Source organism: Heterodontus francisci, chromosome 31 (genome assembly GCF_036365525.1).
Source record: "Heterodontus francisci isolate sHetFra1 chromosome 31, sHetFra1.hap1, whole genome shotgun sequence".
NCBI lineage: Eukaryota > Metazoa > Chordata > Chondrichthyes > Heterodontiformes > Heterodontidae > Heterodontus > Heterodontus francisci.
In genome coordinates, this window is record NC_090401.1 from 47,550,822 (window position 1) to 47,622,910 (window position 72,089).

Here is a 72,089-nt window from a genome sequence, read left to right on the forward strand (position 1 = left end):
AGCATTAAATTATGAGGAGAGGTTGCATAGACGAGTACAGAAGATTAAAATGTGATCTAATTGAGGTGTTTAAGATGATTAAAGGCATTGGTATGATAGATAATCTATTTCATCCGGTGGACAGATTCCAGAACATGGGGCTATAAACTTAAAATTAAAGCCAGGCCATTCAGGGGTGATGCCAGGAAGCATTTCTTTACACAAAGGGTAATGGAAATCTGGAACTCTCCTCTAAAAGACTGTTGAATCTTTTGGCATACAAACAATTGTTTGTTAACTGCGTGTGAGTACGTTTACCAATGGATGGTAACACTGGACGATTGCCATTTATAAAAAGGTAATTTTTAATGAATTTTTATCTTTCCAGGTACACAATGTTAGAATTGAGCATGTCCAGATCTAACAGAACATGAGCTAGATGCCAAGGAAAGCTCCCTGTAATCTGCTTCAACCAATGTTCCCCAGCTCTCCTTACTTTATTTTCTGTAACAACAATCATACAACCTCTCTGAGAATCTTCCAAAAGATTCAATTTAGTAGTAATTAGTGCCCAGTTAGGGGACAGTTTGTGCCATTGATCTAACCTTATGAGGACATGGACAAAAAGGACCCCATCTAATTTTGCATGGATCCTTGTAGCCAGCAAACTAAAGGGTACTTTTGGTCTCTGTTTCTGTCAGTTTGTTGCTAGATGATTATATAAGTTCGAAAATTCACATGACTCCCATTATTTGTTGAGAGAAGGTCATGTGTTCCTCTGGCTGAAATACTGCTGTCTCATATCAAAAAATTATATCAATGATCGGTGCATTTAGATGCAAAAGTGCTGCACAAGTCTTTGAATTTTATCCCTTGCAAAAATATGTTTCCGTCATCTCTTTTGTGCAAAGATCAAAGTATTAAAAAGGTTGAGAAGTGTAAGTTGGAATAGGAAACAAATATCAACGTTCTGATGATAGACATTTTGTTGGCTGGTCAAATTAGTTGCTTGTTGCAAAAACTTTGCTCAAAAATGAATGATCTTTGACCTAATATGATATATGGTATGTAATATGATAATAATGATATGATATATATAGTATCATATATAAGCTATATAACATGATTATATCAAAGCATATATATGATATACAACATGACATAATATGCTATATATGATATGCTATAAATGATGCAGACTGTACAGCAATCAACACAATTTCCCTTCACACTCTCTGCAGAAGAGTTGTGGTGCCACCCAAGCTCACACTCACTCACAAACACACTAGCACATGCACACTTGCACACATATGCTCACACACATGCTAACTCACAAATATGCATAATCTGATCGGGTGTAATTTTTTTTATTGAACATTTCTTGGTATGTTATGTGGTGATGCAAATGCTCACAGGAAGAATGAGAGAATGAGACCCAACTGTGGAAGTGGTCTTCACCAGTACTGCTCGATACAGCATAACAAGTATAGGGCTGTCACTGGAGGCAGAGGTGGCAGCATTATCTGGCTGTAGGTATTCTGAATGTTGGGTATACCGTGGTTCAGCTTCTTGCTCACTAGCCTGCAAAGACCACCCCAGCCATTTGGGAAGATTTTAATGGTCACAAAAAAAACTTTCAGAAACTGCATTTGTGTTCCAATCCAGTCGAATCTGGTTTACTATATAGAAGAGCTGCTTTCCACTGTATCAGCAGTCTCAGGCTGTAATACTGGACCCCTTCAAGAAATGGCTGTGGACCCAAAAAAAAAACACTCAACCCAGACTGGGGAATTGAACCCAGGACCTTCCTGGTCTAAGGGGTTCAGTACCACACCTTAAGGTGCACTGAGCCATTGTGTTGGGGTGTGATAGGGAGTAGTGGAAGGGATGATAAAACTCAATTTTCCTCAGTTTCCTCAGACAGGGCATTAGTGATGTTTAATTATGGTGCACAGCTTTAAATGCAACAAGATCATTGAAATTTCAACTTCCACTTCCAACTGTTCATTCCAGACACTGTGAAACTTTACTTAGTAACTTAGCTGCTCGCTTTTGTCAGTGCTAAATATTTTATTCCTGCACTTAAATAAACAGAGACTAATCCAGAGAGAAACAGAGATCATGCACTGTGTTTGGTCTTCAGGGGGCATATGTCCATTGGGTGCAGTACTGATCTTGATTTTCTTTACCTGAGAGCTAAGAAGTACTTGAATAATTGGGGGAAATATTGTTCAGCCTCCCACTGCCTCCTGTTTCCTCCCTGCATCCTAATAAATGGTATTTACTTTATTCATCACAGAAGGATGACTATACCTGCTGGGACTGAAACCCACTAGCTAAGCCAGTAGCGTAGGATGACCATTGACCTGGAGAATGGGAAGTAAAGTCAATAAAGTCTATAAATATTACATTCAGACAACTGGGTTCCAGTTTAGCAGTCCCAGAATTACTGCATTTTCAGTAAGATAACCTTCCGGTTGTTGGACTCCGGCAATTGAATCCCCATGCAATAAGTGGAGAGTTCTAATTGAACTATAGAGGTGAGGCAAGAGAACCAGTGCCAGGAAGCATTTTCAACTCCAGGTTGCACACCATCCTGAACTGTATATATATTCTTTTGTTGACTAAGATTCTCCATCGAACACTTCTTTTGGGAGCAAAGAAAGATTTGCATTTATATAACCTCCTACACAATTTCACGGTACCCAAAGCTTTATAGCCAATGAAGTACTTTTGAAATGTAGTCACTATTGTAATGTAGGAACTGTGACAGCCAATTTATACACAGCAAGCAACCGCATACGGCAAGGTGATAGTGAACAGGTAATTTGTTTTTTTAGGGATACTGTTAGAGGGATAAATATTATCTGGGAAATCCAGGATATAATTTTCCTGCTGTTCTTTGAGTAAGTGCAATGGGATCTTTTACTCCACCTGAGAGGGCAAATGGGGAATCGGTTTCACATCTCACCTGAAAGACGACACCTCCGGCAGTGCAGCATTCCCTCAGTACTGTGCTAAACTATCATTACATGGACTGCAATGGTTCAAAGCGATGTTAAGGAATGGATATTCTTATAAATTTTTAGGTCATTCCTCAAGATAATAGGGATTAAAGGTATTCATTGACTTTCATAGAAATCAAGGATACAATGACAACTATTATCAATAATCACATATGTACAATAATAACTATTACTAATTATAATGACACATAGTCAGGGTAACACTTATGGTGCCAGAGAATTCACCATATCACAGATTCCAAGCTCTAGGGGATCATTCCAAGCTTTGTTGAACTTTGATGTTTCTCTTCTAACACTCTTCATTTTATACATTTCCTTCATTCTAGGTACATTAGAATCTGCATGTTTCACTGTACAACCTCACCCAATTAGCTGGATAAACTCACTTGCTAATTTTCCAGATCTACTGTAGGTGCCATTTCAAGACTGGAGTTAACAAGTAGTTTTGTGGCCTCTCCTTATCATCTAAAACACTGGAATTATTTTTACTAACTGAACATTGCAAACAGAAACTCACTTGCAGAGAAGGCTCATCACTTCCTTCTCAGATTGGTAGAGTTGGATAATTAATGCATCCTTGACAGTGTTGTCCACAATCCTGGGAACAAATAATAATAAAAGAAGCAAGTTAACACTGAGGGATTTTATGCTTTCTCCTGCAGCCAGTTTCAGGTGGTGAGAGCATATAATCAGGTGGGATGGTGTCGGTGTGGCAGAATTATGGGGACAAAGATTGGGAGGATTTATATAAATCGATTAACAATAGTCACACGGGCTTGGGGAAACAGAAAAGGTGATCGATTAATGACACAGCCATGGTGTTTAATACAGGAACGTCACTGGTCAAAAGTATGGATGAAGCTCAGTTGCAAATATGGGTGAACACCCTACGGAGCCAGCTTAAGAAAATACTGGGGGAGGTAATAATATTGAAGGACAAGAACTGCGGGAAGACCAAATGGTGACAATTCACCTAAAGGAAATAATACCTGAGTTGGGGTCTGATGCCCAGACCATAAACAAATAAAGGAGGACTGAAATGTGCGGACTGGGTTGCCCAAAATGATGTATGTGTCATGCACGGCGCCTGGTTGTTATATGAGAGGACTAGTAACATAGAGGATTTGAAACAAGGCCATGTACTGTCATGGAAGGACAATAATTACCTAAAGGCTATAAGTGCATATGACAACCTTATGAATGAGTGTCAGCTACGGTTGGCCTCCGAAACATACCCAGTCCCAATCAACTGTGGTCAGAATAATCAAACTATAATGGGAATATTTCTCAGGATGCCAATGATGGATCACTCTCAATGACCAGTACCAGTATACTGGGTGGAAAATATTGGTGTCATTCAAAATGGTGTATATGTGAGGCATCATAAGACCCTTCCGGATGTGGTTAAGAGGAGAAACTCGGTAACCGGCACTAATCTGGAGGGATGCTAGGCAGGAGGTGCACACGTGGTATTGTGTCCATACCACCTGAATCTTTTTGACCCACCGATATGTGGGTTTGAATCTGGAGGCAGACAGCCTATCAGTTGTACTATGTAGGTGATGGCTCAGAGCCATGTTCTGCCCCAGATTGCATATAAGGATAATGGAACCTACTGTATCGCCACTAGTGAAAGCCGGTATAGAGTAAACAATGATACCCGGTGCCCAGTTTGAGACTCTACCTTTTGCTTCAAACCCCAAATAGAGGTGCAAATAGCACAGGAGAGGATAATCCCTATTTCGGATCACACCCCAGTCAATCTCAGTGAGTGGTACTTTACCGAACCTCCAGGAATACATATTCCATTTTGGATATGATATCCTGCCATTACTCGAACATTTGACTAAACTAGTAAAGGATGTAGAGCTTTCCCAAAAACATTATTATGCGCTACAGCAGGAAAATAGGAAAGTGATGGATAAAATCGAAGAAATAGTTACCCCTCCTTGGTGGGATATTGGGCTCAATATTGAGGACCCTCCTTGAATTCGAATCGCATCACATGTGTTAGCAATTATGCAATTGATCATTGTGCTGTATTTGTTGACATTGTCACGTAAGCTAAAAGGAAAAGCTAAAAGGGAGAAACTTGAAAGATTGTTAAAAGGGAATTCAGGATGAACCAAATGTATGGTCTGTTTAAAGAAATGTGAGATTTGGCTGAAACTGGCAATGCACTCATAGGTGGAAGAGGATTGTCAGATGTAATATCTCTACTGTAAAAGAGATATTAAAGAGTTGGGGGGGGGGGGGGGGGTGGTGGCGGAGGCTGAAGGACATGAAATAGTTAACCTTGATGCACAGGAGGAATAAGTTAACTGAAACCCTGACTCATGATCAGCTTGGAGGATATTAACAAATGGACAATGCTATAAGTTAACTGAATGGAAGACACATTATCACCTGAACAATGTCATGAGCTAAGCGCCCATCACCGTGAGGAAATCACATAATCTTTATGATGTGTACACAGCAGGGGAGGAGATAAGACGTTGTCTCTGACCTTGCAGTTCTGCATAGCTCAGGAAAGATTGAAAGATGAAGATAAAGAGGTGTGAAAAACCAGGCGGCTCGGCAGACTGATAACTGATATTACTGCTGAGGCCCAGGTGTGGGACAGCGTAACTGGAACACTATCAGAAAGGACAACATTGAAATGTGGGCAATCAGGTGAAGAAGGATGGGGACAGGTCATCTCCAGATCCAGGACTACAGTCAACATTGGTAATAACCAGCCACATGGGTAATTGTAAATTTCAGTCAAATCATAGACAAGTTTGTACTGTGGTTTTGTTAGTCGAATAAACTAATGAATTTAGGTTGAGCCAAAACCTGCTTGTTGCATGTATTTTTTTCTTGCAATTCTGGGGTCCACGAATCATTACAAGAAGGAAGGGAACTGAAACCCCTACATCCTGAACCCTCAAAAACTCTCCACCATCTACAAGTCAGAAGTGTACTGGAATACTCATCACTCACCTGGATAGTTTCAGCCACAACTCTCAACAGCACCCAGGACAGAGTACTTGATCGGTGACCCTGCCACTAGACTCAATCCACTCTCTCTACCATTCTCTCACTTATGGCTGATATAGATGTAAAGTAACAACTATAATTTTACATTCAGGGAGCTAAGCCAGATAACTGTGTCAGGAGTAGCAAGCAGAGTAAAGCTTCCTTTGTATTTGTGAATTGAGCATTGAGTTGTTATATGTTCCATTGTCTATTCTGGGTGACCACAGTCGCACACTGAAGAGTTTATAATTTTCCATTTATGTATCAAGTATCCACATCTTCCATGGTTAGTACGGATATGGTATAGGGTTGCCCATGAGCTTCACAGGAGATTGAATCCAGGGATATTCTGCATCAGATCTGACACAGTGTTTTTTGTGACTTCTTGTGAACTCCATTCAGCTTTCCAAGCTTCAGCAGGGTTGAAGTCACATTGTTGAAAGTTGAGCAAAAGAGCTTGTGCAACTTCAAGTGGTGTTGGGGGACATTGTTGAGTTCCTGGTGGATAGGGAGACATTTGTTTTCCTCAATTCCCTGGATATCCTGGAGGTTTGCAGCTTCGCAGTGAATGGATTGGGGAGCGATGGTGTGACAGCACATTTATAGAGTGCCTTTAGCAGAGTGAAATGTCCTAAGGTGCTTCACAGGATTTTTTGACATAAAGAGATATTAAGACAGATGATCAAAAACTTGGTCAAAGAGGTAGGTTTTAAGGAGGAGAGTTAAAGATAGTGAGGTTTAAGGCTTCATGGTGGAACAATGAAAATCCGGGATGCGCGAGAGGCCAGAACAGGAGGAATGCAGAGATTGCAGAGGATGGCAGACCTGGAGGAAGGTGTAGACATATAGAGCAGTGGGGCCACAGAGGGGTTTGAAAATAAGGATGTGAATTTTTCAAATCAAAGCGTTGCTGGACCAGGAGCCAAGGTGGTGATGGATGAACAGGTCTTGGTGCGAGATAGGGTAGGGGTGACAGACCTTCGGATGAGCTCAAGGGGGCAAGGTGGGGAAAACAGGAGCAGCAAAACCATGGGAACAGCATCACATTTACATTTCACCCCCCCACCTCCGCAGGTCACATACCATTCTGACTGGGACATATATTGCAGTTCCTTGGTACGGTGAGAGTAAATTTCAATAGAGTGAGGATGCAGGAAGGGTGTGTAGGATGGTTCAGTTGAAGATTAGGAGGAACATGGGAATTTGGGGCAGGAAAGTAGCAAAAGTGGATTAGCTGCTTGTTGTATAACCCACTTGATTTCTGAAAAAAATTACCTTTCATGCCTGCTGCTGTTTACTTTTTTTTTATTTCCAAAATATACTTTATTCATAAAAATCTGTAAAAATCACATTGCCAAACAGTTTCCAAACAGCACCAAAAAATACAAACATTGCAAGGGAGATCAGTTTCCTTCAATACTGTCATGAGTTTCTTCCCAACCCTTCCGTTTCACAATTGTCATGTCAATTACAGTTTTACATTTACAACAATTGAGAATATTAACGATACAGTTCGAGGGGTTTCCCATTGATCCAGCCCCTCAGTCCAGCTTGGTGGGGGAACCTTACACTGTGGTCTTTCCCCATTGAGCCTTTGCTGCGGCTGCCCCAAGCTTTAGTGCGTCCCTCAGCACGTAGTCCTGGACCTTGGAATGTGCCAGTCTGCAACATTCGGTGGTGGACAACTCTTTGCGCTGGAAGACCAGCAAGTTTCGGGCAGACCAAAGGGCGTCTTTCACCGAATTGATAGTCCTCCAGCAGCAGTTGATGTTTGTCTCGGTGTGCGTCCCTGGGAACAGCCCGTAGAGCACAGACTCCTGTGTTACAGAGCTGCTTGGGATGAACCTTGACAAAAACCACTGCATCTCTTTCCACACCTGCTTTGCAAAGGCACATTCCAGGAGGAGGTGTGCGACCGTCTCTTCCCCACCACAGCCAACGCGGGGGCACTGTGCGGAGGGGGCCAGACTTCGGGTGTGCATGAAGGATCTGACGGGGAGGGCCCTTCTCACCACCAGCCAAGCTACGTCTTGGTGCTTGTTTGAAAGTTCTGGTGATGAGGCATTCCGCCAAATGACTTTGACGGTCTGCTCGGGGAACCATCCGACAGGATCCACCGTTTCCTTTTCCCGTAGGGCCTTGAGGACATTCCGTGCAGACCACTGCCTGATGGACCGGTGGTCAAAGGTGTTTTCCCGCAGAAACTGCTCCACGAAGGATAGGTGGTACGGCACCGACCAACTGCAGGGAGTGTTCCGCGGCAATGTGACCAGGCCCATCCTTCGCAACACCAGGGACAGATAGAACCTCAGCACGTAGTGACACTTGGAGTTTGCGTACTGGGGATCTACACACAGCTTGATGCAGCCGCACACGAAGGTGGTCATCAGGATGAGGGCCACGTTGGGTACATTTTTCCCGCCCTTGTCCAGAGCACAGACCTTACTTTTTTTTTAATTTCTAAAATATACTTTATTCATAAAAATCTGTAAAAATTACATTGCCAAACAGTTTCCAAACAGCACCAAAAAATACAAACATTGCAAGGGAGATCAGTTTCCTTCAATACTGTCATGAGTTTCTTCCCAACCCTTCCGTTTCACAATTGTCATGTCAATTACAGTTTTACATTTACAGCAATTGAGAATATTAACGATACAGTTCGAGGGGTTTCCCATGGATCCAGCCCCTCAGTCCAGCTTGGTGGGGGAACCTTACACTGTGGTCTTTCCCCATTGAGCCTTTGCTGCGGCTGCCCCAAGCTTTAGTGCGTCCCTCAGCACGTAGTCCTGGACCTTGGAATGTGCCAGTCTGCAACATTCGGTGGTGGACAACTCTTTGCGCTGGAAGACCAGCAAGTTTCGGGCAGACCAAAGGGCGTCTTTCACCGAATTGATAGTCCTCCAGCAGCAGTTGATGTTTGTCTCGGTGTGCGTCCCTGGGAACAGCCCGTAGAGCACAGACTCCTGTGTTACAGAGCTGCTTGGGATGAACCTTGACAAAAACCACTGCATCTCTTTCCATACCTGCTTTGCAAAGGCACATTCCAGGAGGAGGTGGGCGACCGTCTCTTCCCCACCACAGCCAACGCGGGGGCATTGTGCGGAGGGGGCGAGACTTCGGGTGTGCATGAAGGATCTGACGGGGAGGGCCCTTCTCACCACCAGCCAAGCTACGTCATGGTGCTTGTTTGAAAGTTCTGGTGATGAGGCATTCCGCCAAATGACTTTGACGGTCTGCTCGGGGAACCATCCGACATGATCCACCATTTCCTTTTCCCGTAGGGCCTTGAGGACATTCCGTGCAGACCACTGCCTGATGGACCGGTGGTCAAAAGTGTTTTCCCGCAGAAACTGCTCCACGAAGGATAGGTGGTACGGCGCCGCCCAACTGCATGGTGCGTTCCGCGGCAATGTGACCAGGCCCATCCTTCGCAACACCGGGGACAGATAGAACCTCAGCACGTAGTGACACTTGGAGTTTGCGTACTGGGGATCTACACATAGCTTGATGCAGCCGCACACGAAGGTGGTCATCAGGATGAGGGCCACGTTGGGTACATTTTTCCCGCCCATGTCCAGAGATTTGAACATCGTGTCCCTCCGGACCCGGTCCATTTTAGATCCCCAGACGAAGCGGAAAATGGCTCGGGTGACTGCCACGGCGCAGGAGTGGGGTATGGGCCAGACCTGCGCCACGTAGAGCAACAACGTGAGCGCCGGTTTACATCAACCGACACCATCTGTGGAGTCTGATGAGTATTGACAACTACTAGGCAACTATGTACGTCCCACAAAGCTGCAGTAACATTATATTGCTGCTGATGGCAGTGCTGGGTTTGCCAAAATCCATAATCTCAAACTGTATGAAAATACAAGGGGTTAGTTTCTGCTTTGGGCACAATTGGGAAGTTGCCTAAAATGCAATTGAAATTATGCTGGCTAGATTATGTTTTTCTGCTAAAATTGATTTGCATAACCACAAATGCAAAACCTTCCAAGAAACAGCACGATGGGCCAATGCAATCATTTTTTCTTCTTTTGCATTAAAAGAGGCTCTTAATGTAGTGAAGAATGATAACCTGGCTGAAAATGGGCATATCAGCAAAAATAAGTATTTTTGATAAGAGTCTCTAGTTCTCCACATGTGAGTAACCTGATTTAAAATCACTGAAAATTACTTTTAAAAAACCCACATTGATCCATTTAATAGCGTCACTGGTGAACAGTAGTCAGTTTCCTGGTAAATTAAATATTTTGATTGATTAAATCTTTTAAAATGTGCCTACTAGTGTCTGTGCACCTAAAAATATAAGCTTAAGAGCCAGTTTGAAAGGCCACAAACAGGTAAAATTGGCAAAAACTTCTAATGTTCATTCTTTCAATCGGGGTTGTGGCTAGTATTGTGGACAGAGTCAGTTTTCTGGTTAGGGGTGGTTTCCATCGCAATGTTTTTTAAACTAGTGTTAAAGTTCAGCGAAACTCAATTTACGCTCAACATAACTTGCACTTAAAATACTTTACGCTGCTTTGGCTGAACTCCAGCGGAATTTAAAAAGTAAACTGAACCAATAGTTTCAGTGCTGTACACTAATCAGTTTCCTCATAAATTAAATGTTTTTTGAGATGATAAAGCTTTTACAAAGTCCTTACTAGTTCCTGTGCATCTGAGAAAATGAGCACATTTTTAAGAGCCTTTCCTAAGCAAGACAATTGGTAGAATCTCGAATTTACAACCTGTTGAGGAATCCTCATCGCCCTCGGGAACGTCCTCGGTCCATCAGCAGAAGCGGTGATCATTTCATAAATGGGAAGGAAAAATTGTGTACTCCTGTATGTATAATTAAAAAACAAAAATTGATTGGAAAACTGCGGCAGGTCTATCAACAGCAGAAAAAATACAGATTAATATTTTGGGTGAAACCATTTCATCACCACCTGTCTCTCTTCAGATGTTGACAAACGTGCACTATCTCAATTTTTTTTATTTGTTTTTTTTTATCATTTTCCTTTTTTTAACTTTTTAAATGGTCAGTCTTCAAGTGGGACATTCTAGCTATTGAGGGCTTTGGAATAACTATTCTACTCTGCTCAAATGTCACCTGTTCATCATTGAAGGAGGGAAGGGGACATGGCAATCGCCATTGAAAAGCCTGCGGCCTCTTGACAAGACTCACTTTTGTCCCTCTACAAAGCGTCACACTGGAGCTGTCAACATTCCCTTGCTTCACTGTTAGCTCTATCTGTGGTTTAAGAAAAACCCGCATCTGGAGGCAGAAGGCAAGCACACATTTACGTGACCACTTTCAGAGTCACAGCAGATAATCAAAATAATTTTCCACCTTTGCGTTCCCAGTGCAGATGTTCTGGGATCTCCTTCATAAAGTTGAGCTCATCCAAAATTCTGCTGCTTGTGTCCTAATTCGCACCAAGTACCGTCCACCCATCACCCCTGTGCTCACTGACCAATGTCGGCTTCCGGTTGAACGACCCCTTGATTTGAAAAATTATCATCATATTTTTAAATCCCTCCATGGTCTTGCCCCTCCCTATCTCTGTAATCTCCTCCAGCCCTATAACCCCCCGAGATCTCTACGCTCCTTCAATCGGGGCCTCTTGCTCATCCTCTATTTTAAACACGCCACCATTGGTGGCAGATGCTAATATCTCCTTATGTGGCTCAGTGCCAAATTTCATTTGATAACCCTCCCTCAAAGCGCTTTGGGTTTTACGATGTTAGAGATGTTATATAAAGGCAAGTTGTTGGTGGTGTTATGGAATATTGGGTTGAGGAGGAGAGTAACTCCTCAAACTGGGCAAAGATACTTCAAGGGAGATAGCGGGGGGTCTGTAGGGGAGGGAAACCATACAGCTTAACTTGATAAACATCTAACAGTAAACAAATTGATGCTTGATCGTTGAAATACGGAGTGCCGGAGTGATGAACACGAGGGGGAATTTTTTCCTGGCAGCAAGAGTCTCGAAGTCCAGAAAAACCCACACTGAGATCCCTGCATTGCCTCATCTCTGGAAGGACCGCCAAACTTAGTGCCAATCAAGCATTTAAGTGTACAGCATTAGGCCTTTCACAGGATCTAGGACATCATCGCTGGAGGTCCCGCCCTTGAGTGTTGCCGACCGATCAGAGGCTGGCAGCTGCAGCGCCACCGCGGAGGTGGTGGCTACTGCTGCAGGTGCACCTACCAGAGGCCAAGAAGTGTCGCTGGAACCAGGCCTCAGGTAAGTCAGGGCGAAGGGGTCTCGTGGGATGGAGGTCATGGAGGAGGGGGGTCAGCAGCAAGGGCAGGGGATGGCCCTCAGTGTGACCCTCTTACCCTGATACCAGGTCCCTCTTTCCAGGCACTGTGCCTTTTAATGTGGAACCCACCCACACCCTCCCTGCCCCAGGAGCTGGGAAGCAGCCCGCACAGTTTTTCATGCCGTGCTTCCTGTGCGGCGACAGGGCTGCTTACCGTGTGGCTAATTACGGGTGTGTCAGGAAGAGGCCCTTAATTGGGAGTTAATTGCCCAGTTAAGGGCCTCAATTGTCGACGGGGCTGGAAGGCCATTCACAGGCCTTCCCGCCCTAGACTAAATTTTGGTGGAGGCGGGATGGTGGTGGGAACAGCCCTCCCACCCACCCACCACTATCCCATCGATTTTATGCTCTCCCTGTCTCCAAACCCGCAGCGGTGGAGAGCATAAAATTCCCCCCGAGGTGCTGGAGTAAAGAGTAAACAGCAAGGGACCTCATAGTGAAGAGGGTGGGGCATCGGTGCGAAGAGTGGGAGGAGCATGGGCATGAAGAGTGGGCATGGCATCAGCACGGAGACTGGAGAGGCATCTGCATTGAGAGTCAGGGTTGTCAGCGTAGAGACTTAGTGGGTGCTGGGTGAAAAGTGGGGGTCATCAGCAGGAAGAGTGAGGGGCATCAGCAGCAACAGATGGGGAGCATTGTCATGGAAACTGAGGGTCATTGGCATGGAGAATGGAGGAGTGCATCAGACTGAAGAGTGGGCGGGGGCGTCGACATGGCGGGTGATGGGAGGAGCATTGGTGTGAAGAGTGTGCAGTGCTGGAGTTGAAATTTTGGAGTGATGAACCTTCAAACTATTTGAGTTCGGACCAGATCAGTTGGGTGTTGTTCCAATGAAGAGCCCCAACCATAATATTCTATCTTTTCCCGTTCTGGTGGCAATGTATATGCTGAACATTTCCAGCACATGAAATATGTTGTTATTTCAGATTCGCAGTCTTCACAGTTTTGATTTTTACCCAGACAGATTGAATGACAGATGCCTAGAATGTTCATGCACCTGACCTGAGTTGCCAACAAGTCCAGACAACTTTGCATCTAAATAGATGGATTGTGAGTTAATAGCATGAGAATCCACAGTATAGTGGTGAATCTTCATCTATTCCATGGGGAAGAACTGGATCAGGTTCAAAAACTCTCAAACTGGGTCACTCAAAGTAAATCTCAAATGTTTGAGTTTTTTCCAGTTTGCAGCACAGTTAATTTATTTTTAAAAACCTATCCCAGGAGACATACCCTAACATTTCGCTTTTGTTTCCTTGTCATTGTGTCTGCTATCTCAAGTCACAGTGAGGAAAGTAGGTCAGATATTTTAAACAAATCAATATTTTACTTTTTTTTCTGATTCTCCCTGGTTCTTTGGATGAGGGGAGCCCAATCCCCATGAATACGGTGGTAGGAGAAACAACATATAAAATCGATGGGCAGGAAACGGCCAGCTCATCCATCAAGCCTATCCCACACTCAACACACACCCACCCTCCCATCCATTGCCACTGCAACCATGTCATCTCCTGGGAGAGGCAAAAATAGGGATAAAAAAAACCCCAGGGCCAATAAGGGGAGAGAAATACTCTGGAAAATTATTTTCCAACCCCCTCAGGCAATCAGGACCAGTTCAGGAGATCACATGGACCAATTGTTATCTATAAAGAAATATGTGTTTTTTTTCCTTAGTTGTCCAGAGGGGTGAGTGATCTTTTGCCTTCAGCATTCCACTGAAGGACCGATGAAAGCTTCTTTTAATGAAAATTGGGAAGATGTTTCATCATTGGAGGATGACCATTCAGCCATTGTGCTCCGGCCTCTGAAACTCTCATCCAAGAGCTGTTCTCTTTACACCTCCCTCCTTGTTTTGCCTGTTCCTTTGATCTCCCTCCTTTAATCCATTTTCAGAGCCCACCTCTTCCCATTAAAAGTTCTCACGGACATTCCTTCATCTGAGAAGAGGCTTCTTTGTGATTAGTGAGTTGGGAATGAAATTGCAGCTTTGAAACATGCGACTTACATGATTGAATTAGATAAAGAGTTTGCAAGCAACTTGAGAAGGTTGACCCACACCATTTTGTTTCACACCAGCTGCAGTATAGCTGCAACCAGCCTGAAGCAAAATAACATTTTTGAACAGTAAAATAGATCCTCTAGAAACTTTTTAAACCTTAATTTTTCACCTATTCATTACTGGCAGGTAGTGGCTACCCTGTTGGGTCTCCATTAACAAGATTGTCTACTTTCATTTCCGTAATATTGCCTGCCTCTGCCCCTGCCTCAGCTCATCTGCTGCTGAAGCCCTCATCCATTCCTTTGTTACCTATAGACTCGACTGTTCCAACGCTGGCCAGCTTTCCACCTTGCATCCTCTGTAAGTCACTCCTTATGATCTCCCTCTGGCCAAGCTTTTGGTCACCTGTCCTAATGTCTCCTTGGGTGGCTCAGTATCAAATTATGACTGATAAACCTCCTGTGAAGCTCATTGGGATGTTTTTACTATGTTGAACTTGCTATATAAATGCAAGATGTTGTTGTTATTTAACTATAAAAATATAACCTACATTTGGATATTGCAGAGAGGAGCTCTAGGCAACTGTTTTTGTATCCATGCTGCACCTTGCTTGGCCAGAGAGCAGAGCAAAACCTGCACTATAATTCGAGTCTACTGGCCTTTCATCACAGAATGCTGACCACAGTCTCAAATCCATATCTGTAAGTTTAAAGATGGGGATTTTTGGTTGTCCAGCTGTGATCCAGTTTGGCCCAGGCATCTTCATCATTTTCATAATCTCTGGTTAGGGACGAATGACTCATACAGTAGCGAAAATCTTAGCCTGCAGGCAATGAGGACTCAACTGGCAGGTTTATTAAAATGGAAATCAGAGTTATCAGTAAATCAGTTTAATCTTAATTTGCTTTGATGATTAGAAATGATCAGTTTAGGAAAAAGTCTCTGAATTGTCATTATGTGCACAGAAAATGGATTTGTTTGCACATACTAATGAGATAGAGACTGTGATAATCATTTGTATGTGTATTTATTTATAGAGACATAGAGTCATGGAGTTATACAGCACAGAAACAGGCCCTTCGGCCCATCATATCTGTGCTGGCCATCAAGCACCTAACTATTCTAATCCCATTTTCCAGCACTTGGCCCGAAGCCTTGTATGCTATGGTGTTTCAAGTGCTCATCTAAATACTTCTTAAATGTTGTGAGGACTCCTGCCTCTATCACCTCTTCGGGCAGTGTGTTCCAGATTCCAACCACCCTCTGAGTGAAATTTTTTTTCCTCAAATTCCCTCTAAACCTCCTGCCCCTTACCTTAAATCTATGCCCCCTATTTATTGACCCCTCCACTAAGGGAAAAAGTTTATTCCTATCTAACCTATCAATGCCACTCATAATTTTATATACCTCAATCATGTCCCCCCTCAGTCTTCTCTGCTCTAAGGAAAACAACCCTAGCCTTTTCAGTCTCTCTTCATAGCTGAAATGCTCCAGCCCAGGCAACATCCTGGTGAATCTCCTCTGCACCCTCTCCAGTGCAATCACATCCTTCCTATAGTGTGGTGCCCAGAACTGTACACAGTACTCCAGCTGTGGCCTAACTAGCGTTTTATACAGCTCCATCATAACCTCCCTGCTCTTATATTCTATGCTTTGGCTAATAAAGGCAAGTATCCCATATGCCTACCTAACCACCTTATCTGCCTGTGCTGCTGCCTTCAGTGAACTACGGACAAGTACACCAAGGTCCCTCTGACCCTCTGTACTTCCTAGGGTCCGACCATCCATTGTATATTCCCTTGCCTTGTTAATCCTTCCAAAATGCATCACCTCACACTTCTCAGGATTAAATTCCATTTGCGACTGCTCCGCCCATCTTACCAGCCCATCTCTATTGTCCCATAATCTAAAGCTTTCCTCCTCACTATTTATGACACCACCAATTTTCGTGTCATCTGTGAACTTACTGATCATACCTCCTATATCACGTCTAAATTATCAATGTACACTACAAAAAGCAAGGGTCCCAGCACTGATCCCTGTGGTACACTACTGGTCACAGGCTTCCACTCGCAATAACAACCCTCGACCATCATCCTCTGCCTCCTGCCACTAAGCTGTATAAAACGCTAGTTAGGCCACAGCTGGAGTACTGTGTACAGTTCTGGGCACCACACTATAGGAAGGATGTGATTGCACTGGAGAGGGTGCAGAGGAGATTCTCCAGGATGTTGCCTGGGCTGGAGCATTTCAGCTATGAAGAGAGACTGAAAAGGCTAGGGTTGTTTTTCTTAGAGCAGAGAAGGCTGAGGGGGAACCTGATTGAGGCATACAAAATTATGAGGGGCATTGATAGGTTAGATAGGAAGAAATCTTTTCCCTTAGCGGAGGGGGTCAATAAGCAGGGGGCATAGATTTAAGGTAAGGGGCAGAAGGTTTAGAAGGGATTTGAGGAAAAGATTTTTCACCCAGAGGGTGTTTGGAATCTTTAACACATTGCCTGAAGAGATGGTAGAGGCAGGAATCCTCACAACATTTAAGAAGTATTTAGATGAGCACTTGAAACGCCATAGCATACAAGGCTACGGGCCAAGTGCTGGAAAATGGGATTAGGATATTTAGGTGCTTTATGGCCGACACAGACACGATGGGCCTAAGGGCCTGTTTCTGTGCTGTATAACTCCATGACTCTATGACTCTAAGCCAATTTTGGATCCACTTTGCCAAATTACCCTGGATCCCATGGGCTCTTACCTTCTTAACCAATCTCCCATGCGGGACCTTATCAAAAGCCTTACTGAAGTTCATGTAGACAACATCAACTGCTTTACCCTCATCTACACATCTAGTCACTGCCTCGAAAAATTCAATCAAGTTAGTTAGACACGATCTCCCCCTGACAAAGCCATGCTGACTATCCCTGATTAATCTCTACCTGTCCAAGTGGAGATTATTGTAATAATATTGTAATTGAGAATATTGTAATCAGATAACATTTTACTCCCTGTGATTCAGGAGGTATTTTTCTTATCCCCTTGAGAAAAATCAATGGCCCCGATATTTACAGGAAGGCAGGGGAGGGAGATTCTTATTCCAGTTGTCAGATTTTCCCCTTGGGATAGAAAAAGAACTCCTGAATGGTCGAAGAAATCTAATGGATAAGGAAAGATCTAGGGTGGTGCATTTAGGGATAGTTTGAGCTTTGAGCTTCGAGGATGGAGTCAAGTGGGATTATTTTGGTTCAGTAGAGATCTAAGATAGAGGTTTATGGGAAGTTGTTGTGCAAGGGAGATGTAGGGTTCTATGGGTAATCTTCCAAGTTTCTGTTACCCAGCAGGAGCCTCTCATATTGGCCACATTTACCAGGGAATGCTTGGGTTCCTGATATGAACGGCTGCTAACTCAGGGTCCCCACCGCCAACGCAAACCCAGAAAATTAGTCCTATACTGGTAATGCAAAGTAAAGGCCGATCTCTGCAGTATGGTCCCAATCGGCTGTGCAGCCTAAGCAAGCACGTGAGTGGAAACTCTCTCCTGGCATTCAGAGTACGATTTTCAGCCTGGGGCAATCAATGTTGTAACTGAACAATTGTAGCTGTGAATTGTACTCTCTGGTATCAGCTGAGGATCAGTCGGTAGCACTTTCACCTCTGAGCCAGAATATTGTAAGTTCAAGTCCCACTCCAGAGACTTTATCAAAAATTCTAGGTTCGTACTCCTAGTGTAGTACTGAGGGAGGACAGCACTGTTGGAGGTGTTGTCTTTTGGATGAGAGGTTAAACTAAAGCCCAGTCTGCCCTAACAGGTGAACGTTAAAGATCCAGCGGCACCACTTTGAAGAAGTGAATTCTCATTCGTGTTCCAGCCAATTTTTTTTACCTCAATCAACATCACTAAAGATAGATTATCTGATTGTTATCTCACTGATATTTGTGGGAGCTTGCTGTGCACAAATTTGCCACATTTCCTACATTACAACAGTGACTACACTTCAAAAACAGCACTTCATGGGTTGTAAAGCACTTTGGGACATCCTGCGGTCATGAAAGGCATTATATAAGTCCAAGTTCTTTGTTTCCTTACTGGTTGAAGATTAAGTTGTACAGTTAGCTGCAGCTTTAGTAGAATCAATTTAATTCTCCTCTGGGAGATGTGATGTTTCAGCGTCGGAGCTATTCACTTGTAATAACTTGGATTAATAATCCTTATCATGACCTTACTTAGTATGTCAGAGGGATTAACGGTCTAGTTCGAAAAATTAAGAATGATGGTACTTCCAAATATGCAGGAAGTTATTACTTTGTATTTACACTCCACCCTCAAAGGCAGGCAGCACTGCTAGGCAGTGTTAGTATCCAATTAGGATTCTCCCAGTGGTGGAGCTATTGTAATACCTTGCAATAAATTTCAGGCTTTCTCAATTACTTTAATCACAAATGACCTAGGAGGCATAATTGTGGGAAATGACACAAGCTTTGACACCTTTAACTTGGAGCCTCATCAACATTTACACCCCAATTTAAACTCGGCAGTGTTTCTCACTGAAAGTATCTTGATTTTCTTTCTCTCTCAATTACCCAAGAGACCCAGAATGAAGAGAAGACATTTTAGTTTGGCCACCCATGATTCAATTACGATTGACTGTCTAATGGCTCCCTGTAACATGAAGGTGAATGTCCCTTTAAAAGATCTCAAAGGAGATGCAATTACACTTTTTGACCATCTTCATAGAACTCCAGTTACTTATTAAACATTTGACATAATGTTTGAATGTTCAGATAAGGTAAATCTAAATTTGGATCCACGTGCAGGTTAATTTATCTTGAGTTCCAATCAATCACAGAAGTATTACAAAGCATTTGCCGCACAGAAGGGGAGGGGAGTCATCAGGAAGTGGGGGGGGGGGGTGGCCTTCAGTGGGCCCCCAGCTTCCCATGCCAGATCTCTTGTTCAAGCACTAAGTGCCTTTGAACTCCCCCACTCCCGCCCACCACAGTCAGGAAGCAGCCCGCATGGTTTTTCATGCCGTGCTTCCTATGTGGTGACAGGGGCGCCCACCGCACAGGTAATCACAACTGCGGCAGGAAGAGGACCTTAATTAGGGATTAATTACCCAGTTAAGGGCCTCATTTGGCAGTGGGACAGGAAGGCTATTCACAGGCTGTCCTGCCTCAGACTAAATTTCAGCAGAGGCAGGATAGTGGCGGGAACCCCTCCCACCACCATCCCGCCCGATCATATGCTCTTCGGCCTCCAATCCCATCACTGGGAGAGCATAAAGTTACACCCCTTCTCTCTGTCTACCCTATTGAACCCTACATTAATCTTGAAAAACTATATCAGGTCATCCCTCAGTCTTCTCTCTTCGAGTGAATAGAGCCCCAGTCTGTTCAATCTTTCTACAAGTCTATTCTAGAAAATGGTGTGTCTGGACTTAGTCAGTACAGGAAACCAGTTGAGCTCCTTATGCCAATTTGAAATGAAAAATGTATTTTTCTTCTGTACTTTCCTGAGGGTGCTGGCTCACATTGGGTACAGTGTGAGCCATTTCTCAAGTGATCCATTACGAATCACTGAGCCAAGACACATTGTGGGGAGAAATGGCAATACGTCTCATATTTTTTCAGGGTTCCAAACAGGTGCCATGCTGTTGGATTCAGAAGCGCGATGTTCTGCCCCGGAAGTGCTCATGATGCCATATTAGTTCAGGTGGTCACTAGGCGTCCATGATGACTGCCTGCAACAACCACAGGCGTCATTTAAAAATGTTAATAAGAGTCCTGCATTTGAATCAGGACCCTTTTCTTAAACTGATACGTTTGCACACCTGACATGACACTTCTTTAACCTGCCCCAACAAATCACGGAGGGAATAATCAGTGAGCAAGTGGTCCTCGTCTCTGTTAAGATATGTCTCTGGTCAGTCATTTTTGGCTTCTTGGGTGATTTTGGCCTCATTTTAGGCTATTTTGGCAAGTGCTTGTCTGTTCAATGCTTTTGCAGAGTGAGTTTGTGGAGACCAAGAACTGTTACACAGGCCGGAATTTTACCTTCTGAAATCGGGTGTCCTCCAAGGCGGCTGAACCAAAAAATGGAGGGCAATGTGGGTCAGGTTCCTGACGTCATGACACCCAATCCTCATCTTACACAGGTCAGACGGCGGGCGAGATGGAGGCACCGTTTGCCATCTGATTTGCAACAATTATGGGCCAATTGAACTCCTTTAAAATCCAACTGAATGCCATTTTACATCAGCTGTCACATTTTACGTCTGGCAAACGAGTCGGAGGGGGGGTTGGGAACCTGGCAGTTTTAAAAGAGCGGCAACAAGTGTGTCTTTGAAGGAGTTGGAGGTACTGGATTTTTCATGAATCTCTGTTAAATTTGTGCATTGGTTGCAAGTTCGAAGCTGATATTGTTAGCTCACCAGGGTTCACTTGAGTGAGTTAAACTCCTGCGAAGACCACAACATCAGTGATTTATTTTGTGTAGGGAAGGGGGGTTATGAGTGTCTGTCCTTGCAGCAGGCTGCAAATACCTGTCCTCATTACATCTCTAGGACACTGCAGCCATGGGAATTGTCCACTCTGGAGGCGGCTCGTCCAGTAAGCAAGACAAGGTCACAAGGAGGGATAGGAGGACAAGTGGCCGGGGAAATCAGCGACCTGCTGGCCAAGTGCAGCCTGGTAATGGGGGAGGGGCAGAAGGACTCAGACTGTGCAGGGAGTAACCACCTGTGAGGAGACGAGTCTACCCAGTACGAAGGATGTACCACCTGCTGTTGATCTTCCTGCAGATGTCAGAGCGCCAATGCCATAGAAGACTGCATCTGTCCCGAGAGACTGTCACATCTCTGTAATGCCGATCGCACTGACGGTCACAGTGGCTCTGAACTTCTATACAGCAGGCTCCTTTCAGGCTTCCACAGGAGATATGTACGGAATTTCACAGACATCAGCGCAGCACTGCATCAAGGTGATAACTGATGCCATATTCAGATGTGCCAACCAATTCATCAACTTCCAGATGGACTCCGCCAGTCAGGCTGAGATAGCCAGAGGCTTCAGTGCCTTTGCTGGGTTCCCCATGGTCCAAGGGATATTTGACTGCACACATGTAGCCATTAAAGCACCTGCAGGTCAGTCAGAGGCCTTCGTTAATCGAAAGGGGTTTCACTCAATGAATGTGCAACTTGGCTGTGACCACCGTAAGGGTATATTGCAGGTGTATGCTTGTCATCCAGGAAACAGTCACGACACATTCATTCTCCGGAACTCCCAGGTGCCAGCACTATTCAGCAACCCCCCCACCCCCTGGAATGCCTGCAAGGATGGATACTTAGCGACAGGGGTTACCTACTGAAGACATGATTGCTGACACCGGTGAGGAACCCACGGAATGAATTAGACGAATGGTACAATGCAAGCCATACGACCACCAGAGTCACCATAGAACAGACCATAGGTCTTCTGAAAATGGGATTTAGTTGTCCGGATCACTCAGGTGCAGTATTCGCCAGGAAGAATATCTCGCATTGCAGTCGTCTGCTGCGCCTAACATACCCTGGCGCTGAACAGGGGGGAGGCCCTGGAGGTTGAGGACATTGCTCAGCACGAGGCATCCTCAGACGAGGATGATGAAAGGGTTAAGGAGGAGGGGGCATAGCCACCTGAACGGCGCAGGGGGAGGGAGCTGGAGGTTTGCAGGAGTTGAGTGCAAGGGAAGCCCGGGAGGCTCTAATATTCAGGCATTTCTCCTGAATGGAGGCTCATCACCCAGCGACTGACATGTCAATTTGAATTCAGACATTCACATTAGCTGGAAGCTCAAAAGCACTCACCTGCAGGTGGAAATCTCAGCTGCAATCGCCCACCTTTCCTTCAAACACCACAAGGCCCAAATGTGTCACCTCCTCAAGTCTCCTTCTCATGCAGGACAACAAGATTGACTGTGTGGCCACATGTCTGTGACTTGGAACTCGTGAGCAACCTTCATTGCTTGAGTCAACCTGCTCCCCCACCCCTCCATCGCTTCCCCCTCCACCACACTCAGGTGAACTCACCCTCCTGACCAGTTGCTCCTTCGGCAACTGAGCATCCTGTGTCCTCCCCTGCAAACAACAATGCCTCCTCCTCCACACTGGTGAGAATTGCTAGGTTGGCCACTCTGCCACCGGTCCGGGCCCTCTCTCGGGCATTCTGTGCCGTCTTCTCCTGTGGAAACACAGAGCAATTAGTTCAGCTCCTTGACTTGAAGGAGCATCCGCTCACCCCTTATGCTGCATGCTGCATCTGGAACCACTGCCATTGAAGTCCACGGTTGGTACACTTTTGGAACATTGTGTGTCTCAGTGTGCCCAGCATATGGCCCACAACAGGGCTGCAGCCATTCACAGCAGATGGATGGTTTTGACTGCAGCATCACACCTGGTGATCCTCCCGTATAAGTTCAAAGCTGCGATGACAGTGAAATGCCCCTTACCCTGGAAGACCGCAGAAGGTCATTGACCCACTTGCGGCACTGGAGCCATGTCCTCCTCACAACCCCGTGGCTGCTGACCTCCTCCGCGACCTCCATCCACGCCTTCTTGCTGGCCTGGGGAGGCCTCCTCCTTCTGTCTGCTGGAAAGAGGACCTCCCACCTTACCACAGCCGCCTGGAGGAGGACTTGCAGGGAGTCCTCTGAGAACCTGGTACCATGCAGTTGCCTCTCTCTGCCATTGCTGCAAGCGGGTTCTGGTCCTCCAAGGTCTCTGGTAGATTAATGTTTAATGGATGGGTCGCCCCTTTAATTCCTACACTTTTTTCCCCCTCAGCCGGTTCTATTGCTTCTGCTCAGATGTAGCTCCTCCCAACATCCTCCTTGATGCAGGTAGCCCTCCCAGAGCCACTGAGGGTGATGAAAGCCCTTTTAAATGGCTTTCAGCACCTTTGTCTGGCTCTAGCCCCACCCCCACTGACGCTCACCCTCCCGCCTGCGCGCGCCCATTTCGGACACTAGTAAACCGCTGAGCTGCTAATTGGTTAGTTAGAGCTCGATCAGGATGGCCGTGGAGCGGGAGCGACTTCGGCACCCGCTTCCGCCTCCTGGACTGCGGAGCCGCTGAGAGAGGTAAAATTCCAGCCACAGGATTTGCTTGTACCGAATTGCTGAATATTGGAAGACTGCTGGGCCTACCATTGAGGTTCCCAAATCAGGAGGAGGGAAAACAGCAAGGAAGGCAGCAAAGATTTGCAGAGACTGCAAAGAAAGGGCGAAGGAGACATTAAAGCATGTGAATGATTCTTTAGGAACAGGACATCACAGCTGAACTTCACAGAGATAATGGCACCTTTCATGTCTTCAGGACACCTTTAAGTGCCTCACAACTAATGAAGTACTTTTGAAGTGTAGTCACAGTTGCAATGTAAGAAACATGGCACAGCAAGATCCCACAAACAGCATTGTGATAATGACCAGATAATCTGTTTTTAGTGATACTGTTTGAGGGACAAATATTGACCCTAGGACATCAAGGAGAGTTCCCTTGCTGACAGAGGATCAAAGTCTGAGGTGGCTGCATTTCAACAGTGATGTACCTGTTCCACCTGTTACACTGAGAATTGGAGCCCGACACAAGGGTAGATTTTGTGGCGCCCGCGTTTGCCAATCTTTGTGCTTTTTAATTGAATGAACTGCAAATTAACTGACTTGATCCTTGCTGTTTGTTAATGGTAATTGATATCCGGTTGGTCATTCCACTTGAAACCCCATTAGCTCCTTTGTCTCATTAGGTGCCACAACGTATTGAGAGAAATGATCAATTCTTCCACAGCACTCATCAATTTTTCTGTGAGTCAGCAAATTTCAGCAATTTTCTGTGTAATCACTACAAGGTCTTTTTAATTCCTGTTCTGGTGGGTTAAGCTCTTTGTCTTGGGTTTTAAAACTGTGGCAAGTGAGATATTCTGCCCACCAAGGGTGAGCTTCTAGTATTTTTTTTCTGAAAGCATGACCCCTAGCTTCCGGTCACTTGCCATTTCAACATCCCCCGCACACCCCTGCTCTCATGCCCACATATCCGTTCTTGGCCTGCTCCAGTGCTCCAGTGAACAGCAATGCAAGCTCGAGGAGCAGCACCTGATCTTTCGATTAGACACTCTACAGTCTGTGAACTAAACATTGAGTTCAATCATTTCAGAGCATGACTGGCCTTTTTTATATTTTTATATATTTTGTTCTATTTTATTTTTTAACCATGTGCCTGTTTTTTATGTAGACAGAGCTGCTCATTATCTTCTATGAACACGCTCTCTTGTTTTTCACCACAAGCATTAACACACTCTTTGCCTTTGTCCCAGGACAGCTTTGTTATTTACTCTCTCCTGTCCTCTGCTTTCTGTATTTAACTGCGCATGTGCAGCTGCCAGAAGTTTCTATCCGATTTATTCCTCTTGAGCAGAGTGGGTTGATAGCCTCTCTGTTATTCCATCTGAAAAATCTGGGCCAGTATGTTTAATAATTCACTTCATTTATTATTGACAAAACATTCATTTTAAATGCCCTAACAAATCATACAGAGAAATGCACATTAGCTTGATGTCCAAAAGTCATGCGCACGGATCTTAATGAAGGTGAATTCTCCAAGCCTGCTCAGACCATTGGCTCTTGAAGACAGCAACTAGGTTCCTTTCCTTTCTAACTAAGTAAAAACATAACATCTCTTTTATACCATTTTCTTTTATCGTCCTTTTCCTGTTGGATGCTGCACTATCTGAATTTTTAGAGCCATCCAGTTGTTTGAACCAATTGCCAAACAGAGATGAGAAGCCCAATGCCTTTTCACAGCATATTGTTACTTCTGATCATTGCCTTTCCCCGAGTCGCAGCTTTGTTAGAAATAACCTTTGATGTATACATTCGTAGCAGCCTTCTTTGTTACAGCAGTTTCCTACCTTACACTGCCTCCTGCTGTAATTAAAACTTGTGCTTTAAAAGCTTATGCATGTTACCAGAATCATTGAGGGGAAAAAACAAGCTTTTCAAGAACATGATTTAAACCAATTGTCTCTACATTACCGATTTGTCTTTGCTAGAATTAAAAGTAATGTAACAACATCGATATTCTTACATTCTGGTTGCCCTCCTCAAATCAGACTGTGTTTAATACATGATCATGATCCATGTTATCCCTGCATCTATCAGCCCACAGCAAATTCACCTCCAAATGACGAACATCTGCTATCATTGTGGGCCGAGTTATGAAGACCACTCTCTTAGCTCCGAGATGAACTCAGCTACATAAATTTTTAATTTTCACAACAAAGAAAACTAAACGCATTTTAACTTTGAAGCAGAATGGAATAGCTCCCAATTTGGATAGGTTAATTTGTATGGTATTGTAGTGGTTACATTCTTCTTCTTCTTTGGCCTCCTTGTCTCGAGAGACAATGGGTAAGCGCCTGGAGGTGGTCAGTGGTTTGTGGAGCAGCACCTGGAGTGGCTATAAAGGCCAACACTAGAGTGACAGATTCTTCCAAAGGCGCTGCAGATAAAATTGGTTGTCAGGGCTGTTACGCAGTTGGCTCTCCCCTTGCGCTTCTGTCTTTTATCCTGCCAACTGCTAAGTCTCTTCAACTCGCCACACTTTAGCCCCACCTTTATGGCTGCCCACCAGCTCTGGCGATCGCTGGCAACTGACTCCCACGACTTGTGATCAATGTCACAGGACTTCATGTCGCGTTTGCAGACGTCTTTAAAGCGGAGACATGGACGGCCAGTGGGTCTGATACCAGTGGCGAGTTCGCTGTACAATGTGTCCTTGGGGATCCTGCCATCTTCCATGCGGCTCACATGACCAAGCCATCTCAAGCGCCGCTGACTCAGTAGTGTGTATAAGCTGGGGATGTTGGCTGCCTCGTGGACTTCTGTGTTGGAGATGCGGTCCTGCCACCTGATGCCAAGGATTCGCCAGAGGCAGCGAAGATGGAATGAATTGAGACATCGCTCTTTGCTGACATACGTTGTCCAGGCCTCGCTGCCGTAGAGCAAGGTACTGAGGACACAGGTTTGATACACTCGGACTTTTGTGTTCCGTGTCAGTGCGCCATTTTCCCACACTCTCTTGGCCAGTCTGGACACTTTTTCCAGGCACTTGTTGATTTCAGCATCAAGAGACAGGTTACTGGTGATAGTTGAGCCTAGGTAGGTGAACTCTTGAACCACTTCCAGAGCATGGTCGCCAATATTGATGGATGGAGCATTTCTGACGTCTGGTTCCATGATGTTCATTTTCTTGAGGCTGATGGTTAGGCCAAATTCGTTGCAGGCAGCCGCAAACCTGTCAATGAAACTCTGCAGACACTCTTCAGTGTGAGATGTTAATGCAGCATCGTTAGCAAAGAGGAGTTCCCTAATGAGGACTTTCCGTACTTTGGTCTTCGCTCTTAGGCGGGCAAGGTTGAACAACCTGCCACCTGATCTTGTGTGGTTACATTACAGGAGTGGTAATGCAGAGACCCTGGATTAATAACCCACAGTACCACCAACAGAAATCGCACCGTGGCAGTCCACAAATTTGAGTTCGTTTTTTTAAAAATACCGAAATAAAAAGCTGGTGTCAGGAAAAAGTGACTATAAGCATCAGATTGTTGTTAAAAAAAAACCCAACCTTTTAGGGAAGGGAACCTGCTGTCCTTACCTGGTCTGGGCCTATCTGTGACTCCAGTCCCACACCAATGAGGTTGTCCTGAAGTAGCTTATCAAGCCACTCTGTTGCAATAAGAATGGGCAATAAATGTTGGCCTAGCCAGCAGTGCCCCACCCTGAAAACATTATTAATTAATTTACTAATAAACTAAGGTAGGGAAGCTCAGAAATGATGAATGGAAAATATGTAAATTTCTGAAATTGATGGACTGTTGCTTAAAAGTAATTTTCTATGAAAGGAAATATGCCTGCAGTAAATCATTATTTTAAGTGCTGTGAAGGGATTGGTTGTTTCCCCAACTTAATTTTCAATGTTTGTTTTTCTGTGAGAGGAAATTTTAAAAAGACATTAATTACCACAGCAACCAAACAAAGCGAGATCTATTACCAAACAAATATGATATAGAAGACACTGGATGACAACAGTGTGGTTGGTTCACGAAAGCAGATTTTGTCTGTTATTTTTTAAGTGAAGCCCATACTCTAAATATTGTCAAGTTATTGACAGGCACTACAGTCATGTCCTCGCATCAAAGTCATTGAAAGGTAACTGCTTCAGTCATATTTTGCACTAAAGAGTGGAATTAGTGATTTGAGATGTCTAGGTGGTGTTTGAATGGAAGTGATGGTATATGTCTTCAGAGATCCCAGCATGTTAGCTGAAATGGAGAGAACATTAAGAATTGATTTTCCATACTGTCTCTGCTCTTAATCACAAATGTGTCAGCAATGCATGAAACACTCATTCCAGAGAAGCAGGTTAAAACAAGTAACTACAGAAGTACTTTACAGCATCAACATTCTTTTTTGGGATGTGTGAATGAGTCCGTAATATTAAAATAGAACATGATAAAATGTTACTTTCCCTGCATAAACATTATCTCATTTATTTAATTTTCTGGGAGATTGTTCTACGTAAAATCTCTTTCTTTTATTTATTGTTTTTTCTTCAAATCTAGATGTTTTAACGCTATTTCTCACATTTTGATTTAACTCCCTAAGAACAATCAATTCAAACTCCAGAATACTCCATCCTCCTGTCTCCTTCATTCAATCCTGACCTTTGTCCCTTCAGACAGATACAGATGATCAGCACAAAGTTAGAATAACTTTATTTGGAAAAGTGCCTATGAGGCTGAGGAGGCTGTAGTGTGTCAGTCCAGCTCAGTTGGTAGTGCTCTCTATGTCTAAATCAGAAAGGCTATGAGTTCTAAGCCCCATGCTAGAACTTGAGTAGATAATGTAGGGTGACACTCCAATGCAGCACTGAGGGCATGTTACATCATCAGAGGTGCCAACGTTTAGACTGAAGTCCTGTATCCCTCTTCAGGTGGACATAAAGGATCCCAGGGCATTTTTCAAAGAAGAGCAGAGACTTCTCCTGATCAAAGTTCACCTCTCAATGAACACAACCTAAAGCAGATTATTTAGTTATTCAATCATTTGGTCCTCTTTTGGCAATGGTTTCTACATTTGCCCACGTAACTAAACTCCAGGAGTAAATTCATTTGCTTTGAAGTTCTTTGGAACATCTGGGGATTTGAGAAGTACTATATAAATATAAGTTCTTTCTATTCTTTATATCCGAACATAGAAGGTGGAAGGGTCGAGAACCAGAGGGCACCGATTTTAGGTGATTGACAAAAGAAGCAACTGTGACATGAGGAAAAGCCTTTTTATGTAGCAAGTAGTTAGGATATGGAATGCACCGCTTGACAGTGTGATGGAAGCAGATTCGATCGAGGCCTTCAAAAGAGAATTGGATTATTATTCGATGCGAAAAAATTTGCAGGGCTACAGGAAAAGGTGAGCGAATGGGACTAGGTGAGCTGTTCTTTCAGAGAGCCAGCACAGACAAGACAATGGCCTCCTCCTGTGCTGCACCGTTCTATGATTCTATGACTAATCATTGTCAACCAAAATAGCAATACAATGATTTGGAAAGAACTTAAACTAACTTGGCAAATTTGTGAGGAAAATAAAATATTGGTGATGGAACTGCCCTTCACATTGGGATCTGTGTTGCTGTCTTGAAAGGCTATAAGCAGCTCTTTCAGGTAGTCCTCTGCTATGAAGCAATCATATGGACAATCATTTCATAAGGGTCTTATTGTTAGGATAAAAGAGTTGAAATAATGCACACTTTGTAAACATAACTCCTCCAGTTGAAATTCCTGAACCCGTGTTGTTTGCCATGTTGATCTGTCCAACTGACCTGAATTTGACTGTAAACTCAGCTCGAGGTAGCAGCTCCATCATGGTCAATTGGAGCACACACCTACATTCCTTATCTCATCAGTGTTGCAATGACAGAATGCCATGCCAAATCACCCACACTTTTCACAGTTTGACGGAACAGAACATTTCTACAGTCTATTGGGAATGGCAGATTAGTCTCAATGTTGGCACATGGCAAGAATGGTGGATTTTTTCTGTTTGTTTTTATTGAGAAAAGGATCAAGGCCTAGAATGCAGGCTGCAGGCACCACCAAGATGAAAAGGGCAGGATAGAAGTTGAGGTAAAACAAGAGGTAGTGGTCAGGTAACACCAAGTTTGCCTTTTAAATGTTTGTAGACCATTGGATGAAATGTAGATGGCGGGAGGTATGGAGTTTCAGTCTTGAGATCATGACAAAGAACAGGTTAGGTTTGGAGTCTTGATTTCAACACAGTGAGGAATATTTGGAGGAAGGTGACACATTTGAATTTTGCAGGGACTGGGTACTTTAGCCTTGGTCATTTTTATTTTATGTTTTTCTTCTTCAATAGTGTTAAGGGATCTCTGATGGCTGCCTGAGCAGCCCTGGTTTAATGTCACATCATAATGTCAAAACAAGGCCTTCAATGAAGAGTAAAATCTGATGGGGTGTAAAACAGGTTCAATCTGAATCCATTCCTGTTCTCAATGGGTGGGTTAGGTTCAAATTGGGTTCATTTCTCCGCTTCACAAATTGCCGTAATTTTTGATCTTTAACTATAAATAATACTATAAAATCATAGTATTTTATATATATAAATAAAAAGGACAAAATATAAGACTTTGTGATGGGATCTGATTTACCATTTTGCGCAGTGCTCCAATTATCTCCTGTCCTCTATCCTCAGTTCACTGCACAGACTTGAACACAAAATCCAGGCTGACATTCCAGTGCAGTACTGAGGGAGAGCTGCACTGTTGGAGATGCCGTCTTTCGGATGAGATGTTAAACTGAGTAAAAGATTCCACCACACTATTTCGAAGAAAACCAGGGGAGTTCTCCCCAGTGTCCTGGCTAAGATTCATCCCTCAACTAACATCACCAAAACAGATTATCTGATCATTATCACATTGCTGTTTGTGAGATCTTGCTGTGCACAAATTGGAAGCTGTGTTTCCATATATTAAAACAATAGCTATACTTCAAAAATACTTAATTGGCTGTGGCATGCTTTGGGATGTCCTGAGGTTGTGAAAGGTGCTATATAAATACAAATTTGTTCTTTCTTTTTCACCTGAAGACTGTTTTGGGTCTTAACTCCTTGTGTGTGATGCAATGGGAGATCGGCTCGTTTCTCTGAAACACTTTGAAGCCATTGTGGAGTGATTGTTCTCAAGTAGGTAGGCAAAACACGATAGCCACTGTGTGCACAGCAAGATCCAACAAACTAGTGAGGTGAATGACAAGTTAGTCTGTTTTTGGTAATGCTGGTGGAGAGAGGAATGCTGGTCAGGAGCCAAGGAGTTTTAAGATCCTGGGAAAGAAAAGTTGTAGAAAATTGCATTTAGGAAGGTTCTGTTATTAATAAGTGTAGAACTAATTCACTATGAAATCTTATGCTTGTATCACGATCAACATAAACTGCAGATGGAAACAGACAGCTGATGAATTGCACCAGAGCCATGTAATCATTCATTGAGTCGTGGATCTGAACAAACACAGGAGCAATTCTCAAATTTTACACTAAATTGATTGAGCTAAAATACTTTGCTCTTTCTCTAAATACATCACAGATTGGGTTATCATAGAATCATAGAATCGTTATGGGGTAGGCAGTGGCATAGTGGTACTAGTCACTGGACTAATAACCCAGAGACCCAGGGTATTGATCTGGAGACATGGGTTCGAATCCCACCTCAGCTGAAGTTGGAATTTGAATTTAATTAATAAATCTGGAATTTAAAGCTAGTCTAATGATGGTCAGGAAACCATTGTCGATTGTTGTAAAAACCTATCTGGTTCATGAATGTCCTTCAGGGAAGGAAATCTGCTGTCCTTACCTGGTCTGACCTACATGTGACTCCAGACCCACAGCAATGTGGTTAACTCTTACATGCCCTCTGAAATGGCCTAGCAAGCCACTCACTTGTACCTAACCGCTACGAAGTCAATAAAAAGGAATGAAACCGGACGGACCACCAGGCATCGACCTAGGCACCGGAAACGACAATGGCAAACCCAGCCCTGTCGACCCTGCAAAGTCCTCCTTACTAACATCTGGGGGCTTGTGTCAAAGTTGGGAGAGCTGTCCCACAGACTAGTCAAGCAACAGCCTGACATATGCATACTCAAGGAATCATACCTTACCGCCAATGTCCCAGACACTGCCACCACTATCCCCGGGTATGTCCTGTCCCAACGGCAGGACAGATCCAGCAGAGGTGGCGGGACAGTGGTCAGCAGTAGGGAGGGAGTTGCCCTGGGAGTCCTCAACATCTACTCCGGACCCTATGAAGCCTCATGGCATCAGGTCAAACATGGGCAAGGTAACCTCCTACTGATTACCACCTACTGCCCTCCCTCAGCTGATGAGTCAGTACTCCTCCACGTTGAACACCACTTGGAGGAAGCACTGAGGGTGGCAAGGGCACAAAATATACTCTGGATGGAGGACTTCAATGTCCATCACCAAGAGTGGCTCGGTAGCACCACTACTGAGCGAGTTGGCCAGGTACTAAAGGACATAGCTGCTAGACTGGGTCTGCAGCAGGTGGTGGGGGAACCAACACGAGGGAAAAACATACTTGACCTCATCCTCACCAATCTGCCTGCTGCAGATGCTTCTGTCCATGACTGTATTGGTAGGAGTGACCACCGCGCAGTCCTTGTGGAGACGGAGTCATGCCTTCACATTGACGATACCATCCATCGTGTTGTGTGGCACTATTACCGTGCTAAATGGGATAGATTTCGAACAGATCTAGCAGTGCAAAACTGGGCATCCAAGAGGTGCTGTGGGCCATCAGCAGCAGCAGAACTGTACTCAACGACAATCTGTAACCTCATGACCCGGCATATCCCCCACTCTACCATTACCATCAAGCCAGGAGACCAACCCTGGTTCAATGAAGAGTGCAGGAGGGCATGCCATGAGCAGCACCAGGCATACCTCAAAATGAGGTGTCAATCTGGTGAAGCTACAACCCAGAACTACTTGCATGCCAAAATGCATAAGTAGCATGCGATAGACAGAGCTAAGCGATCCCATAACCGACGGATCAGATCTAAACTCTGCAGTCCTGCCACATCCAGTCGTGAATGGTGGTGGACAATTAAACAACTAACTGGAGGAGGTGGCTCCACAAATATCCCCATCCTCAATGATAGGGGAGCTCAGCACATCAGTGCGACAGATAAGGCTGAAGCATTTGCAATAATCTTCAGTCAGAAGTGCCGAGTTGATGATCCATCTCGGCCCCCTCCTGAAGTCACCAGCATTACAGATGCCAGATTTCAGCCAATTCGATTCATTCCGCATGATATCAAGAAACGACTGAAGGCACTGGATACTGCAAAGGCTATGGGTCCTGACAATATTCCGGCAATAGTACTGAAGACCTGTGCTCCAGAACTTGCCGCTCCCCTAGCCAAGCTGTTCCAGTATAGCTACAACACTGGCATCTACCCGGCAATGTGGAAAGCAGGACACGTCCATCCCGGCCAATTACCACCAATTACTCTCAATCATCAGTAAAGTGATGGAAGGTGTCATCAACAGTGCCATCAAGCAGCACTTGCTTAGCAATAACCTGCTCAGTGATGCTCAGTTTGGGTTCTGCCAGGGCCACTCAGCTCCTGACCTCATTACAGCCTTGGTTCAAACATGGACAAAAGAGCTGAACTCAATAGATGAGGTGAGAGTGACTGCCCTTGACATCAAGGCAGCATTTGACCGAGTATGGTATCAAGGAGCCCTAGCAAAACTGGAGTCAATGGGAATCAGGGGGAAAACTCTCTGCTGGTTGGAGTCATACCAAGCGCAAAGGAAGATGGCTGTGGTTGTTGGAGGTCAATCATCTGAGCTCCAGGACATCACTGCAGGAGGGGCAAGATGAATTTATTTAATTTGTTCAAACCAATTTTACATCAATGCTTCTTTAAATATTTAAATTGAAATCTAGGGCTCGAAGCTCTTTAAAAATGGGTCAGCGCTTGTGCAAAGGCAGCTGATGCCATTGCCTAGGACGGACAGCCTGCCTCCTCCACGTCATCGGGGTAGGCAGCTCGCCCCAGCTATTTAAATGAGCCACCGCACTTAATATCGCAGTGGCTCCACGACGTGCAGCCCACGCGAGCAGACTGCCATTGTTTACGTCTGTAGTATAAATTTTTCTCTGCAGTATAAATTTCAGCCCTATGTCTTTCGTCATCCAGTGAGCTCTGGAGTTTCCCCCTCGTGGGAATGTATGTTGATTGTACCTGAACTAACTCCTCTTCAAAGGCAGCCTATTATTCTGTAACAGTTTTTCCTGCCAATTTTTGGTTCCAATTTATCTGGGCCAGATCCATTCTCACCCCATCGAAATTGGCCCTTCCACAATCAATTATTTTTACTCTGTTTTGCTCCTTGTCGTTTTCCATAGCCAACCTAAACCTTATGATACTATGATCACTTTTCCCTAAATTTCCCCTACCTTCAATTGATCCACTTGACCCACCCCCAGCAATCCCCCCCTTCCTCATTGGACTGGATATAGAAAGTTCTCCTAAACACACTCTGGAAACTCTTGCCCCTCTCTGACCTTTACACCATTATTATTCCAATATTAAATATATTATTTAATATAAACTATTAGGATAATTAAAGTTCCCTATTATAACTAAAATTCTTGCACCTCTCTATAATTTCTTTGAAAATTTGTTCATCTATATCTTTCCCACTAGTTGGCAGCCTACAGAATACACCTAGCAATGTAATGGTACCTCTCTTGTTTCTGAGCTCTAACCAAATAAATTCTGTCCTTGACCCCTCCAGGAATCCTCTCTCTCTGGCACAGTAATGTTCTCCTTAATCAATACTACTACCCCTCCTCCTTTCTTTCCTTTGTTATCTTTCCTGAATACCTTGTACCCAGGAATATTTAGTGCCCAGCCCTGCCCTTTTTTGAGCCAGGTCTCCGTTATCACCACATCATATTTCCAGATGGCTATCTCCACCTGCAGCTCACCAACCTTATTTACCACACTCCACACATTCATATACATGCACAATAAACCTAATTTAGACCTTATTACATTCCTTCTGACTTTGACCCCCAGCTAATAACTGTACAGGTCTCATCTCGCCCAGAACTGGTCCAGGTGTTCCAGGAATCTAAAGTCCTCCCTCCTGCACCATCTCTCCTGCCACGCATTCAACTGCTCTATCTTCCTATTTCTATAATCACTTGTGCATGATACCAGAAGTGATCCTGAGATTACTAGAGAGGGAGTAGAGAGGGTACAGAGGAGATTTACGAGGATGTTGCCAGGACTGGAAAAATGCAACTATGAGGAAAGATTGGATAGGCTGGGGTTGTTCTCCTTGGAACAGAGAAGGCTGAGGGGAGATCTGACTGAAATGTACAAAATTTTGAGGGGCCTGGATAGAGTGGAGGTGAAGGGTCTATTCACCTTAGCAGAGAAGTCAGTGACAAGGGGGCATAGAGTTAAAGTGATTGGTAGAAAAATTAGAGGGGAGATGAGGAAAAATGTTTTAACCCCAGAGGGTGGTGATGGTCTGGAACTCACTGCCTGAAAGGGTAGTTGAGGCAGAGACCCTCAATTCATTCAAAAAGAGTCTGGATATGCACCTCAAGTGCCGTAAACTGCAGGGCTGTGGACCAAATGCTGGAAGGTGGGATTAGAATAGGTGGATTGCTTTTCAGCCGGCACAGACACGATGGGCCAAGAGGCCTCTTTCTGTACCTTAAACTTTCTATGATTCTACTATCTTTGATGTCCTGCTTACTAGTTTCCTTCCTAGCTCCCTATACACTGCCTAGAGGACTACATCCCTCTTTCTACCTATGTCGCTCATACCAATATGCTCTATGACTGCTGGCTGTTCACCCTCCCCCCTCAGAGTGCTCTGCAGCTGCTCAGTGACATCATTGACCCTGGCACCAGGGAGACAACATATAATCCTGGATTCATGTATGTGGTTACAGAAACACCATTCTGTTCCCCAACTATCGAATCCCCTATCACTATTGATTTCCCAATCTTCCTTCTGTCCCTCCTACAGCTGAGCCAGCTGTTGTGCTGTGCACTAGGATTTGGCTGCACACCCCAGGAGAACTATCACTCTCTCACCAGTATTGAGAACGGAATACTGGTTGGAGCACGAGATGTGCTCAGGGGACTCCTGCACTATGTGCATGGACCTTCTTGACTGCCTGGTGGTCACTGATTCCCTCTCAGCCTGCATACCCTTAAGCTGCAGGGACCACATCTATCAACATCCATGAAACTCTCATGCTTGTGGATTCTTTGCCGTGATGCCAGCTGTTGCTCATGGTCTGAAACCCGGCGCTCAGGCTGCTCCAGCTGACAACACTTTCTATGCACGTGATTGTCCACGACATGTGAAGCATCCTTGAGTTCCCACATGGAACAGGATGCGCACTCCACGGGACTGAGCTGCCCTACCATGCCTCTATTTATTAGGCTATTAACAGACTTAACAGAAACAAACTTAAGACTTAAATAAATAAACATTCACCAGCTATTCACCAATCAGCTACGGCCCTTGTGCAAATGTCACTTTAGATGATTTTATATCTCTTCCTGCCACTTGCACTGCTTTGCCTTCAGGCTCTCTAACTTTTGAATGAATTGATCAGATGCTAAAAAATACTAAACACACAAGTGGTATTTTTTTTTAAGAGATACAGCACTGAAACAGGCCCTTCGGCCCACTGAGTCTGCGCCGACCATCAACCACCCATTTATACTAATCCTACACTAATTCCATATTCCTACCACATCCCCACCTGTCTCTATATTTCCCTACCACCTACCTACACTAGGGGCAATTTATAATGGCCAATTAACCTATCAACCTGCAAGTCTTTGGCATGTGGGAGGAAACTGGAGCACCTGGAGGAAACCCACGCAGACACAGGGAGAACTTGCAAACTCCATACAGGCAGTACCCAGAATTGAACCCGGGTCGCTGGAGCTGTGAGGCTGCGGTGCTAACCACTGCGCCGCCCAGTATATAGATACTGAACTTATATACTTACCTAAAAAACAACCTCAAGTCCTGCTTTTCCTCTATCTCTCTGTTGAATGTGATGCCACTCTGATGTCTCCTTTGTTTGGTTCGGCTGCTGCTTCTTTATATCCAGCCTCCAATCTCCAGGTGTGACCTTTGAACTCTGCTCTGCTCCCGATCCTTTAATAACCACATTTAATGTGTTCAGCATTGAATAGCTGGAGAATATTTTATGCTTGGATCAAAAATCTCATATAATACCTATTAATAGTGAAGAAGTATTTTGGCTCTGACTAGGCTTTGGCTCTTGAAGCTCTTGGAAAGAAAAATTGGGCAGATTGAAAAACAGGTGGTCAATCCGCAGTCATCCATTTTCCACCTGGCAGTGACATTTAAAACTGGCCGTATAAACAACAACAATTTGCATTTATGTAGCACTTTAATGCAGTAAAACATCCTAAGGCACTTCACAGGAGCGTTATCAAACAAAATTTGACACTAAACCACATGAAATTCAGGACAGGTGACCAAAAGCGTGGTCAAAGAAGTAGATTTTAAGGAGCGTCTTAAAAGAGGAGGAAAGGTAGAGAGGTTTAGGGACAGAATTCCAGAGCCCAGGCAGCTGAAGGCACAGCTGCCAATTGGTAGACCAATGAAAATTGGGGATGCCCAAGAGGCCAGAATTGGAGGAGTGCAAAGATTTTGGAGGGCTGTAGGGATTGGAAGAGGTTACAGAGATAGGGAGGGGTGAAGCTATGGAGGGCTTTGAATACAAGGAAAAGGATTTAAAATTGTGGCATTGCAAGTCTAGGAGCCAATGTAGGTCAATTGTTCTTTATTGTTAAAATAGAGATTGAACTCCTGATCATTCCAGAAAGGATGTTGTTACAGTAAGGGGTATGGGTGGTTCTCACTGTTCACCTCCCAGTTGACTGCAGCTAGTACTTTTGTTAGTAGGGTTTTAACCCCTTTGTGTTTTATTTATCAAATAAACAGACAACGACAGGTTTTCTTGTCGGTTTAATACAGAAGATTAACTATTTATTGAGCCATATTCATTCCCAAAATTTATTTATTTTTTTTTAGAGATACAGCACTGAAACAGGCCGTTCGGCCCACCGAGTCTGTGCCGACCATCAACCACCCATTTTATACTAATCCTACACTAATCCCACATTCCTACCACATCCCCACCTGTCCCTATATTTCCCTACCACCTACCTATACTAGGGGCAATTTACAATGGCCAATTTACCTATCAACCTGCAAGTCTTTGGCATGTGGGAGGAAACCGGAGCACCCGGAGGAAACCCACGCAGACACAGGGAGAACTTGCAAACTCCACACAGGCAGTACCCAGAATTGAACCCAGGTCGCTGGAGCTGTGAGGCTGCGGTGCTAACCACTGCGCCACTGTGCCGTCCATAATTGTCGCAACCGCACCCACACATGAATTCACTCACGCGCGCACGCACACACACACACACAAGAAAAGATAGAGAGCAAGAAAAGACAGAGAGGAAAAGGGGTAAGTGGTTTTATGTAAGGTAGGTTTTCAGGGTTCACGGTAGACCTGTTGCATCTTCTCGGATGTCAATTTCTCTTTTAAAGTTGCAGGCTTGAGTTTTTTGTAGATTCTTCTGGTGGTTGGGATTTCAATCTAAAGATCGTGATGACTTTACGTTCCCTGTTGCAGCAAGTTAAAGTGTAGGATTCACAGCAAAACACCTTCTTTGGCTTTTTCTGGGTCTCTCAGCTCCCGGCTGGACAGGCTTTTGGTGATGTTGTTCTGATCCTCCCCCTCTCTCTCCAGAGAGCTACCTTTTAAGGTCAAAGTCCCTGACATGTTGCCTCTGTTGGGAGATGCAGATCCACCCTCCTTGTGGTGACCAATCAGGATGTGGCTACTTCACATCTTCTTTGTTTCAGAAGAACCCATTCAATTCAAAAATGTCTCTTGATGGGTTCAGGATGAGTGTAATTGATACCTCTTGGCTTAGAATGTATCCTTTTGTCCTTAACAGACAGTAAGACAGTTTGAATATACAAAGCCAGGTTGTTTGACCTTCGGTGGCCATTTTTCAGCACCTATTCCACTTTTTTAAAGGAAAAGTCAATTTTTGTAACTCTTCAGTTTGGTTTCTGTATTTTTAAATGCTGCATTTCATGAGCGTGACAATGTCAATACGCACATTCAATGAGAACCAATTATGATTCAAAATTATATCACTTGATTAATCAGTTCTGGTCACCTAATTATAGGACGGATGTTCTTCCTCTTGTAGGTATCGAGAGAGCAATAAAAACGATTCTGGATATCACAAACTTACATCTGAGGAGAAACTAAGGAAGTTGAATTTGTTCTCTTTGCAAAAGAGGAAGTTTTGATGTGACCTAATTCATATTTTTACATTGATTCAGATAAATGTTCAGATACCTGGGGGGATTGAAGAAGGAAGGAAGGAGTTTATAGCCAATGAAATACTTCTGAAGTGCATAATGTGGGAAAACCAATAGACATTCAAATTGTGACCAGCAAAGGTCCCACAAACAGGATGAGTTCCTGACCAGAAATATAGGGCAGAATTTTATTGGCCCCTATGTGGCAAGGTGGGAGGCAGGGGCAGGCCAATAAAATAGTGGGGAGCTGTGTCGGGACAGTTCCCCGACCCGTTCCTGCCACTGGGGCATTTTCCCAGCGGTGGGCTGACCCACTCCAAGGAGTCCAGCTGCCAATCTGCATACTTAAAAGCCCAATTAAGGGCAATTTTACGGAGCCGCCAGCATTTTGCCGACACAGAGCGGACCCACACTGAGGGGGAAGGCTGCCAGCTTAATGGGGCCCCTTCCCCCCGTGACAGGCTGAGGGGGCCATCGGAGCCAGAGGCTCCATGGCCCAAAGAGGGAGCTGCAGGCAGGGAAGCCCCTGCAGCCCCACGATCTCCCTGGAGGTGTTTCCCCTCCAACCCTTGGTGCCCTGAATTTTTCATTTTGTTGTTTACTTACCTGTCTCAGTTCCCAAAGTATCCTGCTTGCTACAGCAACGATAACCTGTGTGGCTTTAATTCGGCTTGGGACCCGCTTTTCACCCTGACATCCGGATCCCAAAGCCCATGGTAAAATTCCGACCATAGTGTTTTCTTTCAGTGATATGAAATCCATTACTATAAAACCTTTTGCTTTGATTTACATCTTCCCTCCAGGTCAATACATATTTCTGAAATTGGATGCCAGAATTCATTGTTTTTTTATGCAATGACTGGCAATGGAATGAATTAAGATATCAACATAAAAAAAATCAATGTTTATTTCTTGCTAAAGGTTGGTAGGCACGAAACTACGTGATTGCTATCCAAGACACCAACTGCTATGATGACCCACTGCTGTTGAGATTGATCAGTCTTCCTTGTTATGCAGTGACAATGGATTTCTGTGTGTCTGATGACCTCATTTCTATGATTCTATTGTCACTGGTCTACAAAAGAACCTGGATTTTAATTCAATTATTATTTGAATTTCTGCCCTTGGGACTGAAATCAGGAAATAATCTAATGAAAAAGACAAAATCTATATGACACTGGATGAGATTAAAAGGGACAAAAAATGTTTTTTGCTTAAAAGAAGGGTCCAAGATGGAGCATTCCAACATCCATTGGACAAATTGTACCAGGGCAGCTTGTGAATCTTAATTTTTTTCAAAGGATCTGGAAAGAAAAAGCTGGTATCAGTAAAAGTGACCTGTCCATGAAGCTGTCTGATTGTTGTAAATATTCAACCGGTTCATTGACTAATTAATCTCCTGTGCTTTCTGGTCCACATTGGCGCCTGGTCAAGCAACACCTCAATTTTAAAAATCTCATCCTTGTTTTCAAATTCTCTATGGCCTCACCCCTCCCTGCAATTTGCTTCAGCTCTATAACTCCCCCTAGATTTCTGCGCTCTGCCAATTCCGATCTCTTGAGTATTCCTGATTTTAATCACTCCACCATTGCCCTATCAGTGCTGTTCAAGATGGCTCCTGGGCTGGAAGCTCCCTAGGAAGCTCCCTTGCTGTTCAACTCTATCCATGGCCATCTGCTCCCATCCCTCACGTTTTCTCCCCCAATCTACCCTCTTAAACTGTTTAAATTCCCCTGGCTCTTTAAATCAGTTCATTTTAGCCCTATCTAAAAGTTAACAGTTAGTTTAGTGTATGTTACCTGGGCCCACTGCCCTCCCCCAGCCACACCTGCTCTTTGTTTTCTCAATGAAATTGATCCGGATGAAACTGACGAGCACAGCTGCCGATACTTCAATCTCCGATCCTGCTGTCTTCACAGTCCAGAGTGTCTGCAGCCACGGCATGCGGTAAGTCCATTGAGGTGAAGAAGGAGCTGCGGGACCCGAGAGAAGTCCTGTGAAAAGGTGCCCCGAACACCCAAAACATCCACGAACGGCCCCCCCGGCCGCAACTTCAAAGCGCCCGCGGGAGATGGCTCGGAGAGCATCTGCAGCGCACTGTCGGCAATGCTGCATGCCTTGATTTAAACCACTGCAAAAAAAAAAAACCCTTAGCAAATGTAATCACCTCTAAGTCTGCCAAATGATGCTTCACCTCCCGAAGGACGTGGATGAGCTTTCCGGATGTCGTTGGTGGGCACTGAGGAAATGGCTTATTACCTGCACCAGATTCCACCCCCCCTCCCCCCCCCCTTTACCCCCCTTCCACCCCCCCCACCCCCGTCCCCTTCCCTGCTCCACCCTCTCAGCTCACCCCCGTCCCAGCCCGCCCCCCCCTCGCACCATCTTCACCCCGCACCCCCTTCCCCTGCACCCCCCCCCCCCACCCCCTCCCTCTACCCCTCCCCCTTGCATCCCCTCCTCCCACCGGCACCATCCTACACCTGTGTAGGGGCCCCAACAACCCCACTGCCTTGTGGGCGTCTCGGGAGAGACCAAGGCTAAGGGAGTAAACCCTAACAGAAAATCCGGAGCGGAACCCCGTAGGCGGTCATGTGTCACCTTTGGCATGTTTCCGGCAGTTCCTGCAGCCATACTGGTGCCAAACGTCGTGTCCTGCACTCCTTTGGACCCCACCAGAAAGGCCGAGAGGGGGGTTTTGACGACTGGGCAACTCTCAACCTCCATAAATTTGCCCAGGCATGCGCCATGGAGAGGTCACTCCATAGTTGCCTCACAGCGACTGAAACAACACGGAAGGCAGCAGTTACGGGTTATAAGTCCAGATAAATTGGCGTAGAAACTGGGCGCCACGGGTTGCCTTTGTCGGTGGGAGAGGTCATTGCACCTCACTGGACAGCTACCGCCCGCCTCAAACCGGGCAGCCCCCGGTCAATAAGGTTCTGTCCCGCCACAGTCTGCCTGCTTCAATGGGTGCTTGGAGTTCAGGGTCATTGCCCGAAAGGTGGACTGATACACCGCACCAAACAACATGAAAAAAGGAAAGAAGGTACCAGCCCTTCGCTTTGCAAGCTGGAACGTCAGAACTATGTGTCCTGGCCTGTCGGAAGACCTTACACAAATCAACGATTCTCGGAAGACCGCCATCATTAACAACGAGCTCAGTAGACTCAATGTGGACATTGCAGCACTTCAGGAGACTCGCCTCCCCGCGAGTGGCTCTCTAGCAGAGCAAGACTACACCTTCTTCTGGCAGGGCAGGGATCCTGAAGAACCAAGACAGCATGGAGTGGGCTTCGCCATCAGAAACTCCTTGCTCAGCATGATAGAGCCTCCCTCAAATGGCTCGGAACGCATACTGTCCATCCGACTGCTCACCACCTCTGGTCCAGTACACCTACTCAGCATCTATGCTCCAACACTCTGTTCCGCACCTGAAGCTAAAGACCAGTTCTATGAACAACTCCATAACATCATTAGCAGCATCCCCAACACCGAACACCTATTCCTGCTGGGGGACTTTAATGCCAGGGTTGGGGCCGACCATGACTCATGGCCCTCCTGCCTTGGGCGCTATGGCGTTGGAAGGATGAATGAGAACGGGCAGAGACTGCTTGAGTTGTGTACCTATCATAACCTCTGCATCACCAACTCGTTCTTTCACACTAAACCCTGTCACCAGGTTTCATGGAGGCACCCAAGATCACGTCGTTGGCACCAGCTAGACCTCATTGTCACAAGGCGAGCCGCCTTAAACAGTGTTCAAATCACACGCAGCTTCCACAGTGCGGACTGCGACACCGACCACTCCCTGGTGTGCAGCAAGGTTAGACTCAGACCAAAGAAGTTGCATCATTCCAAGCAGAAGGGCCACCCGCGCATCAACACGAGCAGAATTTCTCACCCACAGCTGTTACAAAAATTTCTAAATTCACTTGTAACAGCCCTTCAAAACACTCCCACAGGGGATGCTGAGACCAAGTGGGCCCACATCAGAGACGCCATCTATGAGTCAGCTTTGACCACCTACGGCAAAAGTGCGAAGAGAAATGCAGACTGGTTTCAATCTCATAATGAAGAGCTGGAACCTGTCATAGCCGCTAAGCGCATTGCACTTTTGAACTACAAGAAAGCCCCCAGCGATTTAACATCCGCAGCACTTAAAGCAGCCAGAAGTACTGCACAAAGAACAGCTAGGCGTTGCGCAAACGACTACTGGCAACACCTATGCAGTCATATTCAGCTGGCCTCAGACACCGGAAACATCAGAGGAATGTATGATGGCATGAAGAGAGCTCTTGGGCCAACCATCAAGAAGATCACCCCCCTCAAATCTAAATCGGGGGACATAATCACTGACCAACGCAAACAGATGGACCGCTGGGTTGAGCACTACCTAGAACTGTACTCCAGGGAGAATGCTGTCACTGAGACTGCCCTCAATGCAGCCCAGCCTCTACCAGTCATGGATGAGCTGGACATACAGCCAACCAAATCGGAACTCAGTGATGCCATTGATTCTCTAGCCAGCGGAAAAGCCCCTGGGAAGGACAGCATTACCCCTGAAATAATCAAGAGTGCCAAGCTTGCTATACACTCAGCACTACATGAACTGCTATGCCTGTGCTGGGACGAGGGAGCAGTACCCCAGGACATGCGCGATGCCAACATCATCACCCTCTATAAAAACAAAGGTGACCGCGGTGACTGCAACAACTACCGTGGAATCTCCCTGCTCAGCATAGTGGGGAAAGTCTTTGCTCGAGTCGCTCTGAACAGGCTCCAGAAGCTGGCCGAGCGCGTCTACCCTGAGGCACAGTGTGGCTTTCGTGCAGAGAGATCGACTATTGACATGCTGTTCTCCCTTCGTCAGATACAGGAGAAATGCCGTGAACAACAGATGCCCCTCTACATTGCTTTCATTGATCTCACCAAAGCCTTTGACCTCGTCAGCAGACGTGGTCTCTTCAGACTACTAGAAAAGATCGGATGTCCACCAAAGCTACTAAGTATCATCACCTCATTCCATGACAATATGAAAGGCACAATTCAACATGGTGGCTCCTCATCAGAGCCCTTTCCTATCCTGAGTGGTGTGAAACAGGGCTGTGTTCTCGCACCCACACTTTTTGGGATTTTCTTCTCCCTGCTGCTTTCACATGCGTTCAAATCCTCTGAAGAAGGAATTTTCCTCCACACAAGATCAGGGGGCAGGTTGTTCAACCTTGCCCGTCTAAGAGCGAAGTCCAAAGTACGGAAAGTCCTCATCAGAGAACTCCTCTTTGCTGACGATGCTGCTTTAACATCTCACACTGAAGAATGCCTGCAGAGTCTCATCGACAGGTTTGCGTCTGCCTGCAATGAATTTGGCCTAACCATCAGCCTCAAGAAAACGAACATCATGGGGCAGGATGTCAGAAATGCTCCATCCATCAATATTGGCGACCACGCTCTGGAAGTGGTTCAAGAGTTCACCTACCTAGGCTCAACTATCACCAGTAACCTGTCTCTAGATGCAGAAATCAACAAGCGCATGGGTAAGGCTTCCACTGCTATGTCCAGACTGGCCAAGAGAGTGTGGGAAAATGGCGCACTGACACGGAACACAAAAGTCCGAGTGTATCAGGCCTGTGTCCTCAGTACCTTGCTCTACGGCAGCGAGGCCTGGACAACGTATGCCAGCCAAGAGCGACGTCTCAATTCATTCCATCTTCGCTGCCTTCGGAGAATACTTGGCATCAGGTGGCAGGACTATATCTCCAACACAGAAGTCCTTGAAGCGGCCAACACCCCCAGCTTATACACACTACTGAGTCAGCGGCGCTTGAGATGGCTTGGCCATGTGAGCCGCATGGAAGATGGCAGGATCCCCAAAGACACATTGTACAGCGAGCTCGCCACTGGTATCAGACCCACCGGCCATCCATGTCTCTGTTATAAAGACGTCTGCAAACGCGACATGAAATCGTGTGACATTGATCACAAGTCGTGGGAGTCAGTTGCCAGCATTCGCCAGAGCTGGCGGGCAGCCATAAAGACAGGGCTAAATTGTGGCGAGTCGAAGAGACTTAGTAGTTGGCAGGAAAAAAGACAGAGGCGCAAGGGGAGAGCCAACTGTGCAACAGCCCCAACAAACAAATTTCTCTGCAGCACCTGTGGAAGAGCCTGTCACTCCAGAATTGGCCTTTATAGCCACTCCAGGCGCTGCTTCACAAACCACTGACCACCTCCAGGCGCGTATCCATTGTCTCTCGAGATAAGGAGGCCCAAAAGAAAGAAAAAAGAAAGAATTGCCCTAAGCTCTGGAATTCCCTCCCTATATCTCTCCGCCTCCTCCTCTCTCTCTTCCTTTAAGCCACTCCTTAAAACCAACCTCTTTAATCAAGCTTTTGGTCACCTGCCCTAATATCTCCTTATATGCCTCTATGTCAAATTTTGTTCCAAAGTGCTTAAGTGCTTCACTTTGTGAAGTTTTATTAGTTTAAAGATGCTATATAAATGTAAGTTGTTGCTGTTTTTGTTAGGGGAATGAAACCTGTCATCCTTCCCTGTTCAGGCCTATTTGTAACACCAGTCTCATATCAATTTGGTTGTCTCTTAACTGCACTACGAAATCACCCAGCAAGCCACTCTGTTGTATTGGAATTTGCTAACAGTTTTGGAAGAAAGCCCACCACCATCTTCTCCAGGCAACTAAGGATGGACAATAAATACCAGCCTTACCAGTGACACCCACATCCCGGAAAGAGTAATGAAGAAAATAACGCAAAAAACAAAATTGCATAGACCCTGATTTAATTTTAGGATACCTACCTCCCGTACAAGGTGATCTCCACCATAGCCAGAAACAGGTCCAGCTCCCTCTTGATTACAGCAAATCAGCATCCTTTGCATGAGTCAGCAACTTCTTCCAGACGCCCTCTATTCTGTGGGAAAAGAGGATCTGACTAACATCTAATATCTTTCAAGTGTGACCCCACCCCTGGTTTTCGTTAACCTGTTCAGATGGTTCATAATCTAGTTCTTTCATTGTTTGATAAACCTCAATCAAACCAACCCATAGTCTACTGAGACTCAGAGGTGAGACCACTACCATTGAGTCAAGGCTGACACTTGATCATATTTCAACCCCTCTGCTCCCACCCTGTCCTCTCTAGAACAGAGCAAGAGGACCTTGGGACATGCTAATGCAGGGAATGAAGCTAAAGCTAATCCAGAAGCTGAAGTACTAACACTTACAGTTCCCATATTATAAGGGGGCATTAGTAGTCTGAACGCCTCCCGTATTATAAGGGGATGTTAGTAGCACACACTGCTCCAGAATTATAATGGGTCATTAGTAAAATCACCAGCTCTCCCTGTCCCCATATTGCTGCAATCCAAGACAACACTACTAAGCTCACCAATGTGTATAGAAAGCTGAATATCTGTGCATCGATCCGTTGACTTCATAAAGTGTAGCTCAGCCTGTACTTTGGTATTTTATTCCAATATCCTGTTCTGCGGACATGTGCCTTGTACAGACACTGAATAATGAGTGTGAGTGAAGAGATTTGGATCCCTCAGTAATGGCAGGACTGAGAGCAACCAAGATTATACATTTGACTGGGGAAATGATCTTGGGCATTGCAGCCTGGCTCTGCTTTGAAGGAGATGAATTACTTGAACTTTAAAGATTATACCATCAATATTTCACTTCCATAGCCAGTCATTCATGATAGCAACTAAGCTGTAAGCGTTTTTTGCGAACAAAAGACACTAGTAGATGAATATTCATTTATCACTGATAGATTAACACTCAGTGTGCAGTTTCACTTAATAGAGTCATAGAGAGATACAGCACTGAAACAGGCCCTTTGGCCCACCAAGTCTGTGCCAACCATCAACCACCCATTTATACTAATCCTACATTAATCCCATATTCCTTACTACATCCCCACCTTCCCCTACTACCTACCTACACTAGAGGCAATTTACAATGGCCAATTTACCTATCAACCTGCAAGTCTTTGGCTGTGGGAGGAAACCGGAGTACCCAGCAGAAACCCACACAGTCACAGGGAGAACTTGCAAAGTCCGCACAGGTAGTACCCAGAACCGAACCCGGGTTGCTGGAGCTGTGAGGCTACGGTGCTAACCACTGCGCCACTGTGCCGCCAGATGACTCAGAAATCACTCCGAGATTTATTGGGGGTGATCTTTAAAATAATGCAAAAATGATGTTGCAATTGACTTTCTCTTTGAACCGCTTCTGTCCTCATGATAATGATTCACCTGTTGACATCCTAGGCCCCAAGCACTACAATTCCCTCCCTATGTCTCCCTGCTTCTCTACCTCCCTCTGCTCCTTTACGACGTTGCTTAAAATCTAACTCTTTGGCCAAGCTTTTGGTCATCTGTCTTAATATCTCCTTATGTGGCTTGGTGTCAATGTTTGTTTGATAACAATCCTGCAAAATGCTTTTACTATGTAAAAGGGGCTATAAAAATGACAGGTGTTGTTTTAAGGAACGTCTACAGAGGGAGAGAGAGGGGAGAGGCGGAGAGATTTAGGGAAGGAATTCCAGAGCTTAGGGCCGAGGCAGCTGAAGGCATAGCCATTAATGGTGGAGTGAAAAAATCGGGGATACACAAGAGGCCTGCAATTCTGCCATTGAGATAAAAGAGCAGAATACTGTGAACACTGGGAGCCAGTTTACTGGCACAGCATCTGCTTAAACAAGCCCCCAGTGTGAAAGCAGCTTCAAACAATTGTTGACCAGCAACTAACAATGACAGAAAAAAATGTTGTTGGTGCCCAAACAATAGAAAAGGTAGCACTGAACTAATCACCAGATGTGACCTGTACTGTTCAGTATAAAACATGCACACTGAATGGAAATTGGTTATAATGTTGAACTCACACCCGCAAGGAGTAGTTGAAACAGAAGTAGTCTGCTTTACTATATTTACAACCAAAGTGAACAACTTCATACTTCCCTACATTATACTCCATTTGCCATCTTGTTGCCCAATCAGTTAACCTGCTATATCTCTTTGCAGCCCACAGCTTACCTTTCCACCGAGCTTTGTATCATCAGCAAAATTAGTTACATTACTCTCTGTCTCTTCACGCAAGTCATTAATATAGTTTGTAAATAACTGAGGCCCCAGCACTGATCATAGAGTCATAGAGTTATACAGTACAGAAACAGGCCCTTCGACCCATCGTGTCCATGCCGGCCATCAAGCACCTAACTATTCTAATCCCATTTTCCAGCACTTGGCCCGTTGCCTTTTATGCTATGGCGTTTCAAGTGCTCATCTAAATACTTCTTAAATGTTGTGAGGATTCCTGCCTCTACCATCTCTTCAGGCAGTGTGTTCCAGATTCCAATCACCCTCTGGGTGAAAAATCTTTTCCTCAAATCCCCTCTAAACCTCCTGCCCCTTACCTTAAATCTATGCCCCCTGGTTATTGACCCCTCCACTAAAGGAAAAAGTTTCTTCCTATCTAACCTATCAATGCCCCTCATAATTTTGTATACCTCAATCATGTCCCCCCTCAGCCTTCTCTGCTCTAAGGAAAACAACCCTAGCCTATCCAGTCTCTCTTCATAGCTGAAATGCTCCAGCCCGGGCAACATCCTGGTGAATCTCCTCTGCACCCTCTCCAGTGCAATCACATCCTTCCTATAGTCTGGCGACCAGAATTGTACACAGTACTCCAACTGTGGCCTAACTAGCGTTTTATACAGTTCCATCATAATCTCCCTGCTCTTATATTCTACACTCGTCTGATAAAGGCAAGTATCCCATATGCCTTCCTAACCACCTTATCTGCCTGTGCTGCTGCCTTCAGTGATCTATGGACAAGTACACCAAGATCTCTCTGACCTTCTGTACTTCCTAGGGTCCTATCATCCATTGTTTATTCCCTTGCATTGTTACTCCTCCCAAAGTGCATCACCTCACACTTCTCAGGATTAAGTTTCATTTGCCACAGCTCTGCCCATCTTACCAGCCCATTTATATTGTCCTGTAATCTAAGGCTTTCCTCCTCACTATTTATGACACCACCAATTTTCATGTCATCTGCATACTTACTTATCATAACTTCGCGTCTAAATCATTAACGTACACGACAAACAGCAAGAGTCCCAGCACCGATCCCTGCGGTACACCACTGGTCACAGGCTTCCACTCGCAAAAACAATCCTCGACCATCACCCTCTGCCTCCTGCCATTAAGCCAATTTTGGATCCAATTTGCCAAATTGCCCTGGATCCCCTGGGCTCTTACCTTCTTAACCAATCTCCCATGTGGGACCTTATCAAAAGCCTTACTGAAGTCCATGTAGACTACATCAACTGCTTTACCCTCATCTACACATCTAGACACCGCCTCGGAAAATTCAAGCAAGTTAGTTAGACGCAATCTCCCCCTGACAAAGCCATTCTAACTATCCCTGATTAATCCTTGCTTCTCCAAGTGGAGATTAATCCTGTTCTTCAGAATATTTTCCAATATTTTCCTAACCACTGATGTTAGACTCACTGGCCTGTAATTAACTGGTTTATCCCTGCTACCCTTCTTGAATAATGGTACCACATTCGCTGTCCTCCAGTCCTCTGGTACCTCTCCTGTGGCCAGAGAGGATTTGAAAATTTGTGTCAGAGCCCCTGCTATTCCCTCCCTTGCCTCACATAACAGCCTGGGATACATCTCATCTGGGCCTGGGGATTTGTCCACTTTTAAGCCCGCTAAAACAGCTCATACTTCCTCCCTTTCAATGCTAATATGTTCAAGTACATCACAATCCCCCTCCCTGATCTCTAAACATACATCATCTTCTCCATCGTGAACACAGATGCAAAGTAATCATTTAAAACCTCACCTATGTCCTCCGCACACAGATTGCCACTTTGGTCCCTAATGGGCCCCACTCTTGCCCCAGTTATCCTCTTGCCCTTAATATACTTATAAAACGCCTTAGGATTTTCCTTTATCTTGCCCACCAGTGTTTTTGCATGTCCCCTCTTCGCTCTCCTAATTACTTTTTTTAGTACCCCGCCCCTACACTTTCTATACTCCTCGAGTGCCTCCGCTGTTTTCAGCGCTCCGAATCTGCCATAAGCCTCCTGTTTTTCCTGATCCAATCCTCTATATCCCTTGACATCCAGGGTTGGTCTTGTTGGTCCTACCCTTCACCTTAATGGGTACATGTTGGCTCTGAACCCTCACTATTTCCTCTTTGAATGACTCCCACTGGTCTGATGTAGACTTTCCGACAAGTAGCTGCTCCCGGTCCACTCTGGCCAGTTCCTGTTTTATCATATAGAAATTGGCGTTCCCCCAATTCAGTACCTATATTTTCGGCCCATCTTTGTCCTTTTCCATAACCACCTTAAATCTTACAGAGTTATGGTTACTATCCCTGAAATGCTTCCCCCACTGACACTTCTACCACTTGTCCAGCTTCATTCCCTAGGATTAGGTCCAGTACTGCCCCTTCTCTTGTAGGACTTTCTATGTGCTGGCTCAAAAAGCTCTCCTGTGTGCATTTTAGGAATTCCGTCCCCTTTAAGCCGTTTACACTAAGACTATCCCAGTTGATATTAGGTAAATTGAAATCCCCTACTGTTATTACCCTATTATTTTTACACCTCTCTTGAGATTTGCCTACATATCTTCTCCTCTATCGCTCCCTGACTGTTTGGCAGCCTGTAGTACACTTCCTGCCAATTGCTTGCCCCCTTTTTGTTTTTAAGTTCTACCCTTATGGCCTCATTTGAAGAACCTTCTAATATATCATCCCTCCTTACTGCAGTAATTGACTCTTTGATCAACTGTGCAATGCCACTTCCTCTTTTATCCCCTCCCCTGTCACGCCTGAAGATTCTATATCCTGGAATATTGAGCTGCCAGTCCTGCCCCTCCCTCAACCGTGTCTCTGTGATAGCAATAATATCATAATCTCATGTGCTAATCAACGCCCTCAATTCATCTGTCTTACTAGTAAGACTCCTTGCATTAAAATAGATGCAATCCAGCCTTGCATTTTTCGCTTGTGCCTTAACAGGTCTTTATTTGCTCTGCCTTCCAGACTGACTCAGTTTCTCTTCTATATTTGACGGTGCCTCACCCCCTACTGTACCTCCACTCTGTATCCCATCCCCCTGCCAAATTAGTTTAAACCACCCCCCCACCCCACCCCCACAACAGCACTAGCAAACCTCCCAGCAAGGATGTTGGTCCTGTTCCGGTTCAGGTGCAACCCGTCCAACTTGTACAGGCGCCACCTTTGCCAGAAACAGTCCCAGTGATCCAGGAAACTAAAGCCCTCCCTCCTGCACAATCTCTTCAGCCATGCATTCATCTGCTCTATCCTCCTATTCCTATACTCACTAGCACATGGCACCGGGAGTAATCCAGAGATTACAACCTTTGAAGTCCTGCTGTTTAATCTGCTACCTAGCTCTCTAAATTCTTGTTGCAGGACCTCATCCCTCTTTTTACCTATGTCATTGGTACCAATGTGTACCACAACCTCTGACTGCTCACCCTCCCCCTTCAGCATGTCCTGCAGCCACTCCGTGACATCCTTGATCCTAGCACCAGGGAGGCAACCCCTTACGATAGAACCTCTATCACTATAGCTCTTCCATTCCTTTTCCTCCCCTGCTGTACAGCAGAGCCATCCATGGTGCCACGAACTTGACTGTTGCTACTTTCCCCTGGGAGGCCATCCCCCCCCAATGGTATCCAAAGCGGTATATTTGTTTGAGAGGGGGATGGCCACAGGGGACTCCCGCATTACCTGCCTGTGGCTACTACTTTGTCTGGTGGTCACCCATCCCTTTTCTGCCTGGGCAGCCATTACCTGCGGTGTGACCACCGCATTAAACGTGCTATCCACGACGTCCTCAGCATCACGGATGCTCCACAGTGAATCCACCCACAGCTCCAACTCTGTAATGCGGGTAGTCAGTAGCTGCAGCTGGATACACTTCCTGCACACATGGTTGTCAGGGACACTGGAAGCGTCACTGATTTCCCACATAGCGCAGGAGGAGCATATCACGGGGCTGAGCTCTCCTGCCATGATTTACCTTTAGATTAATTAGTTACTCCCTTTAAAAAATACTAATTACACTAGGGGCCTTGTACTACTCCAAATACTACCCACTACAATCTAAATTACACTAATTAAAAAAAACACACTAGTAGTGCTCACTTTATCACGTGAGGACTTTTTTCAAACAAAAAAAACTTTCCCTTTTTTTAAGCTATTTAAATTGACTAACAGCTATCACTTACCCAACCAATCACCTTGCTGATTTCCTGTGATGTCACTGTAAGTCTTTTTTTCCCTCTTTCAAGTCTCAGCGCGCGCCGACAGACACAGGGAGCCAGCCACCGCTCCACTCCCAGGTAAATAAGGGCCTTGAGCCCCACTCTTTATTTATAGCCACCGCCCTGATCAGCTTCCTTGCCGGTCCGCCAGCCGCCGCTCCGCTCCCAGGTGAGTAAGGGCCTTGAGCCCCACTCTATTTATAGCCACCGCCCCGATCAGCTTTCTTGCAGGTCCGTCAGCTGCCGCTCTGCTCCCAGGTTAGTAAAGGCCTCGAGCCTCACACTTTATTTATAGGCTCTGCTCCAGATCAGCTTCCTCGCAGGTCCACCAGTCGCCGCTCCACTTCCAGGTAAGGGCCTCGAGCCCCGTTCTTTATTTATAGCCGCCGCCCATGATCCTTGCGGCACCCCACTATTCATTTCCTGCCAACTTGAAATTGCCCCATTTATGCCCACTCTCTGCTTCCTGTCTGTTAACCAATTCTCTATCCACGCTAATATATTAACACAACACCATGAGCCCTTATCTTGCCTATTAATATTTTATGTGACACTTTATCTAATGCCTTTTGAAAATCCAGGTATACTACAGCTACTGATTCCCCTTTATCTACCCATGAGTTACATCTTCAAAAGTCTCTAATAAATTTGTCAAACAGGATCTCCCTTTAGTAAAACCATGCTGACTTGTTCTAATCATACTATGCTTTTCCAAGTGCAATGTTAAGACTTCTTTAATAATTTAAAGTTTCCAACATCTTCCCAGTGACTGATGTTAGGCTAACTGGCCTGTAGTTCACTGTTTTCTCTCTACCTCCTTTTTTGAAAAGCAGCATAGCATTTGCCAACTTCCAATCTGACCTGACCATTCCTGAATCTAAGAAATTCTGGAAAATCATAGCCTGTGCATCCACTATCTCTGCAGTTATCTCTTTTAGAATCCTATGATGTAGGCCATCTGGTCCTGGGGACTTGTCAGATTTTAGTCCCTCAAGTTTCTCCAGTAATTTTTCTCAGCTGATACCAATATCCTTAATTGCCTCACTCTTCTTTGCCCCTAGGTTACTGCCTATTTCTGGTATGGAACGTATGTCTTCTACTGTGAAGACAGACACAAAATATTTGTTCAGTGCCTCTGCCATTTCCTCATTCCCCATGATAATTTCTCCTGTCTGCCTCTAAGGGACCAACGTCTACTTTGGCTACTCTCTTACTTTTTATGTACTTATAAAAGCTCTTACAATCTGTTTTTATATTGCTGGCTAGTTTACTCTCATTCTATTTTTCCCTTTTTATCAAATTTTTGGAGGCCCTTTGCTGGTTTCTAAAACACTCCCAATCCTCAGACCTGCTACTAGATAAATACATGAAGGGAGAAAGGAATAGCAGGATATGCTGAGAGGCCAAGATGAAGTACAGTGGGAGGAAACTCGCGTGGAACATAAACACTGTAATAGACCAGTAGGGTCGAATGGCCTGTTTCTTTGCTGTATTGCTATGTAAAGGAGATTTGCCCTTTGTCACTAGATGAACATAACAAACTGTGATTTACTAATAATGTATCTTTCTTTTCATCTTTGAATATATACATGAAAATAAAAATGCTTAAACAAATAAATCAATTCACTCATTGCCTATGAATCTAGTTTTCCAAAGTTCTTTCCAACATTATGCACATAGAGATGAGGTTAATGTTTATCTAAACTTATGGTCTGTAATGCAAGATATTGGCCCAGAATTTGCAGTCAGCAAATGATTCTCGCTGTTCATTACATTTATACTTTCCCAAAGGCTTTTGCACTGGCACTTGCAGTGATTAGAAATCCAAAAGAAGGCAGCAATATCTACAAGGGATCTGGGACCTGTGTGAACATCTCCTTAACCAATCAGGCTGAATAATCCCTCCTGAGGCAAGCAGGGCCAAATTTTCAATCGGCCATGGAGGTATTCAAAATCATGAGGGGTCTGGACAGAGTAGATAGGGAGAAACTGTTCCCACTTGTGAAAGGATCGAGAACAACAGGGCACAGATTTAAAGTAATTGGTAAAAGAAGCAAATGCAACATGAGGAAAAACTTTTTTACGCAGAATGTGGTTAAGATCTGGAATGCACTGCCTGAGAGTATGGTGGAGGCAGATTCAATTGAAGCATTTGTTACACCCGAGGCAGGAGGAGTGCACTGTCTTTTCTAGTTCCACTTCTCCACAGGTCACAACATATATTTTAAAAAATATTTACCCAGTTACCGATGCAGTCAATCATATACTCTACTCCTTTTCCCAGAATAAAATACACCAGTTTTCTTTAATAAACAACAAAATTATCAGTTTATTAGAAAACCAGACTTAACCGGTAATGAAGCAAAGCATTAACACACAGATTGAAATATGAAAGTTCCCTTTTTAAATTCCCCACAAACTCACACACACAGAGAAAAAAATACAGAAATTCTCTCTGCAGAGGTCTGTTACAAAAAAAAGAAGAAAAAAAGAATGCTTTGGCCAAATACTCACTAATTCTTGAAGAAAAAAAAGAAGATATGGAAAGATGTCAGTTGTCCCTTTTTGGTCTGGCATCCCAAATATGTTTAGACGGCTGTAACTGGGATCGTTCTAGACAATGTTGAGGATCAGTTTGGCAGGCTTTCCAGAAGAAATGTGGCATCAGGAGCTTGAGGCAGGCTTTTCAGGTGAAATCCAGCATCAGATTCTTTATTTCTTATATTTGATTCTCAGGAAGTTCTCAAAGAGATGGAAGAGGGTGAGCTGATGGTGGCTGCTCTGTTGGCTGGTTTTCTCCAACTGTCTTCAAAACAGTTCACACCCCAGCACACTGTCCAAAGCAAAACCAAAGACAATATCTCAAGAGTCAAACCTCATAACCCCTATAAATTTTGACCTGCCATTTCCTCTGTAAAAATCCTCCCCAGGTCACCAAGGTTTCTTTTATTTATTGCTTAAAGCACATGACTTCCAGCAAGGCTGTTTTAAAACATCTCAGTGTCCTTTCAATGAACTGTCAATAACAAAGCAAAGTCCAGCTTCTATGAAATCTACAACCTTCCAATGAATCCACCTTCACAATTTAAATCTAAGTCCTCAAAACCATATACTTAAAAAAGAATATAGAAGTACTTTTGTTACACATTCAAAAGGGAATTAGACAGCTATATGAAAAGGAAGAATGTGCAGGGTTTAGAGAGAGGACAGGGGAGTGGTACTAGATGAAATGCTCATTAGGAGAGCTGGTGCAGACATGATGGGCCAAATGGCTACCTTCTGCACTATCACAATTTTATGATTCTGTGATTCCGTGGGCCAGCAATTTCCCAGTTTTGGCTGGCGTGCCAGTTTGCTGGCATGTTCCCGCCTTGGGGCCATTTTCAAAGTGACTGGCTTGGGGGGATGACCAAGTGGCGGGTAGCTAATAATGCCCTTCAATGGGCCAATTAAGGCCACTGTGCAGACACAATCTTGAATTTCCTAGTCGGCATTCAGGCCCCTACTGAAGCCGGGTCCCAGCCAATGAATGGAGGCAACCTCCCACTGAGGCAGACAGGGTGCCACGCTCCTTCTAACCTGCTTAACGCTCCCAATCCCATCAAGGCTGGGATTGGCAGTGGGTCATAGCTGCAACCACAGGCCGCCCTGAGGAGGAGTTCCATTTTTTTTATTCGTTCCTGGGATGTGGGCATGGCTGGCTAGGCCAGCATTTATTGTCCATCCCTAATTGCCCTTGAGAAGTTGGTGGTGAGCTGCCTTCTTGAACTGCTGAAGTCCAGTGCTGTTAGGAGGGGAGTTCCAGGATTTTGACCCAATGACAATGAAGGAATGGCGATATAGTTCCAAGTCAGGATGGTACGTGGCTTGGAGGGGAACTTGCAGGTGGTGGTGTTCCCATGAATCTGCTGCCCTTAACCTTCTAGGTGGTAGAGGTTGCAGGTTTGGAAGTTTCAGTCAAAGGAGCCTTGGTGAGTTGCTGCAGTGCATCTTGTAGATGGTACGTACTGCTGCCACTGTGCATTGGTGGTGGAGGGAGTGAATGTTTGTGAATGGCATGCCAATCAAGTGGGCTACTTTGTCCTGGATGGTGTCGAGCTTTTTGAGTGTTGTTGGAGCTGCACCATCCAGGCAAGTGGAGAGTATTCCATCATACTACTGACTTGTGCCTTGTATCTTCCACGATGACAGCCTGGCAGCTATGGCCTCTTTTTAAGTTTAAGTTTTAAAAAAGTCTTCAGAGGTTGACTCCATCTTCACGCACCCTCTCTTTCACCAACCTACATTGCCAGTTCTCATCTCTGACCGTGGGTTTGTGGATTGTCAGTACTGGAGGGCCTCCTATTGGTTCTCCAGCCTTCGGAGCCTGCCCACTGCGTGTGCATCATCCCCATGCTCTGATCATTAAAAATAGCATTGGGCGTCATGCCAGCACAATGTGGATCGGGACCTGGAAATGCACCCGACGTCAGGGTTCTGACCCCAGAACAAAAATTCAGCCCGCATAATCTAAACCAGGAAGTGTAAGTTAGAATATTTAATTCATTGCCAAATCATGTCTTTTTCTTCTTTGGCCTCCTTGTTTTGACAGACAATGGGTAAGCACCTAGAGGTGGTCAGTGGTTTGTGAAGTAACACCTGGAGTGGGTATAAAGGCCAATCCTAGAGTGACTGACTCTTCTACAGGCGCTGCAGATAAAATTGGTTGTCAGGGCTGTTACACAGTTGGCTCTCTCCTTGCACTTTTGTCTTTTTTCTTGCCAACAGCTGAGTCTCTTCGACTCGCCACTGTTTAGCCCCGCCTTTATGGCTGTCCACCAGCTCTGGCTATCACTGGCAACTGACTACCACGACTTGTGGTCAATGTCGCAGGACGTCATGTCACATTTGCAGACGTCTTTAAAGCAAAGACATGGACATCCGGTGGGTCTGATACCAGTGACGAGCTCGCTGTACAATGTGTCCTTGGGGATCCTGCCATCTTCCATGCGGCTCACATGGCCAAGCCATCTCAAGTGCCGCTGGCTCAGTAGGGTGTATATGCTGAGGATGTTGGCTGTCTCGAGGACTTCTGTGTTGGAGATACGGTCCTGCCATCTGATGCCAAGGATTCTCCGGAGGCAGCGAAGATGGAATGAGTTGAGATGTCGCTCTTGGCTGACGTACGTTGTCCAGGCCTCACTGCCGTAGAGCAAGTTACTGAGGACACAGGCTTGAAACACTCGATCTTTTGTGTTCCGTGTCAGTGCGCCATTTTCCCACACTCTCTTGGCCAGTCTGGACATAGCAGCAGACGCCTTTCCCATGCGCTTGTTGATTTCTGCATCAAGAGACAGATTACTGGTGATAGTTGAGCCTAGGTAGGTGAACTCTTGAACCACTTCCAGAGCGTGGTGGCCGATATTGATGGATGGAGCATTTCTGACGTCCTGTCCCATGATGTTCGTTTTCTTGAGGCTGATGGTTAGGTCAAATTCGTTGCAGGCAGCCGCAAACCTGTCGATGAGTCTCTGCAGACACTCTTCTGTGTGGGATGTTAATGCAGCATCGTCAGCAAAGAGGAGTTCCCTAATGAGGACTTTCTGGACTTTGATCGTTGCTCTAAGACGGGCAAGATTGAACAACTTGCCATCTGATCTTGTGTGGAGGAAAATTCCTTCTTCTGAAGACCTGAACACATGTGAGAGCAGCAGGGAGAAGAAGATCCCAAACAGTATAGCTGCGAGAACACTGCCCTGTTTCACGCCACTCAGGATAGGAAAGGGGTCTGATGAGGCACCGCTATGCTGAATTGTGCCTTTCATATTGTCATGGAATGAGGTGATGATACTTAGTAGCTTTGGTGGACATCCGATCTTTGCTAGTAGTCTGAAGAGACCACATCTGCTGACGAGGTCAAAGGCTTTGGTGAGATCTATGAAAGCAACGTAGAGGAGCATCTGTTGTTCACGGCATTTCTCCTGTAGCTGGCGAAGGGAGAACAGCATGTCAATGGTGGATCTCTTTGCTCGAAAGCCACACTGTGCCTCAGGGTAGACACGCTCAGCCAGCTTCTGGAGCCTGTTTAAAACGACTCGAGCGAAGACTTTCCCCACTATGCTGAGCAGGGAGATTCCATGGTAGTTGTTGCTGTCACCGTGGTCACCCTTGTTCTTATAGAGGGTGATGATATTGGCATCGCTCATGTCCTGTGGCACTGCTCCCTCATCCCAGCACAGGCAAAGCAGTTCATGGAGTGCTGAGAGTATAGCAGGCTTGGCACTCTTGATTATTTCAGGGGTAATGCCGTCCTTTCCAGGGGTTTTTCAACTGGCGAGAGAATCAATGGCATCACTGAGTTCCGATTTTGTTGGCTCATCCATGACTGGCAGAGACTGGGCTGCATGTACAGAAATGAAACAAAGAGAGGGAAAGAACGATGGGATTAAGGCAGAGAAATATAAGAGGCAAAGAAAAAGTAAAAATAAATTATTTCAATCCTTTAATGATTTTAAATCTCCAACAACAATCAAATTCTGAAGGAATGAGACTTCACTCATATAAAAGTTAATTCTCAGTGCCTCAGAGGATATTTGGCAGTAGTTACACCTTGTCACTCTGGTAGCAATTCACTTATACTTGAGTGGACAAGCCCTAGCTTTTTCTGGGGTGTTTACTGTGTAACTATCACATAAGTGATACAGAGTGGCGCAGTGGTTAGCACTGCAGCCTCACAGCTCCAGTGACCCAGGTTCAGTTCTGGGTACTGTCTGTGTGGAGTTTGTAAGTTCTCCTCTGTGACAGCGTGGGTTTGTGCCAGGTGCTCTGATTTCCTCCCACAGCCAAAAACTTGCAGGTTGGTCGGTAAATTGGCCTTTGTAAATTGCTCCTTGTGTAGGTCGGTGGTAGGAGAATTGTGGGGATGTGGTAGGGAATATGGGATTAATGTAGGATTCATATAAATGGGTGGTTGATGGTCAGCACAGACTCATTGGGCCAAAGGGCCTGTTTCAGTGCTGTATCACAACTTCACATCCTTCCATGGGCTGGATTTTCCCTGAGGGCTTCTGAACCCCACTGTTATGCTGAAATGGGGGTCAGAAGCCCACATTGGCTGGGATTTTACAAAGCTCCTGAAATCAGACTCTGTAGTGGGCAGGGGCTAGAAGATCATTCCAGCAGTGGCCTGCCACAGAGCCCAATGCCAGGAGGGCCAGGCCTGATCTTCCTGGCAACAGTCCATGGTGGCCTCCCTGCCGCTGGTTGACAGGGCTTGGATTAAAATATTCAAATGATCAGAATGCATACATTTAAATAAAATTGACTCCAATCTTACTGTCGGGCTGCGATCTTCTGAGCAGCGGTCGACACTCATGCGCTTTCACTTTCCCGTCTGGGGAAAGCAGGAGTCGCAGTGGTGGGGAAGGGGGGAAACATAGGATTTTTAGAGTTGGGGGGGGGGGGGGGGTGAAACGGGGTCAATTGTACATCATTAGTGTAGGGGATGGTGAGAAAGTATGACCTGTGCACTTTGTTCAGTTTCGGAGGGGGAATGTCAAGTGTCGAAGGTAATTGCTTTGAGGGGAAGAGGGCAAACAATGAATGTTATTGTTATTGGGGGCTGGGAAAGAGGCAGCAGATTTTTAATCAGTACAGTGGTGGGGGGCAGGTATAGCTTGAAAAATGTAAATTAGCCGGCAGGGCATTAAAAATGGCGCCAGCGCCTGCACACAGGCAGCTGACACTATTGCAGGCGTTGGCGAGCCCACCCCCTCCATGTGATTCGACGGGGGTTGGCCCACGCGGCATATTATTGTGGGCCTCACGGCAGCATGGTGGCGCACAGCCTGCGCACGTGGACCGCCATTTTTTTTGCCTGCTGTCACTCCCAGCAGCGGGTGCATAAAATCCAGTCCACTGTATGAGAAACAGTCACTCATTGTGACTATCCCTGGAGCGGCTAATTAATGACTGGAGGGTGGGCTTGCCCTCCAATTAAGGACGGCGTGTGGGCTTTCGAAGCTGGAGGGCCGATCAGAGACCTTCCAGCTTGAATGCAGCAGCAGGATACTGTGGCAGGTAAGTGAGGGAGAGGGGGCTTCAAAATGGAGGGGTGCTCTCTCCGACTTTTTTAAAGTTTAAATAAAAAATGACTTTTGTAGCCAGGCCACCACTGTGGTGGGGGAATCGCTTTACAAGGCAACCTATGGCTGCAGCTACACCTGGACAGGCAAGGAGGGCCATTGAGAGGCAGTTAAGGTGGCCTCTGCCGCCTCGGGGAACCTCAATGAGGTACCGGTGTAGTGCCACTTCTGGAGGAGCAGGGCATCTCATACAGCAAATTCTGATTTCTGTGTTTGACTGCACATGTGCAAACACTGGAAGTTGCTGTCTGATTTACTCCATAATAACAGTGAGTGTTGATAGCCTCACCATTATGTCCAGTAGCTGGGTCAAAAGCTAACACTGTTCTCTGAGACTTGGAGCTGATTTTTCAGGTCCTGCCAGAGGTGGGAATGGAGTTGGGCAGGGGATGAAAATATCAGAACCGGCTGGCGCGCTGGTTCTGCAGTGCTGTTCCAGGTGCCAGCGAGTTTCATCAGGGTGGTGGGAGGGCTGCCCCGAGAACCTGGCCGATCAAATAACCTTGTCAATTAAGATTCTCAAAGAGCTCGTTGAGGGCCATGCTTCGATTTTGACTGGGGTGCACAGGCTGCACACTGGATCTGGGTAGATCAAGTGCATGGAGGAGGACACACAGCAGGGAATCACTCATGGCCATCCCAGGGAATTAGGTAGGCCCCAGGAAAGGGTGAAGAGTGCAGAGAGGTCTAAGCCATTGGCACACAGGTGCCATCGGGGCAGTGCAGGTTGCAGGGAGATTGGTCAGTAGACGCTGGAAGGTGCAGGGGTTTGTCACCCTGCTGGAAATGCAGGGCTATAAGAGGAGGGGGCAAGGCAGTCAATGACATTTGGGCAGCCACCTGAGCACAAGGAAGGCAGAAGTTGGCATTGGGGACATGACTCTCAGATCTTGGATCCAGTGGTGATGAGGAGCAACATCCTCTGCAGGAAGGCCAGAGACGTGGGCAACAGGAGTGTAGAGGAGAGGGACAAGGGGCAGGAAGACAACAGAGGCCATACACTCTGCGTAGAATCTATCGTTGAAGAAGAAACTACCTTGAAATGACTGAGAGCCAGTTCCTCAAGAGACTGCAACTGTCCAGGCAAATGGTCATTGATATCTGTGCCCTAATTGCTGAAGACCTCACACCTCACAGCACTGCTTGCCATGCCCTGCCAGTAGCCGCCAATATCACTGCACCCTTGAACCTTTTTGCTTCTGGCTTCTTCCAAGAATCAGCTGTGGACCTTAGTGGTATTTTGCAAATTGCTGCACACCACTGCATCTTGCAGGTCACTGATGCCCCATTCGTGAGAACTGGACAGCACATTGAATTCCAGACAGGTCCGGCCTCGCAGGCACAGAGGGCAGTTAGTTTTACTTCCATCGCTGGATTCTACCAGGTGCAGGCATCATCTATTGCACCTATGTGGCCATCAAGGCACCCAGTGACAGGCCAGTCAGATTCATCAACAGGGCTTTCACTCCCTCTAAGTTCAACTGATTTGCAGCCACAACAAGAGCTTCCTCCGTGTGCGTGCTCGCTTTCCTGGCAGCTGCCATGATTCCCTTCATCCTTTGCCAATTCAGGCTGCCACAGCTCTTCATTTCATCCCCCAAACTCTGTGGATGGATCCAAGGGGACAATGGTTATCCTTGAAGAGATGGCTACTCACCCCTCTACGAGAACCTGAAACAGAGGTACAGAGGTGCTACAATTGAAGCTACCTGCTCAGTAGGACAACCATTGAAGCAGACCATCGGACTGTTGAAGATATGGTTCCAGTGCCTGGACCAGTCAGATGGTGCCCTGCAATACACTCCTGCAAGGGTCTTGGACATTGCGATGGTCTGCTGCACTCTGCATAACATGACCCTCCAGAGAGGTGTGGACCTTGAAGAGGGTGAGGACCTGGAATGACACAGCTCATCAGAGGAAGAGGTGGAGCAGGATGTGGCGAAGAGAGAGGGTGAGGAGAAGGAGGGGTAAAATGCAGAATACCGAGATACCCTGGCTGCACAAGGAGGTGGCAGGGCCTGGCGCAGGGCTCGATGGTCTCATCAGGATGCCATGAACTTCATTATACACTTTCTCCTAACCTCTCTCTTTGGTCTTTTGGTTGAATCTTTATATATAGAATTATGTAGAATTTCTGCCCAGGAACAATCCGTTTGGCCGAACTGGTCTATGCCGGTGTTTATACTGCACCTGAGCCTCCTCCCACCTTACTTCACCTCACCCTTTCAGCGTATCCTTCTCGTCATTTGTCAATTCTCCCTCATGTGTTTGTCTAGCTTCCCCTTAAATTCATCTGTGGCTGGTCCAGTTAATTTCTGGTCATTGGTTACTCCCAGGATGTGAATGGTGGAGTTCTGATGAAGGGTCACTGACCTGAAACATTAACTCTGCTGCTCTCTCCACAGATGCTGCCGAGTATTTCCAGCACTTTTTGTTTTTATTTCAGATTTCCAGCATCCACAGTATTTTGCTTTTATTTTATGTGCATGGTGGAGCACTGGCAATGGTGGTGCCTCTAAAGGTTGGGGAATCTACCCTGGATCTCCTCTTGTTTGAGATGATCCATTACCTGGCCCTTATGTGGCACAGATGTTCCTTCCCAATTGCCATCCCTTTCAAAATCTTCCACGCTCAATGGGGACTCCTTTGTCCCAAAGAAAACAAACCCAACAGGGAGGAGGCTTGTGTGCAGCATAAACACTGGCAGGGAGCTATTGGGCCGTATGGTCTATTTCTGTGCGGTAAATCTTTTTGGAATGCTTTGTAATTTGTAACTTCCTTAACCTATCGTCCTCATGGAAATTCTTAATACTCAGTGTCAACTTTGTTCTTTTTATTGTTATGTATAATTATCTAGCTTCCCCTTAAATGCATCCATGCTAGTTTATTCAACATGGGTTTACCATTCTCGTAAAGAGCACAGGCAGGAAGTTAACAGGTTGTGTTGACCAGTGGTTAATCTTTTTGCAGGTCAGGCTGCATTCGACGCTGGTGCTGTTAAGTAAAGCAGACACAAGTCTTCTCAACTGAGAACTGCAGGTCGCACTGAAGCAGCTTGCAGCACGACACAATTTCAGATGCATGTGCACATCTTCTCAGTACTTAGTGCTTAAACATTAAGAGATAATTAGCTGCTGTGACAAGTGGATCTGTGACAGGGATTAGCTGCTGTTTATGAAGCTGTGTAGATGACCTTTTCCAATACATATCAAGGGAAATGAGGTATTTTGAAGATTAAGTTCAATTGAATGTGAAAGTGATGAATGAGAAATGGCTTCAATGGGAAGCTGTCACCTATAGATGATAGAAGGTAAAGGTCACAACTCTCATGAGTGTTGAGCAGAACAACACGGCTGTTTTTTACCGTGATCTCGGGGGACCCGGGTTCAAACGTGTGGGAGGAATCGCAAATGATATCTCTGAAGAGGAAGATTTGCATCCAACTTGAAGAAGTTGGGGAAGGTCATCTCCAAATGGTGACTATCACAAGGGAAATGGCTGCTTAGTAACACTGTAGTCCTTCACATTTATAACTAATTTAAAGCCTGCAGCTGTCACCAGACCATCAAGGAAAAGCACAAATAACTGAAGAACAGGCAAAAAGCAACATGAAATCTCTGGTTAGGACTCAGCTGTTTATTCAAGATCCTGGGCTTTATAAATAGAGATCTAGGCCGGGATTTTGGATTGTTGGAGTGGTTGGGCTTGGGCGTGGGTGGTCGCTTAAATCCGCACCCACCCAGGGTCGGCATGCTCATTTCCCGACGTGAGACCGGCACGCTCAGATTTCAGAATGCGTTGACGGGAGCTGGAAGAGGCAACCCGCCCTAACTTCTTAAATGCCCACTTGAGGCGATTAACAAGTTCGTTGTCAGCTTGTTCAAAATTTTCTTTCCATGGGTCAGGTTCAACGGCCGTCAGAACCACGACATGGAGGAGAAGGCGGTGACATAGCACAGAGCAATCTGCAAAGGCAGGACAGAGGTAACAGGCAGCATTGAGGAGAGAAGACTGTGAGCTGGCCTTCACAGTACTGGCAACAGAAATGATGCAGCGATATTAGCAACAACAAATTGCCAAGGTACTCTGGAGAGAAAGGATTCAATACAGACCAAAATAAAAACAGATATTTCTGGTAACACGCTGGCAAGTCTATTAGCATATGAAAAAAGAAAGGGCAGACTAACATTTCAAGTGCAGACTCTTTTTATGGACACCCTTCCTTATCTCTCCTTCTTTGACTTGGCATTTATTTGTTCTCACTCCTCTGTTTAGGAGGTTTCTTTACATTAAAGGCATTATATCGATGGAAGCTTTTGTTACTGTTAGAACTGACTAGATCTGCACCTGAGATGTTAATTTGTCTTTTCACTTAGGGGAAGTTTATGGACCTACTGCCTATTTGTAGCATGGGGGCTTTCCTTGCCCACTACCCCCTACTTAGGCTGTGCTTCCATTTTGTGGACTAACGGCAGCTTCAGCAATGGCTGCTGCTCACCCTTTAAATCAGGCCCGCTTCTTGCTTGGTCCCACCTGCTTCCCGCATCTGCCGCTGCTAATTGGGCGGCGAACCCGCAAAATTGCGGCGCGTGCTAGTTTCCATGTCGGCCCGCGGTCGGGGCCCCAAAGTTATCACGATGTCCGGTTTCCGACCCGGGAATTGAAATCTCGCCCACGAGAGGAATCTTAACCTAAAACAAAAGGGCATTTCTGGGTTTGGAGAGGGTGGGGTTAAACTTTTTAAAATCTGATTCCCAACCCAAGCCTACCTCCAACCTGTCCACTTCCTGTTTAACTGAGGCTCAAAGTTGGGTGAGTGACCAATCCACTCCAAGGAGGTGGGTTGGCACTTTTAATATGATAACGGGGCTGCGAACCTCATTGTCATTCAGCTTTTCAACTTTATCTGTGGTCGGCCGGGTTTCGCGGTCGTCAGCAAACCCAGCAGCTGCATTCAGGTGAGGGCCTGGCAGACTGAGGAGGTGAGTGCCTTTACACCTACCTCCTGGATCCAGCGTGTCTGCCTAAGGAACTCCCGCGATCGGGCACCCCTCCAAAGCTTCTCTGTGAGGCTGCTGATCCCAACCCCGCCAGGAAGAATGTTCAGACCTTAGATAAAGTGCAGTGGAGATTTTAAAAATTAATTCAGGACTGGGGGAATAGTTCTCCTTAGAGCAGAAAAGGTTAAGCACAAATTTAATAGAGCTGTTCAAAACTATAAGGGGTTCTGATCGAGTAATTAAGGTCAAAACTGTTTCCACAGGCAGGAGGGTCTGTAACCAAAGGATACAGATTTAATTGGCAAAAGAGCCAGTGAGGAGATGGGGAGATATCTTTTTTACACAGCAAGTTATGATCTGGAATGCACTGCCTGAAAAGCAGATCCAAAAGTAACTTTCAAGAAGGAATTAGATAAATACTTGAAAAAGAAAACAAATTGCAGGCCTATGTGGAAAGAACAGAGGAGAGGGATGAATTGGATAGCTCTTTCAAGAAGATGGCACAGGTATAATCGGCAAATGGCCTCCATCTGTGCTGTATGATTCTATGATTTTATATCTGGACGGGAAGGACAAGTTTTTTCCTGAGCTAATGTTGAGTGTTGTCTCCTGTGATGATATTTGATGAAGTTCAGCGTAATAGAATTGGCCAGATTGGTTGACTATAGTCATTTGGGTTTTCAAAGGTGGCTGCTTCAAACTGGTGGTGTATGGATGGACCCCAATCTCTCAGAGGCAGCTTCTTTCCAAGATAACCAGTCGCTAGCACACAAGAGCCAATTTGGAAAATCTCAAAAGCATTTTCGATATGGGATTCTGTAAATCATAGCATTTCTGTTTAAATTCACCTTGAAGGGAAATATTCATCTTTTCTTTTGTAAAATAAAGCAACACATTTATCATCCTTGTCATCTGGTGAGAACTCCCAATGAGTCCTGTATAATTAAATGTTTTGTACCATGGACTTATGCCCACTAGAGTATGGGCAGGCACTCTCCAAACTCATTTGATATAAGGCCCTTGCAGCTGGAACTGAAAAACCTCCTGCCCTGTATCCCAGCTCATTTCACAAGAGCAGGCCACCATCAGGCGATAATACAGATTCTATAACCTGGGCTTTGTTTGGTTTTAGAAATGCCTCCCATCTGATTATGATGGATTGCCAGGGATTGAATACGACCCCTTGGCCACTTGTGGCCAAATCTTATTCAATATACTGGTATGTGCCAAGCTGATTTTGTCAGGGTAACAATGCAAAGAGAAGAAAATGCCTAAAGAAAACAATAAATCGAATGTGTATGCCATCAAAAGAAAAACACTACTGAAACAATTTTCTACATCCACATATTCAAAACAATGAAATATGTATTCAGATCAACACATGAGGAAAAAACAGTACGAAGGGGTGTGTAATACATCTTAATAATGATATGTGGTGCCTTATGGTATCCACAAACAGTTAAAGAGGGAGACAGAGAAAAAATATCACTTGGACAATTACCTAGATATTCAATGATAAAAATTAAAACAAAAGGCTAAAAACAAACAAAAAAAAATTATCTTCATTTGTGGGATGTGGGCATCACTGGCTAGGCCAGCATTTATTGCCCATCCCTTATTGCCCTTGAACTGGCTAGGCCATTTGAGGTATTAGGACAGGTGACCAAAAGCTTACTCAAAGAGTTAAGGCTTAAGGAGCGCCTTCCAAGAGGAGAAATTTAGAGACGCAAAGAGATTTTGTGGGGGCCAATTCCAGAGCCTAGGGCATAGACAGCTGAAGGCATGGCTGGACTGCAGGGGCAAAGGAAATTGAGGATGCACACAAGAGCCAGAATTGGAAGAATGCAGAGATGGTGGAGGTTTTTAGGGCTGAAGGAGTTTACAGAGATAGGGAGGGGGGAGGCAATGAAGGAATTTGAACATGAGGATGAGAATTTTAAATTTGAGGTGTAGCTGGAAGTCAATATAGGTCAGTGAACACAGAGGTGATGGGAGAATGAGACCTAGTGGTTGTCAGGTCACAGGTAGTAGAGCTTTGAATGAGCTGAAGATTACAGAGGGGGCAAGTTGGGACACAATGAAAAATATCCCAAAGTACTTTAAAGTCAAAAATCAGTCAAAAATTCACACTGAGCCAAAGGAGATATTAGGAGGGGTGACTAAATGCATGATCAAAGAGGTAGGCTTAAAAAATGGCCTTAAAGTAGGAGAGAGAGGCCGAGAGAGTTAGGTATGGAATTATAAAGCTTAGGGCCTGGGTGGGTAAAAGCACAGCCACCAATGGTGGAGAAGGGGAGTGGGGGCTGTGTAAGAGACCAGAGTTAGAGGAACACAGATTTCTTGCAGGTTTCTAGAGCTAAAGGAGGATACAGAGAAATGGAGGGGATGAAGCAATAGAAGGATTTGAATATGAGAATTCTCAATAAATGCAGCAGTCGGACTAAGACTCTCTGATCAGGTTTAATTAACCAAAGAAAAATGCACTTTTGAGTTCAGACTTGGCATTGCATGAACAATACATACCTGAACTAAGAGGACCGAGGATCTATGGGTCATTGAATATATTCAAGGCTGAGTTAGACAGATTTTTGATCTACAAGGAATTCAAAGGTTTATTGGGGGACAGGCAAGAAAGTGGATTTGAGGTCACGATCAGATCAGCCATGATCTTGTTGAATGGTGGAGCAGGCTCAAGGGGCCAAATGGCCTACTCCTGCTCCTATTGCTTATGTTTTTATGATAGAAATTGTCCTTTGGGCCACATCTGCAGACTTGGGGTGAGCTGCTTCTGCTGGTTGCACCTCCATTAGCCTCACCAATAACGGTCCTCAGGTAAGTCCCAGGAAAAAGGCGGCAGTAAGAATGTGCTAGAAACTTGCATTCAGTTGGACGCTGTGAAGGCTGATGAAGAATCTTGAGCAGTGACAGGCCTTTATTGTTCTCAGTTTGTCACAATCTTCATGTGTGAAGCTTTTCTATTTTCATTATAATTCTGTTCAGCTTTTCCCTTTCCGTCTAAGTAGGTCAGGGTTTAGGTAAATTGCTAGAATCGATGAAGGACATTTTTTTAATATAAATTGTTTTGTTTAATTAATTAATATTTAATGGATCAATAGTAGTAGTATAAATTAATCATATCTGGACTTAATTAACTGTGCCCTGACAGGACCATTTTCCCTTTAATCATCCATAAATGAATGTCAGCTATTACTCAATTGGACAAGGCATTGAAGTAGAACCACTGTTATCGGCTTTCTATCAATAAAGCTAAGTTACTAATTCAACAGTTGCAACACTTGAATACAGTTTGCTTTTAGTTTAGCTGACGTGCTTCTCACTTTTGCTTTGCCTTCAACTGATTCAAATGGGGGAGACGGTGGCGTAGTGGTATTGTCACTGAACTAATAATGCAGCAGCCAGGCTAATGTCCTGGGGACATGGGTTCATGGATTGTTTTCCTTCAGACAGTGAAGGTTAGAGGAGATTTAAATTACGAGGGGTTTTAAATAAAGAGAAACTCCAGTGGCAGGAAGGTCAGTAACCAGAGGGCACAGATTTAACGTAATTGGCAAAAGAACTAGGAGGGAAATGAGGAGAATTATTTTTGCACAGCAAGATATTATGATCTGGAATGCACTGCCTGAAAAGTTGGTGGTGGAAGTAGATTTAATCATTATTGGTAGTTGGATAAATAATTGAAGAACAATAATTTGCAGGGCTATGGGGAAAGAGCACGGGAGTGGAATTAATTAGATGGCTCTTTTAAAGAGCCAGCACAGGCACGATGGGCCGAATGACCTCCTTCAGTGCTGTGCCATTCAATGATTCTTAAATGCACAAGCTTGCCTGGTTTCACAACGTGTTCCACTAAATGAGGATAAAACCTCCTTTTATCTTCTTCTGATTCCATTCACCTTATCTTGTTCATGCTCAATTTCACATATTATGGGGTGTATTTTCCTCTGCTGTGAAATGTAATGAACAAGTAAACTTGACCAAGAATTGCTTACTTTGGTTCTTTCTCAACAAACATCTCAAGCCCAATTTCCTCAATATGCGTCACAGTCAGAGAAAAATATACTCCAGAATATCACTAAGATGAAGGAGTGCAGGGAAATGAATCAGCTAAATGGGTTCCTAACACTTTAAACATAACTTCAAATTCTGCCCAAGGTCATGTAGAAGCTCAGCTGAACCTTATTGCTTTGCCCTTTTAACCTTTCATTTATATAGTCACTATCATGACTCAAGGACATCATAAACACTTAACTGCCAATTAAATACTTTTGAAGTGCAGTCACTGTTGTAATATAGGAAATGTTGGCAGCCACCATGCACAGCAAGCTCCCACAAACAGCAATGAGATTATGACTAATTCATTTGTTTTTTGTATTTACTATCTGCTACCAGTAACAGCCCTGTCTCGGCCTGGCTCCCATTACCAGCCCTGTCCTGGCCTGGCTCTCATTACCAGCCCTGTCCTGGCCTGGCTCTCACTACCAGTCCTGTCCTGGCCTGGCTCCCATGACCAGCCCTGTTTCGGTCTGGCTGTAACTACTAGTCCTGTCCTGGCCTGGCTCTCATTCCAGCCTTGTCCTGGCCTGGCTCCCATTACCAGCCCTCTCCTGGCCTGGCTCTCACTACCAGCCCTGTTTCGGCCTGGCTGTAACTACCAGTCCTGTCTTGGCCTGGCTGTCACTACCTGCCCTATCCTGGCCTGGCTCGCACTACAATCTAGGTCTGGCTCCCATCACCAACCCTGTCCTGGCACTGCTCTTACTACCAGCCCTGTCCTGGCCTGGCTCCCACTACCGGTCCTTTCCCAGCCTGGCTCTCATTACTAACCCTGTCCCAATCCAGTACTTGTAGGCCCCATCCCCACTTCCTGCAGATTAAATTTATAACGCCAATTGTAATCAGTTGGACCTAATCATTTTCTCTAGCAGTGTAGCTCCTTCTGTATTACTTCATTTCCCTCTCTGAATGTCTTTCAATAGATGCTCTGCTCAATTCAATATTTTGATGAGCTCTCTTAACATTTTAAAAAATTTTCTACCATTTCAGATTGCATTAATTGTAGAGTTAGCAGCTGGGCAAGCACAGCCAAGTTCCAAATCTCTCTGGATAGAGTGCTACCTCTTAATATTCAGAATCCCTTTACTGCATGAATAAGGATTAAATTTGAGGACAACCAAATGGTGCTGGGAATCTGAATTCCCCTACGAAGCATTCTACTGAGATGATTGAAGGCAGAGAACCAAAATAATCTGAATATCTAAAATAGATGTTATCTTAAAAGCACCTTAACAACTAGAGTAAACTAAACAGCACTGAACTAATCTACACCAAACCTGATGGGGTTGATTTTGACCTCCTTTGCCTAGTGTTAAGGGGGTAGTAACAGCCTCAAAATGTGCTCAGCTGCCTTCCTGCCTCATTAATGATGTGGCCAGTGCCATTTTGAGAGGCGCTTTTTTATATTCTTTCATGGGATGTGGGCGTCGCTGGCTAGACCAGCATTTATTGCCTATTCCTAATTGCCCTTGAGAAGATGGTGGTGAGCTGCCTTCTTGAACCGCTGCCGTCCATGTGAGGTTGGTACACCCACAGTGCTGTTAGGAAGGGAGTTTCAGGATTTTGACCCAGTGACAGTGAAGGAACGGCGATATAGTTCCAAGTCAGGATGGTGTGTGACCTGGAGGGGAACTTGCAGGTGGTGGTGTTCCCATGCATTTGCTGCCCTTGTCCTTCTAGTTGGTAGAAGTCACGGGTTTGGAAGGTGCTGTCTAAGGAGCCTTGGTGCATTGCTGCATTGCATCTTGTAGATGTGCGGGGGTATACCTATCAGGCTGGGCCTCTTTTCTCTTGAAAAGAGAAGGCTGAGGGGTGACCTAATAGAGGTCTTTAAAATTATGAAAGATTTTGATAGCGTCGACACAGAGAGAATGCATCCAAGAGCAAAACTAGAGGCCATCAATATAAGATAATTTCCAAGAAATCAATTAGGCAATTCAGAAGAAACTTCTTTATCCAGAGAGTGGTGAGAATGTGGAACTTCCTACCACAGGGAGTGTTTGAAGAGAATAGTATAGATGCAGTTAAGGGGCTGGGGCGGGGGGGGTGGGGGGGGAGGCTAGGTAAGCATATAAGAAAGAAGGGAATAGAAGGTTATGCTGATATAGTTTGAAGAGAAAAGACAGGAGGAGGCTCCAGTGGAGCATGGACTGGTTGAGCTGAACGGCCTGTTTCTGTGCTGTATGTCCAATGTAATCCTATATAATTTCTAGCACAGTGAGGTAACAAGGGCCTCTACTGACCTAGCCTGCACATCACGCCTCAGTGTGAGGGTGAGTTGAAAACTTGCATTTATATAGCGCCTTTCACAACCTCAGGATGTGCCAAAGTGCTTTACAGCCAATTAAATACTTTTGAAGTGTAGTCACTGTTGTAATGTAGGAAACACAGCAGCCGATTTGCGCACAACGAAGTACCGCATCAACCTTAACGTGTAGACGGGGCCTCGGTTTAATATCGCATCTGAAAGACAACGCCTTGAATCTGGATTATGCTCCAGCCTCCAGAGTGTACTTGGACCCAAGACCTTCTAACTTAGAGGCAAGAGTGTTACCCACTGAGCTTCAGCTGACAGCATAGAAAGGTATAATTTAACCACAGGGTTCAGATATCATAAATGAACCACTGGAGCTTAATATTTATGGCTTATAAAATCAACTATAAATTACTTATT